Source organism: Leptonychotes weddellii, chromosome 5 (genome assembly GCF_054177405.1).
Source record: "Leptonychotes weddellii isolate Sample4059 chromosome 5, ASM5417740v2, whole genome shotgun sequence".
Classification (NCBI taxonomy): domain Eukaryota; kingdom Metazoa; phylum Chordata; class Mammalia; order Carnivora; family Phocidae; genus Leptonychotes; species Leptonychotes weddellii.
Genome location: NC_138373.1, coordinates 99,383,596 through 99,455,684, shown reverse-complemented (window position 1 = coordinate 99,455,684; position 72,089 = coordinate 99,383,596). Strand labels below are relative to the sequence as shown.

Sequence of the window (72,089 nt, the reverse complement as noted above, 5' to 3'; positions counted from 1 at the left end):
GAGGGGATGAGACCCACTCAGCACCTCAGGAGCCTGCCTCGAAAACACTAAACTGCAAAACAAAGCAGAGGGGTAGTTACTACTATGGATACTAGCAAACGATAGTTAAGCTAAAAAGAGAAAATGATGGGAATTGATTTCCAAACTATTTTCTCGGATACTTTGTTTTCAAAATGCTTGATTATGCAATACTGTGCTGTGTTTTCCAGGCAAGGTCTTTTGGGTTGAGTATCAATGAATCATTTCTTTCATATTCAGATGAAAGATATGCCTGGATAGGTCAGGTTCCCACCCTGCTTTATCTTAACAGTCCATACATTGCAGGTAAGCAAACAATTAGTATTGTTAAGAATTTCACTTATGGGAGTCTAAGATTCCCTCTCTACAGATATTTCCAGCATAAAAGACAAGGACTATTGTATTGGGCCATTGACCTACTGACTCTTGGTCTACTATGACAAGCTCTAGGCCAGCAAAGTGAGAGAGGCAAGAGAACTAAATCCAGAGTTTTCCATTTTCCTTGTCAACCAAATTCAGTTTTCATATTAAATCCTGTGTGGATCTACAAGATAAAAAACAGACAATAAAAGTAATATTTTATTAGAATGTTTTATCAGTCCAAATTTGTCACATGTGTTTAATATAAGATTAATAAACTGAGAACAATGAGTTTTAAGGAACACAAAAAATTTGAAATTATAGGTTATTCATGGTAGCGATACAGATCTTAACCTCAGTATCCAAATGTCTGATTTTGTTGTTTGGTTTTTACTTAAGTGAGATAAGCCTGATTCACAAGATTGCATACAAGAACAGTTTTTGTTGGCTGGTTGTTTTGTTTTGTTGTTGTGGTTGACTGTAGATTTGGTTGTTTTGCTTGTGTTCATATTTAATAGCTTATATTGCTTTTCAGTTAAGCAGTTTGCCAGACTTTGCTGGAAACTATGCACCTAAGTAAGTTAAGCTACCCATACAACTTATCATCAATAATTTAATATTGTTCTGCAAGTATGTGCAGATAAAGTGATTGCTTAGCTGGAGAACTTGAGAGAATCAGCTGAACAACTATTACAAACAATGAAAAAATCCAGTATAATAAAAAACATAATATGGAAAATCAATAGTCTTCATACATAAAAACAGCAACCAGAAGATATAATAGAAGGAATCACTACCCCCCAAAATTAATAAAAAGATAAAAACTCCTCAAGATAAACTTAAGAGTCATTTTTTAAAAGACTGAAACAAAAATATTATGTTTTTTTGGTTTAAAAGGCTCAGCATCTTAAGATGTCAGTTCTTTCAAAGTGAATTTATAAATATTGTGCATCCCACTCCCAAAATTATTAGAAGGATTTTTTTTTTCAATCTAGACAAGTTGATTTTAAGGTTCTGGTATAAAACTAAATGAGCAATAAGAGCCAGGAAAAAAGCATTTAGGGAAAGATAAAAAGAAGAATTAGGAAGGACTGATCATACCAATTATTAAAGAGGGAGAATAGAAGGGCGGGAAGGACGCGAGGTGGAAATGTAAGCCTATATAATTTCTTCTGTCTGCATTGAATGTCTCAGAAGAAATTGGCTATATTGGTTGGCTCCATAGATGTCTTTTGCACTATTTTAAAATTTTGTATCATATTCACATCTAAACCATCTAAAAATTAAAAGATAAAACAATTTTAACATGTAGATGTTAACTGGATAAATATAATAATAACTTTCTGTTCTATCAAACCAAGGGAAACATATCAATTGCATTTAAATGTCTGGAATCCATTTATGTGTAGTAGGTTTACTATCTTAATCAGAGATTAGTTATGCCTTTGTAACAGAAAATAGCTTGTAATATGGTATATTTTAAAAATTTCACCCTAGAATCTAGGACAGTCGAGGCTTCCAAAACCATTTAACATTAAGCCTTAGTATTCAGAATAGTTATTAAAAAAAAAAAAAAGGAAAAAGAAAAATACCTGTTTCTATAACTGCTACCTAGGACATACATTAAAATACAATTTCTAATACAAATGTATTACTTTTCTCCTCCTTTCCACCTCACTACTATACAAATGTCTTGTTAGAGACTTAATGGAATAAATGAGTAATTATCTTATAACTAGTTCTTAGTCTTGAATTTCAGCCAAATTTCAGTGATACTAGGAGGCATAAAATCTATTAAAACCCTTAATATTGTTCCTAGTACATAGTCAAGAAATATTTGTTGAATAAACACTAACTACTAAAGATATTTGGTAAGTTGTCTTTTGGGATCCTAATGCCATTAAATGGATTTTAAAACTATGCTGATTAGAATTTTTTCAGGTGCAATTGATATTTTTTAAATTCCACTTTGAAAAGTTGAAATCACAGCAATTAGTACCAAAATAATATCAATACAAAGTAACCAGAAAAGAAAACAAAGCCCATATTTTCCAATATATATAGCAAAAGTATTCTAATTGTTCTCCTATGATCATTTGGTCATTCAAGATCCCTGAAATGTATTATTATCAAAAGACACATCATTCCTTGCAGCATTATAATAGTAGTAGCAAAAGTCTGAACACAATCTAAATATCCATCAGTAGAGAACTGGTTTTGAACAAATTCTAGTACCTTCCTGTAATGGAATACTACATAGCTATTTAAAAAAATAAGTTAGGTTTCTATGTGCTGGTGTAAAACAAACAAGATATTCTGCTAACTTTGTTAAAAGCACAGACCTGAGCAAGGGGCCCTGGGTTCTCAAGTCAGTGGGTAACGCTGGAATTGCACACAGTTCAAAAATCGTCCCTGGAAGATCCCTTGGAGCAGTGCCAGTTTGGAGGCTCACAAACCTTCTCTCAGTAAAGCCTCAAACCCTCTCAGTAAATCCTGCATTGAGCTGGTTTCCTTTGGCACCAAAAGGCATTTTAGCTCCTCAGTGACACATCAGATGAAGCTGGCTTCCACGTAGGGGCCATGTTGTGTGATAAACACAGTCTTTAAAAGCTAGCCTCTCTTCAGCCATAAACAATAAGGAAGTCCAGCAGTATGCAACAACGTGGACGAATCTTGAGGGCATTATACTAAGCAAAATAAGCCAGTCACAGAGGGACAAATGCTGCATGATTCCACTTAGAGGAAGTCTCTAAAGTAGTCAAATCCATAGAAGTAAGGAATGGTCGTTGCCCAGGGCAGCGAGGAGGGAAAGGAAGAGTCACTAGTCACCTGGTATAAAGTTTCAGTGATGCAAGAGGAGGAAGGTCTAGAGATGCGCTGTACAACAGTGCACCTGTACTTAACAATATTGTATTGTGCCCATTAAAATCTGTTGAGAGGGTAGATCTCATATGAAGTGTCCTTACCACAGTCCGATAGAAAGAAAAAGTTAGCCTCACCCTCAGCTCAGGCTGTGCACACTCGGAGGGTGAGCCCAGCTGAAGGAGCAGGAGGTGGGCGTGTCTATCTACTGCTCCCTCATCAAGTGGCATGGCCGGGGTGATCACCGGCACTGATTCTCTCCTGCTTGGGTTTCTTTGTTTTGTTTCGTTTTTACTAGTATCGTGTTTGTTGCCTACTACATGCAATTGATTTTTTTCCACTTCAGATATTTGCAGTTGATCTAATAAATCAAGTTCACTTATACCACACCTCCTCTGTAAAATTCTCCCACTTATATAAAATAATTAAAGTACACATATCCACATCTATACTTACCTGTACATTTAATCTAGAGGGATCGAGAAACTGGAAATGCAGGTTACTTGTGCCAAGAAGAACAGGGGACCTGAAGAACTGGAGTCCAAAGGATAATTTTTTGTATATTTTTGTATTATTTGAATGTTTTACCATGTATAGCATTACTTAAAAAAAAAAACCTACAAGTGAAAATACCGTGTTTAAAAATGCACACAATATCTAAGGGTGTAAGAAGATTTAAGATTTAAGCATAGACTGAATAACTATTAACCTCCTGCTAATAACAACTTACTCCTCTACCCCAATTCTTAACTTTTCAGGGGCTCGTAGAATTTTTGGAAATTTGATAAGAACTAAAGCCCCCTTCCCAGTAGAATACAGATAGATACACACACATAAATCCATGAGGTTCATGAACTCTAGATGCAAAGCTGTTATACCACAACATCCATCTGGGATTCTTGCCAAAAATGTTTAACCTGAATCTACCCATGAAGAAATAATCAAATAAATCCAACATAGAGGACATTCTTCAAGATAACCATCCTAAATTCTTCAAAGATTCAGTGTCATGAAACAAAGCAAAACAAAAATATAAATCCAAAGAGATGAAGAGACACAGCAACTAAATGGAATGTGGGAACCCTGATCAAATCATGAATTGGGGAGGGAAAAAATATCTGTAAAAGACATATTTAGGACCACTAGGGAAATTTACATATGGATTCTATATTGGATGATATTATAGAATCACTGTATATCTCAAGGGTGTGATCATGCCTGTTATACTGAGATGCAAAATGTCAAGAGGCCTGCAACCTACTTTTATGGTTCAAAAAAATACACACACAAATCGTGCAAATGAATGTGACAAAATGTTAACAATTGATAAATCTATGTAAAGGGTATATGGGCACTCATTGTACTATTTTTCTAACTTTCTATAAATCCGAAATTTTTCAATTTAAAAAAATCGAAGGTGGGGGGGCACCTGGGTGGCTCAGTCGTTAAGCGTCTGCCTTCGGCTCGGGTCATGATCCCAGGGTGCTGGGATCAAGCCCCGCGTCTGGCTCTCTGCTCGGCTGGAAGCCTGCTTCTCCCTCTCCCACTCCCCCTGCTTGTGTTCCCTCTCTAGCTATGTCTCTCTCTGTCAAATAAATAAATAAAATTTAAAAAAAAAAAAATCAAAGGGGTGGCACCTGGCTGGCTCAGTCAGTAGAGCACGCAACTCTTGATCTCAGGGTCGTGAATTCAAAGCCCCACATTGGGTGTAGAGTGTCCTTAAAAATAAAATAAAATAGGGGCTCCTGGGTGGCTCATTCCATTAAGCATCTGCCTTAGGGTCTGGTCATGGTCTCGGGGTCCTGGGATCGAGCCCCGAGCCAGGGCTCCCTGCTCAGCAGGGAGCCTGTTTCTCCCTCTCCCTCTGCCCCTCCCCCAGCTCATGCACACCCTCTCTCCCTCAAATAAATAAAGAAATAATCTTTAAAATAAAATAAAAAGTTAAAGATAAAAATACAAAAAAATTGAAGGGAAAAATTCCCTTCACTCTCTTCTAACACACCACCACCACCAAATTTCCCCTTCCCTCCTTCTTATCCATTTGACTTTCCATCTCCAACCTTCTTGCCAAAATGGATTGTCAGAGCTGTTCAAGAAATCTAGCACTTGATTCATTTTCTCCAAAAGTATTATGAAACAGAGACAATGTCTCAACCGGAGCCCATGCTTCCTTTGCCTTTGTCTCTCTCGGCTCAACCTGTGAGCGTGGCGAAGTCAGGAACTACGCTCTTCTCATCTTTATCACCCTTGTGTTGAAGCACAATAAGGGAAGGCAATAAACATGAACTGAACTGAGCCTCTGGACCAGTTCACTGATCTCTAGTACCTATTATGTTATCCTTTAGTACAGTGGGTAACAGATTGCATGAGAAGATGAAAAAAAAATGCTGACACCAGATCATTAAAATGAACTTCTAGGGTTGCCTCTCCTATGAGTATGGATGAAGAGAGCCATGCTTCTGGGAGCTTTGTGGCACGTTAGCAAGAATATGGAAATACAAAGCAGGCCTGAAGTAGAACAAAGGTAAGGTTTTTGCACTGCCATCTGTGCACACGGCTGGCTCGATCCGACCTCCACCTGTTAGCTTTTTATTCCCTAATACTGTCCCATTTTCTGTGCTGATGGGGCTGCAGAGCCTGTCATTGGCAACACAGCACCATCCTAATTTAGAGTAAATAAAACTATTTCAAGCAAATTGGAATCTAAATGACAGAAAGTGTCACAGATGGAACACACTGGGAATGCTGCATTGTTCATAGTCCCCACGGCCTGGGAATGGAGTGACTCCAAAATGCTGGCAGTGGACCCAAGCTGACTATAACCATGCATACGTAGAACAAGCCAACGGAATCGTATTCATCTTTGGGAATAAGAAGAAGCTCCTTTATTCTCTGTTACAACAAGAATCAAATCTATCTGATGTGATCAGTGTTGCACTTTTTTTCTTTAGAGAGGGGGAGGGGGAGAGGGAGAGGGAGAGAGAATCTCAAGCAGACTCCCCACTGAGCACAGAGCCCAATGTAGGGCTCCATCTCACGTCCCTGAGATCATGACCTGAGCCAAAATCAAGAGTCAGATGCTCAACCAACTGCACCACCCAGGTGCCCCCCAAAAAAGCTTCCCTCTTAACTGCACTCAATGCCCATTATTTTTCCTTCTCCTATACCTTCTTTTCTCTTCAGAGATGTCTCTAGAAAGGAAACACATGGCCCTCAACCAGTTGACCTTTAAATTCTGCAGAACTCTCCGAAATATATTTTGTTTACGGTAAGCTTTAAGAGACCCAAGGCAGCCTCTTTAGGAAAGTCATGATGATTGGTTAAAAAACAAAATTAAATGTAAATAAAAGTATTGCTTAGCATATCAGGAATGGCAAAAGTAGGTCTGAGGACTTTTTCTGGAAGAACCTAAGGCTAACACTATGTTACCTGGCTTTAGGATATTGCTTATTGTTTTTACAACCAAGCACTGCCTTATTTCCTGTTCTCCTTTTTTATCTATTAGTCCAAGAAGACATCAGAGGAGAATAAAAGAGGGAAAAGGGTTTATGAAAACAGAAAATGGAAGGCCATTTCTTTCCAAGTAGTGATCAGGCAAGACCAACCCCCTGAAATTCCTAGGAGATCTAGATCTACCAACGCAGGAGGTCTATTCTGCCTAGCTCTGGACAAAACACGTATAATTGCCCCACACTGGCGTGTGACCTGTTGTGTCACCTACCCCTAATTACACAGTGGATCCTACCTCCTGCGCTTCCTCTCCCAATCACTACTATCAGTTGTTCTGGGCCCAGGAGATCAGATATTCAGATTTACCATCTCCAGCTCCCCGCTAATACCAGAACTCTTAGCCTGGCTAAAGGAAGGAAAACAGTGGCCTACCTTTCACTGCTGAATAGTTTCAGCCCTGACTTCTTTCTGATTTGAGAGTCCAATAAAACCTAATCTCTTGATAAAGCTTTAAAAAAAATAAATGAAGGGTCGCCTGGGTGGCTCAGTTGGTTAAGCATCTGCCTTCGGCTCAGGTCATGATCTCAGGGTCCTGGGATCAAGCCCCACGTTGGGTTCTCTGCTCAGCAGGGAGTCTGCTTCTCCCTCTCCCTCTGCCCTTCCCCCTGCTAATGTTCTCTCTCTCTCTCAAATAAATAAAATCTTTAATGAACAAGCAAACAAATAAACAAAGACGTTTATAATGGCAGAGCACACTGGCTCGAGACAGGGGTTAGGAACTGGGACAAATAATTGGTGATGTAAAATAGCTTCCCTATCCTAGCCTCTTTTGTATCCTCAGGTCCTTTCTTCTGCATCTACCTGCCCTCTCCTCCTTTTTAAAAAATTTTATTTTAATTCTAGTATAGTTAACATACAGTGTTAGATTAGTTTCGGGTGTACAATATAGTGATTCAACAATTCCATACATCCATCTATTTTTAACTTTTTAAACTTTTTAACTTTTTGAGGAACCTCCATACTGTTTTCCAGAGTGGCTGCACCAGCTTGCATTCCCACCAACAGTGTAGGAGGGTTCCTTTTTCTCCACATCCTCACCAACACCTGTCGTTTCTTGTGTTTTTAATTTTAGCCATTCTGACAGGTGTGAGGTGATACCTCATTGTGGTTTTGATTTGTATTTCCCTGATGATGAGTGATGTTGTACATCTTTTCATGTGTCTGTTGGCCAGCTGGATGTCTTCTTTGGAAAAATGTCTGTTCATGTCTTCTGTCCATTTTTTTAATTGGTTTATTTGGTTTTGGGGTGTTAAGTTGTATCAGTTCTTTACATATTTTGGATACCAGCCCTTTATCCAATATGTCATTTGCAAATATCTTCTCCCATTCAGTAGGCTGTCTTAGTTTTGTTGATGCTTTCCTTTGCTGTCCAGGATCTTTTTATTTTGATGTAGTCACAATAATTTATTTTTGCGTTTGTTTCCCTTGCCTCAGAAGACTTATCTAGAAAAATGGTATTTGCCCTCTCCCTTTTTTCTCTTCCTTTTGACCTCTTGCCTACGCTATCCTACTGTCAGTTAGTGACTGCCAAAGGCACCTGACTTGCTAAATTATTTGTCTCCTGGAGTCAAGACTATGAGCTCCCTTCTCCTTTTCACTCATTTGTCAGCTGAGCGGCCAGCAAGAAGGTTTAGCCCAAATTAGTACACAGTGATCCACTAGCTCCCTGAGCTCTGGTGTTTATTGAGCAACGCTCTGTACCAGGTGCAAGGGAAGAGAAGAAAGCCTGTCCTTTCTGCAAGAAGTCTGTGTCCCAACAGAGGAAAACAAATATACAAACAACTAAGTCTAACACAAAAGAGAATCACAGAGATGAAAATACAGTGGGGAAAGTGATCAGATACTAACGAACAGTGATTTCACCAATCCCTACCAGATTATACTGCAGAAAAAAAATTTTTTCGGGGCACCTGTGTGGCTCGGTTGTTAAACATCTGCCTTCAGCTCAGGTCATGATCCCAGGGTCCTGGGATTAAGCCTCGCATTGGGCTCCCTGCTCAGTGGGGAGTCTGCTTCTCCCTCTCCCCCTTCCCCTGCTCGTGTTCCCTCTCTTGCTGTCTCTCTCTCTGTTAAATAAATAAAATCTTTAAAAAAAAAAAAAAGAAAAAAGTTTTTTCTAAAAACCCTCAAACAGACAAAAGTGCAAAACAAAGACTTGTTGGATGTCATACAAAGAAATCTTCAACCTCAAAAAGCACCTCTCCTCCCAAATTTTTGCAAGGGGCGAGGCATTGCATGGTACAAATGCTTATGCTTTACCAGAAAAGGAACTACATAGATAGAAGACCAGGGTAACTTCTTGTAATGTTATGTTCCCACCTGTAGGGACTCTTATACAAGATAAGCATTTATTTTGCTGCAAGATGCTACAAATAAAGCTGCTTAAGTTGAGTAGCACAGTGCAGACAAGCAAAGCCCCCAGGTCTACACAACATAAGGAGGGGGAGCGGGATGTCCCACTGGTAGATTATTCCCCTTCCTTTCTTTTCGTTATCCGGGGAATTAAGGGAGTTCACAGAGAGTGGGCCTGAGTGAGTAACCTAATAAACATTTTCTAGTGTTGGGTAACAGGACACATGGAAAGGGCAGGACCACTGGGAGAAGACAGGAATGCAGGAGGGAGAAGGGCACCAGTCAGAGGCAGCATCTGAGGCCCCAGAGGCCCTGCCTATAAATAACTGCTTTTCCCCCGCGTCCTCTCACATCTTCCCGAAGTTAGAGTCAGATTCCTGGCCAAAGGCTACATCACACTCCTGCACTCTCGTGTTGTCCTTTCCCAAAAGGCGCCATTCTGACATTCCCGTAATGCAGTGGGGTGGGGGCTGTCTGTGACCAGCAGGGATTTGGGAGCCCAAACCAACTGGTCCCACTGGTCTGGGAGGCCAGTGCCCCCTTGTTCGATTCCTGCCTCCCATTTGCCAGCCTTCTGAATCTCTGTGCTCGCGCTTCCTCATCTGGAAAATGGGGACATTGATGATGATGATGATAACTATCAATCATAATATAGACACTGTGCTAAGTGCTTACGTGCATTACTCATGTACTCTTCAGAGAAAAACTTTGAGTCAGTATTAATCATTATTATAAGTAATAATAACACTTCCTCCTTTGCAGATGAAGAAGTTGCAACTCTGAGAGGGGTTAATTAACTTACCCAAGGTCTAACCTCCCTGCCTGAACCCTTGATCCCTTGTACTATTGTGACAATACCTGTCTAAACAGGGTATTGAAGGGGTTAACATTAATGTACATGGACACCAATTAATGCTATTGTCATTATTTTTGGTGCTATTGCTGTAGACGGTGATATTGTTTTTGTTGCTTTTCTCTTTCCAGATGCTGAGAGTTCTGAAGTCTATTAAGCACAAATCATCAACCTCTACACTGGCAAGTCCAAACTAATGCCTTGGGGACATTTTCGAGCACCAAGAAACAAAACCAATATACCTGTTAGGTGTTTCACTGTTAAGGTATGTCTACTGAGGATGAATGAGAGATCAAAAGACAAGGAAATGGGCTTCAGTACTAGTATTTCAACTTACTACCTAACATGGTCCCCAATGCTTACGTTTTCAAAAAGCTCAGAATGACAAAATGGAATGGACACTGTTCTTACATGTTTCACTTAAATTTCCTAAGTTAAAATAATGTATCATATGCTAACTTTTGACTACCCAAACTGTACTATTGCTCCATCCTTATCTTTTAATTCACTTTTCATTATCATGAAATAATCATGATAAAGGTTTAAACCTCTGACGTGCTAACATGCCAGTCAGATTAAACACAGCAAGCATTTGGCATACACCTAGAGACTTCCTTAAGTAAAATAAAATTATTGCATTTCATCACTTCCTTCCTCTTGCCAACTAATGTCCCCGTGTCTGAAAGGGTCATTTTCGAGGCACATATCGATTCATAATAGTGTATTCACTGTCTTCCTTCCTCTGGCACATTGTCTGTGACCTTGACCATTTCAGGACTGATAGAATAGTGCCATCAACATATGTCGATGAAGCTCCAGACATCTCATAAGAGATTTCATAGTTATTAAAGCAATAAAGAGTGACAAGGAGAGGTCTATACTATAATACTGCCTGTCAAGAGAAAAATGTCACACTTACCATAAAGTACCCAGAGGCATAATTAGGGGTAGAAAGAGGAGTGATTTCTTGAACACAGTAATGAGGGGCTAGGGTAAAACATGGCAGCAAGGGAAGATGCCTTCTGCCCAACACGCCTGAGTGGAATCTCCGTCCACAACAAAGGGTCCAGATAAAAGTGATGATTCCACATCCAAAACGTGAAGCACCAGTGAATGCCCAAGTTAGCAGCACATGAAGACGTGCCAGTAAGAATTTCTGTGAAGAAATAAGATGTTCTAAATTGTCTAACTTTTCCCAACAGCATCAATATGAAAACTAAAATAATGAATCCTCCCAAGCACCTTCTAAGAACATTAAAGGAATTTAAACGTCACAGTTCCTGAATGCTCATACCCATAAACACAAATCCAAACACCCCATAGAGCTATAAATAAATTCTGCCTGAAGGTCTCCTTCCTGTTCACATATGTCTCCATAAAATCTGGTAGGATCTCCTCCCTTTTACCCTAGCCTTTATCCTTGCCGTTCCTGTCTGTCAGGGACAGGAGGTAAAAAAAAAAAAAAAGACACAAATAAAATGGGCTCCAGATGCTTGTTCAGTTAACTGAAAAAGTCAGCTTACTTAGGACCAAAAAAAAAAAAAAAACAAAGTACCTCTGTAACCCAACATTAAGTGCTTATGGCATTTCAGGGCCCCAGGCGAGTTTCATGTCTCCTCAGCTGTCCTTCCAGTTCATTGTAAGATTCCGGGGCGCATGGCTGTAGACAGGGAGGGTCTCGGCAGCAGCCCCACACCCTCTATCCTGGTCCTCGGCCCTTCTTTTCATGGCCGAGGGGAGCCCGGGGCAAGTCGACATCACTCCCTCTCCTGTGTTAGCAGCTGCTTCAAAGATGGAACAGCTTGTTTCCAAGTGACTGTTCTCACCTTCCAGAAAAATCATCTGTTCCTCACTTTTGCTATCAGTCTCATTCACCTGTCAGCACCCACTCCTATCCCAGCTCCTCCACTTCTCAGCTGTGGGACCTCTCTGGGCCTCAGTTTCCCCATCTGCAGAAGGAGGATAGCCACGGTGTCTACTGCTGCTGAGTCAGTTAAGTAGGTCTGTGTAGGGAATGTGCTTAGAACCCTCCCTAGGACATAGTCAGTACCAAGTCATTACTCTAGCTTCTTTTTATTTTTTTTAAATTTTATTTTATTATTAGTCACCATACATTACATCATTAGTTTTTGATGTAGTGTTCCATGACTCATCGTTTGCATATAACACCCAGTGCTCCATGCAGTATGTGCCCTCCTTAATACCCATCACCAGGCTAACCAATCCCCCTTCCCCACCCCCAGAACCCTCAGTTTGTTTCTCAGAGTCCATAGTCTCTCATGGTTCATCTCCCCCTCCGATTCCCCCCCTTCATTTTTCCCTTCCTTCTCCTAATGTCCTCCATGCTATTCCTTATGTTCCACAAATAAGTGAAACCATACGATAATTGACTTTCTCTGCTTGACTTATTTCACTTAGCATAATCTCCTCCAGTCCGATCCATATTGAGGCAAAAGTTGCGTATTCATCCTTTCTGATGGCTGACATCACTCTAGCTTCTAGTACTCTCACCGGTGGGAGTAGCAGCGAGTAGCAGGAGTAATGGTAGTATTCTCTGTCACCAACACAAGGGACCCCAGTGCTGTTATCTTTCCCTCTTTAGATTAGGTGGAGGGTGAATAGTTAAGCCCACCCCCCACCCCCTTTAAGAGTCTGACTTAGAACAAAGCCTACTGCCAGTGTTCTGGGACCTTTACCGGAAGGTTTTCATTTTCTCTTGATAGGAGGCACTGTCTGTTGAAAGCATCCTTGCCACCTCTCTAGTATTAACAACTACCAAACGTGACTAGAGAATCATAAACATGTCAGTGATTTGGTTCCAGGGGTTTACATCATGATGGAAATAGTCAAGGTCACAAACAATAGGATTGAAGGAAGACAGCACCTCCATGATACCAAAGCCCAAATTTTCCCCAGCTTTTCTGTCATGGGGACCTTTTAGGATTTTCGTCCTCTATACCACCTGGGTTTGATGGATCAATTGTTCCCTGACTACATTTTGTATTTTGAATAATGCTCCAGTTTATGGGACTGAATCAGGGTGATAAGAGCAAATGGCAGAAAAATAGTGGTCTAAAATCATTCCCAAACCCAAACCTCTTCTCTCAGAATGAAGTCTAGGGCTGTGGCAAATAGACTGGCACATCATTTGCTTCTTCTGCCCCAAATTTCTAGTAACACTCAGAGGCTGGGGTTTTAAAATATTTTACCTGAGGCTTAAAATAATAATAGATCCAATCGCTTAAATCCTTTTTTGTTCATCCAATATTTGAAATTTTTATAAGCTCTAAAATAATATGCTCTGATCACTGAAAATTTCATTTTATGGGATCCTATAATTTCAACACATGTCTTAACCTAATTTATTCTTGTTTCACATTAAATCTAGAGGGATCCTGGCACCAGCCAAAGTAGACGTGGTCAGAGTCACTGACATAGACTGACTTACTTAGCCATTGTACACATTCTTCACTGTAGGAGGGGAGATGTGTTCAGAAATGAGTAACTGAAAATAAAAGAATAATATTATACTATGAAATTTTCTTTCAAAATTAAATATGTCCTTACCTTGCTGTGGATGGACTAAAATGGTCAGAAGACAATGTCTCCTGGTGGTGGACTGATCCAGGGGCAACTCTGTTCTCAACCCATGGTCCCCACTAGAGGGGTTCAGACAACTGCCTGTGGATGGTAAGAGAGGGTCATATCCTACCACTGCCTCAAATCAACACATCCAAAACCCAAAAGACTATACAATGGGCTCTTCACTCAAGTCCAAGTGTCGTAACCCATCTCATACAGTGATGTAATCCATTCTGTACAACATCAAAGTGTGGCAAGGAATCGCAAGTGGCATCCCTAGACTAACTCATTCCTAGGTACTAACCACGGGAGTGGGACACACTCTCTTACTTTTTTTTTTTTTTTAAAGATTTTTATTTATTTGTTTAACACAGAAAGAGAGAGCACAAGTAGGCAGAGCAGCAGAGAGAGGGAGAGGGAGAAGCAGGCTCCCTGCCGAGCAGGGAGCCTGATGCGGGGCTCGATCCCAGGACCCTGGGACCACAACCTGAGCCGAAGGCAGCTGCTTAACGACTGAGCCACCCAGGTGCCCCAACACACTCCCTTACTTTTGGGAGCCCCAGATGGCACACCAGCAATAGTGAGTGAGTGATCCCCCCCCCCACCACCCTTCTATGCATTCTCTCCCTCTCCCTTGGAGTTCTTCTCTCCCTGTGTTCTCCACTTCTCTGGGGTCCTGACCATCAGAGCGGGTTTCCAGTTATACTCATTATCTTGTCCCCATGGTTCCATGGCTACATAGGGAAGATTTAGATGTCTGTGGGTGGAGATGGTTGGGGAGGAGTCCCTCACAACGATCTGGTCTCTGAGTGAGACCACCTTACATTGCAAAAGTTAATCTCCTGTTAGTATCATTTCCCTACCTTATTAAGTTAAAAGAGGGTAGGCCTCCCTCCTAGCTTTGCATTATATTTCAAAAAGCTGCCTTCAGTTACCATATTACCCTAGATAAAGTAGCTGCCCCAACCCTCTCTATTCCATTAATTCGATTTATTTTATTCTTGGCATTTAACATTAGATAAAATTTGTATGAACATTTTTACATCCTAATTGTCTCTGTGCCCATCTTCTCCCTGACCCCAGCCCTCCTAGAATATAAGCTCTATGGGAACATGGGCATCACCTCTCTTAGGATATTCACTGTTTTATACCCAATTCCTATAAAGGTGCCTGGCACACAATAGGAAAGTTCCAGATCTGTGTTGCCAATTATTTATTGGTTTATCATATGGGCACCTCAATTACAACTTGGAAAAAGCTGAATTCAGGGAAGAGTTTCCAGAAAATTGACTCTTCCTCACTTATTTTCTACCATCTACCATTCTCCCCAACTAGAAAATTCAGTCATCCTAGAATTAACTTCTCTTTCTTCTTTGTCCACCTCCCCACATTCCTATCCTCTTTCACCATTTTCCTCCTTGCTTTCCCTTCGTGCATCTCACCCCCTCCATCCCCTCACCCATCTAACGGGCTTTCAACTCAAGCCAGGTTTTCCTCCTCAGTCATGGCGCCTTCCCACCAATAAGTGTCACCACATCTGTGAGGCCTTTTCCTCACCACTGCAGTCGGCAGCTGTCATCCCATCACACCCGTTTGTCTCGTGATTCGGTGAGTGCTTTCTAGGTCCTTTTAGGGTTGCACACCTTCTTGAGAATCTGATAAAGGTCATAGCCCCCCCCCCCAAAAATCCACATGCTCTTAAATTTCTATGTAAAATGTCAGGACTCTACATTTTAAACCCTTTACTATAACAAGCATCATGGTTATTTTGTTATAACTCTCTACTTACACACCTGTCTTCCTCACGAGAGTGTACGCCATTCTAGGACATGTTTGTATCATGTTTTATCTTCTTCCTTCAATCCCTTTGTGTGGAGCACTGTGTTTGGTATGCACACGGTACTAAAAAAGGTAATGGACTATCTGGTGCAATATTTAGGTATTAGATTAATACAGCATTTCCAAATAATAGTCACTTGAATAACACTCTCCTAATTTTTGCCACATCTGCTACAATTTGTCCTATTACTTACTTACCTCTTGTGGTAGGTTATTTGCAAAATTAATGCCAAAGATTCTTTCTACCTCTGAACAGGTGTGCCGCTAACCTCCCCAAAAGATGTAAAGTCTATTTCTCTGCTCGTTGGGTCTAGACTTGTCCTGTCACTTGCTTTACCCAATGAAATGGAGCAGGAGTAATGCTGTTTGACTTCCAGGTCTAGGCCTGAAGAGACTTTGCAGCTTTCTATTTCAATCTCTGGAGATCCATCCGCGATGTAAACAAGCTCTGGGCGGACTACGAAGTGCTGAGAGGCCAGGTGGAGAGAGAGAGGCTCAACCCGCTTCAGCCCTTCCAGCCACTCCAGCTGGGCTGGCAGACATGAGGGAAGATGTCTTGCACCTTCCAGTGCCATCCAAGTTGTCAAGATGAAGGAATGACCCCAGCAGACATCATGTGGAGGAGAAGAATTGCCCACGTGAGCCTAGCTGACCCATAGAATCCTAATAATTAAATCACTGTTGCTTAAGCCATTAGATTTGGGGTAGCTTGTGAAACAGCAATAGATAACTGATTACTTAAATACACTTTTTTAAACTTAAGTATATGTTAAAAGAAAATTTTTGTCACTTCCATAGTTAGAAAATTAGTATCGCTTTTTTTAATGAAACTAAACGCAATGAAAAAAAAAACAAAATAATACTATTCACTTCTAGCTAATACTGCTGCATATGGAAGCCTCTATATTAGTTCCAAAGGAAGATCCCCAAATGTCAGAGAGTTATGAAAAATACACCAGAAGTAAACTGGAACTCTCTCTTTGGTGTAAACTGGACTGGAAACAAATAGAATGAAAATAGCATGCTCACTCATCCTGAAATGTGATATTATTTATCACCAAAATTCATTATTGTGTGGCTATCAGTACTAGATAATAACAAAGGTGGTAAACAGCCATGGCAAAATTGAGGAAGTTACTCAAACGACTGACATTTGGAAGATGCTGTATCAACCTAACACCTAAACATTAGGACAGGCAGGCAGTCAACACTTCTTTTAGTACCTTCTACACAACAACACAATGCTAAACGGAGAGGGGTTTGAATGAAAGATAAAACATAATGCAATCCTGTCCTAGAAATACTTATATTCTACTGGAGGAGACAAGAATGTGAGTAAATGGTGACAACTCATTAACCATGATAAATGTAACTGTATTAGTTTATTTAAATTTAAAGCCCATGGACTCAGATTCCAAATCTCTTACATTTTGTGTACAAGTTTGAGGGTAGATGGCTATTTCGTGGCCCATAACTTTCATCAGATTCTCAAAGGAGTCCACTGGAGTCCCATGCCATAATTTGGGAAACACTGGATTAGATAATATGTACTATTGTTCTTGGTTCAACGGCTTCTACCTCAAGACTTTTCCATATTGCCTGGACATTCTTTTTTAGTTTGTAACTCTGAAATCAAAACTCTAACCTTCCCTTTTCCTCTTTACGGTTTTATACCTGTCTCACATAACTATACAAAAGTTCTCTTAAATTCCCTGATGACCAAACTCCTCTATCTCAACTATATTTTAAGCTCTTTGAAGCTAGAGACATGTCCTCTAACTTCCTGCCTTCTATTATCAATAAACATCTGTTAAATGAAGAATAAACCTCCTAGAACTCTTGCAGGAAGTTTCTCCTGCTGTCTAGGACTGATTAAAAATGTGTTTTCTATTGCTCAGACTATGAACACAGAATGTGTGTTGAATTTGGGGGGGAAAAAAACCACCGAGTTCTTCCCGCAATGTGTGCTGTGTGTACATTCATAAATGTCTTCCTGGACTAGCATTCTGCATCCATTTCTGCTTAGGCCAGTCTTGAATATTGTAAATGGCGTGGGGACCATGCTTGTTTACATACTGCACGAAGCAGCTCTTGCCATGTTATTCGCACACAGGGCCCTGGGACCTCTCCCAGGCATGAAAGTCCTGCTGTTGACATTTATGCTTTTCTCAGTGTTTCTTCTTTTACCCTATTGCTCCAACATAGCAATTTTGTTCCTCTCTGGAACTTAAATCAGTGGAAAATATAGACCTCTAAAAGTTGAGTACTCTCATCAGAATTTTTAAAAAATGTGAGCCATGTTGGGAATGGAGTGAGCTGAAGTCCCCTCTGTTCAGAGACCTTGAAGGTTTGACATTTAAATTTATTCTAAAATAGTTTTTGCATGAAAAACCAAGAAAAGGAGGATTGTGGTTTGTACCTTGGCATGGAATTTTATATGAGTGGGATAGAAACAGAGTGGTGGTGTTGGAACTGTCTGCAGGATTTACTGGCACTGATTGGGGCAGGAGTGGCCCAGTGTCCAAACAAGCACATAATTCATATGACTAATTTTAGCTTTGCCTAATCCTCTACCTCCCCCCTCATACACGATTAACATATATGGAGATGTTAATAAAACTATCCTCTCATTCTCTTCAAAATGATTGATTCTCCATGATTCTCCAAGCCTGAACTTTCCCACAAAGGGAGGGTGCTTTCAGGGCAAGAGATTGTAAAAGGCAGCAAATCAATGGCAGAACTCATGCAAAACTTTCAGTGAGGGGACAGAAAATAATTACTATTATCTAGTACCGATAGCCACACAATAATGAATTTTGGTGATAAATAATATCACATTTCAGGATGAGTGAGCATGCTATTTTCATTCTATTTGTTTCCAGTCCAGTTTACACCAAAGAGAGAGTTCCAGTTTACTTCTGGTTTATTTTTCATAACTCTCTGACATTTGGGGATCTTCCTTTGGAACTAATATAAAGGCTTCCAAGAGGTTATTCCAAGAGGTTACCAAGAGGTTATTCCAAGAGGTTTCCAAGAGGTTATTCCAAGAGGTTTTTAAGTGGGTATGCTTCTGAGCTATGGGAGCATCTGAAAATATTACATATATATATAATATTATACTTTATATGTAACATAATAATATATTTACATACATACATAATAAAGTTTATATATATATGCTCTAAACTTTATTATTTTTTTCTAAATACTTTTTAACCTAAACTTTCATTTTTAAGGCATGTTTAAGTACCCTCTAAATACAGTCCTTGGTACATGTATTAAATTTGAGTTCTTGAAACATCCTTTTCATTCATCTATATCCCTGAACTTTTTAAATAATAACACTTCCTTATAACTATGAGTTTGAACTGATTAGCCATGACATGACAGGGTAGTTTACAAAGACTTAATAATATACATTATGTATGTGTTATAGAAAACACCTGCCACTTGGAATGTACAGCTCACCTAACACAAAGTAGCAGATTTTGAGGAAAATGCATGGTACGTGGAGTAACTGCCAGATGCACGTTAAAGCCCTCCCTCCAGGGCCCCAGATAATGATTGCAGTGACAGTCCTTGAAATAGCAGGGACCAAGCTAAACTCTCACATCTTTTTTCTTTTTTCTTTTTTTTTTTTTAAAGATTTTTATTTATTTATTTGACAGAGAGAGAGACATAGCAAGAGAGGGAACACAATCAGGGGGAGTGGGAGAGGGAGAAGCAGGCTTCCCGCTGAGCAGAGAGCCCGACGTGGGGCTTGATCAGCACCCTGGGATCGTGACCTGAGCCAAAGGCAGACGCTTAACGACTGAGCCACCCAGGTGCCCCTCATATCTTTTTTCTTAGAGCTTCTTCCAAAAGAAAACAAAGATGTGTGTGTGTGTATGTTTTCCTGTGTTGAGGGTAGAAAGTTCTGGAAGTAGATGTTAGGTGGTGCCTGAGACACCAACTTAGCAGATAAAGAAAATGGGGTGCCTATGGAGAGGGTTAAACCAGAGGTCCTGGAATGAGTCCTTCCAAGTTCAAAAATCTTTTATCCTCTGGTTCAGGGCAATTGAATGAGCACAAAACTCTGCTTCCCCTAGACCTAAAGAGCAAAAAGAAACAATAGAATGTTAACTGAAAGGTGGTTGGAGGATGAACAGGTAGGAAGGTGCAGCCCAAATGCAGCCCGTCAAAGGCTGTGGTGAGTAGAGCAGGCTCCCAGGTGCTTTAAGCCTCTGCTCAAGTGAATGAGGTAACAAGGCCATCTGTCCTTGCATGCATGCCCTCCACCTGGTGAAGATAGCCCTGTGCACCTGAATGGATTGTGCATTCATACAGTCATCCCTGTGGTGGGCTCCTCTGTATACAAGAGCAGGAAAAAAACATTGCATCTCAATCTTGGGAAGTAAAATATACCTTCCTGTTTCCCAGGGTTCACCCTGACAACAGTGTGGAAGAACCCAGAAACACTCAAAATGTCTAGATTCAACTTCCTACTCTACTGTTTATCAGTGTGTGACCTTATGTTATGGGCTAAACTGGCCTGAGCCCAAGTTTGGTTTTTGTTTGTTTGTTTGTTTGTTTGTTTTTAGAGAAAGAGAGAAAGCACATGCATGCGTGTGTGGGGAGAGGGGCAGAAGGAGAGGGAGAGAGAGAATCTTAAGCAGGCTCTATGCTCAGTGTGGAGCTCCACGCGGGGCTCCATCTCATGACCTTGAGACCATGACCTGAACTGAAATTAGGAGTCGGAGGCTTAACACACTGAGCCACCTAGGCACCCCCTGAGCCCAAGTTTTTTTAAACTGCACAATGAACGTAAATGTAGTACTTGCTTTACCAACACTAAGTGGTGAGGCTAAGGACAGCTCTGGGAACAATGCCTGCAAGTATGTGCCAACAAGACAAGAGGAAGAGTTTGGCCTTTCATGGAGGGCACTGGGGCACATGGTTCACCCGATGTACGGCAGATGGCACCTTTGTCAAATATGCTAACTGCCGGCGAAGTCCAGCTGAGCCATCCAGAGTGGAGGTCTATCCTCCCACCCACGTAGGTCCCTCTGTGCCCACAGCCGAGCCTCCCTCCTATAGCCAAGTGCACGTTGATACTCCCGCCCCCTGTGCTCTGGAGCCCGTTTCTTCTCACCCAAGACATCGCTCCAGCCGTTGTCCACCTGCCCCTGCATCATTGAGTGGTTGTTCTCTATCGGGTCATCCCTAGCACACAAATGTGCTGTGATAACTTCTTCCATTAAGAAATGTTTTTAAGTTTTCCTGGTCCCACATCCTCCTCCAGCTACCATTCCATTTCTCTTCCTTTTAAGAGTAAAACTCCTCGAAGAGTAGTCTGCCTCCTGCCTGGCTCCTCCCGCGACTTCTGGAATCCATTCCAAACAGCTCTCCCCTCCGTTACTTCATTGGAATAGTTCGAGGGACGTCACCAGTGAACCCCATGTTGCTACACACAATGGTCAGTTCTCAGCCTCCCCTCACTTACCCTGTCTAAGACTGGACACACTTGCTCCCTCTTGGGTCATGTGGCTTCTGGGAGTTTATTCTGCTCAGAACCCTAGAATGGGATCCCTCTCACATGGAATAAAAACCAAAAGCTTTAGGGGCGCCTGGGTGGCTCAGATGGTTGAGCGTCTGCCTTCGGCTCAGGTCATGATCCCGGGGTCCTGGGATCGAGTCCCACGTCGGGCTCCTGACTCGGCGGGGAGTCTGCTTCTTCCTCTCCCTCTGCCTCTCCCACTGCTCATGCGCTCTCTCTCTCTCTATCTCTGTGTCTCAAATGAATAAATAAAATCTTTAAAAAAAAAAACAACAAAAAAAAAAACCAAAAGCTTTAGAATGGCTCAAAAGGCCCCCTTTGACTACTCTTCTGGGAATGTTCTTCCCGATAACCCAAGAACTCATTTCCTGAATTCCATCAGCTCAAATATCACCCTTTCAGTCTGCAAGTCTTGCCCTGACCCCCTAGATAAAATAACTGCCTCCCTAGCCTCCTATCTCCCTTACTCGAAGCTTAATATTATAATCTACATTATATAAGTATAGGTTTACTTATTTTATATAAGCTTGTTTTGTTCACCACCCTAGCCGCGGCACCTACAACAGTGTCTGCACCGAGTAGGAACTCAGATATTTACGGAGTGCTCCGAGGAAGGAATCATAAGCCCCAGAAACCAAACAGAGGCTGTGCACATAGCCAGCCTTCAATGCTTAGTTCAGAGATAAGTCAGAATAGAAATGGGCAGTGCTAAGGATGTTCTGTGCACCCTGTTTATGTTGGGTTGGGTAAATTTCTCCCTGTGAGAGTGTGGAACAGGACAAAAGCAACATGATGCCTTTGGAAAGATTCTACAGTACCAAAGAAAACGTGGATGTCCTGTGAGTGTCCTAAACAGAGGTATATGAACATACGATCTCCATAAAATAAGAGGAAGGAAATTTGAGAACAAATAGGTGAAGATGAAAGGAGAAAAGAGAATGAAGCCACTAGTGTAAGAGAAAAATGCAAGGAAACTCAAAATGCCATATCAGAATTAAAGCATTCCTTTGAAGCAATAATCATAATGGGTACTGCAGAAAATTAACTGTTGCATCGATAGATCACTTGAGTAGCCCTTCTAAAATGCTGAACAAAAGTGGAAAAATGCATTAAAAAGACAAAGAAATTATTAACAACGTTAGTATCGTCAGTGATTTTTGTTGTTGTTGCTATATACTTTTTTCTGTTTCTAAATTTTCCATAACGTATGTGTGAATTATAATAATCAGGAGGAAGGGGAAAGGAAAAAATTAAATATATATCTTAAATTATTTGTTTATAGTGTTTTTTGGGTTTTTTTTTTTTTTGCGAGGACAGGAAATTATTCCCTAGACTGCTGTGTCCCCGCAGGCTTGCAATGCTGTTCTTTCCCTCTAGCACTTAACCACCCGACCCAGAAATTCCCACAAAACTTATTTTGTTGGAAATCACTGTAAGATTTGGCTTTTTTGATATGACTAGATCTCAGAAGGATCCCAAAACTTTGGGTAAAATTGGGAGTATTGAGAAAGAAACATGAAACTGAAAATACGGTTTCTTCATTTTCCTCTGCTTTTTTTTTTTTTTTTAAGATTTATTTAATTACTGGGGCGCCTGAGTGGCTCAGTCGTTAAGCGTCTGCCTTCAGCTCAGGTCATGATCCCGAGTGCTGGAATCGAGTCCCGGATCGGGCTCCCTGCTGCGCGAGAAGCCTGCTTCTCCCTCTGCCACTCCCCCTGCTTGTGTTCCCTCTCGCTGTGTCTCTCTCTGTCAAATAAATAAATAAAATCTTTTATTTTTATTTATTTATTTATTTATTTATTTATTAAAAGATTATTTATTTATTTATTTATTTGAAAGAGAGAGAATGAGAGAGAGCACATGAGAGGGGGGAGGGTCAGAGGGAGAAGCAGACTCCCTGCCGAGCAGGGAGCCCGTCGCGGGACTCGATCCGGGGACTCCAGGATCATGACCTGAGCCGAAGGCAGTCGCTTAACCAACTGAGCCACCCAGGCGCCCCAATAAATAAAATCTTTTAAAAAAAAAAGATTTATTTAATTACTTAGAGAGAGAGAGAGAGGAAAAGTGGGAGGGGCAGGAAGAGGGAGAGAGAATCTCAAGTAGACTCCGTGCTGAGCGCGGAGCCCCAAGCAGGGCTGGATCCACCACCCTGGGATCAGGATCTGAGCCAAAATCAGGAGTCCGATGCTCAACCAATTGCGCCACCCTCTATCTCTCACTGTGATGGGTACCCAGCCATTTTGTTTAAATGCCTGTTAGGGCAGAGAGTGCCAATTCCACTTAAAAGTACATATTTGGGGGCCCGCGGGTGGTGCAGTCAGTTGAGCGCCCAACTCTTAGTTTCGGCTGAGATCCTAATCTCAGGGTCATGAGATTGAGCCCCAAGTCAGGCTCTGAGCTCAGCAAGGGGTCTGCTAGAAATTCTCCCTCCCACTCCCTCTGCCCCTCCCGGCGCTCACTCTCTCTCTCTCTCTAAAATAGGTGAATAAATCTTAAAAAAAAAAAAAAAAAAAGTACGTATTTTGGGTAAAGGTTACGAAAATGTGCTTGGGCTTCTGGGCCTCTGTGATTGTTAGTGTTCTGATGGAAAATCGGCCTCAGGACCCTACAGCCATAATGTGGTGGTCTTGACTGTTTTGCGCAAGCGTCCAATAGTGCAGGTAGGGCTTTTAGACTGCAACTGGCCCTGCTACTATGTAGTGTTTTTCTTTCCCTCCTTCCCCAAATTTGCAAGCTTGTTTCTTCTTAAATGCTCCAGGAGATGATGCATGAATGCATTTTATTTCCTCAATGGAAATGTAGATGCTGCACAGCTGTTAGACTTGAAACCACCAGGTGGTACTTGGAAGCAGGAACTAAGATGCTGTTGCCAGGGTAACCACACATTCTTCCAGCTATGGGAAGAGCTGCCATGTTTTCTATGCACTTAGGAATATAGTTATAAAAGGGTTGGCTTAGTGCATGTGAATATTTACTATTTAAAAAGAACACGCATTTCTTCATAAACCAGTGGAATCTTTTTTAAATATTCATATGCCTGAAAAGGACATTTTATCTTTTCAGGGCATCAGGTCTCATCTTTCTTTGCCATTAGGATTGTAAGGATCCAATAATAACTAATATTTTATGCTACCAGTAACATACTGGTACATCTCATTTTAAACATTAGATTCATTTTAAATAAGCAGTTAGAGCTTAGCATTTATACCACTGTGAATTCTGTAAGAAAATACATTTATGGAATGTACTTAATTGATCAGTCGTTAAAACTGTTATCTCCCTAGAATCTGGGAGATGTAGAGGATAATCTTCTGAGATTCTCAAAATTGCAGGCATTTGACAAATCTGTAAGGTGGTTTGGGATCACCCTGGCAAGGAAGAAGCAGTCCCACAACACTCAGAACAAAGCAGAAATGAAGCCAATGACACAAATATTCTTCCTTCCTCCCCCCCTACCTTCTTTCCTTTTTTAAAGATCTTATTTACTGAGCCCCTGCTTTGCACTAGGACTGTGGCTGGAGCTGTGAAAGTTTCTCTAGAGATTAAACCCGGCAGGGAGGTGCAGGTAGTTTGGCAGGCTCATCCACAGTACTAGATTTTGTCAAATTGTTCTCCAAAGTGGAAGTGTCAGTGAAATTCTCCCATGAGTGATGCATAAGATTTCTGTTTGTTCTACATCCTCACCAACACTTGGTCTCTGGTGGATGCAAAATCCTATCTTCTGACAGTTTAAACTTTGCATTGCCCTGATCACTATGTCCTCATGACTACTGGCTATTTGAGTTTTCTTTTCTGTGCACTGCCTGATCATATCCTTCACCCATTTTTCTGTTGGGTTGCCTTTCCTTTATTGATTTATAGGGATTCTTTATATATTCTGTGCATGAATGCTTTTAAAAGTTTAAATCTCTTTTTTATTTGCTCACTGGTCTTACACTTGTTTAAGCATCTTTTAATTACCGAAGTTTCTAATTTTATCATTGTCAAGATTGTTTGTCCATGTTTTTCTTTATGGTTTTTGTACATTATTAAAGAAATCCTACCTATTCCAAGTTCATAAAAATGTTTTATTTAGATGTTTAAAAATTGTGCTTTTCACATTTATGTCTTTAAGCTATATATAATTGATTTGTGTGTATGGTGTGATATAGAAATTTAATTTTCCTTTTTTTCCCTATTGTACCAAAATCCATTACTGAACCATCAAAAATTTTCCCCAGTCTGGCCTCTCATATATATCATGTTTTCATATATGTGTAGATCTGTTTCTAAACTTTGCCATTACTCTTCTGCCTTGATTACTATAGCTTCATAATAATTCTTGATATCTATTAAAGTAAAATTCTGCACCTTGTTCTTCTTCAAAATTATCTTTAGCTATTTTGGGCTCTTTGCTCTTCCATGTAAAATCTAGCAAACTTTGCCCACCCGCTATTGTCATCATGAGTATTTTATGCCATGGATGATGCAACTGATTTTTACATACAAAGGTTAATCACATAATATACAACCTGATCAGTGGGAGCTTGGCTGCTAATTAAGTTGCATATACAAATTCTAAAAATGCCATATCCCCAAATCATATCAAAAATGATTGCTGAATGACTTTGGTTGATTATGGACATTGACGGACTTTGGGTCTTTCCTCAGAAAGAGACTCGGCCATCTCCCTCTACTTCGTATGACACTACCATCAGCAGTCAGTGGCTCACTGTCCTCTCCGGATCAGTGTCAGTTGCTGGCAGGAGCTTCCACAGATCCTAAAGGAGGAAGAAGCCCTAGCATCGGCTTAGGGCCAGTACGGGAGGGGAGATTGAAAAATGTCCCACTTCATCTACACTACTTCCCTAGCACCTCCATGCTGCCTGCCCCTCAGAGTCCTCCGCATTAATCACACTTCTAGGACAGGATTTAAATTCGTCTTTGTACATTCAGAAACTTCAGGCTTGTCACTGCCTCAGCAGCAAATGTAGGAATCTTTTGGAGCAAAGATAATGTTATATGGATCTTTACATTCCTCTCACGTATTTACTACATAACAGCACTCAGAAATATCTTTTTAAAATTATACTAATGCATAATAAACTTAGAGCTACTAGAGCTATCTCAGTCTTCGTCAAATGCTGGGCATGAACTTTGAGCACATTTTATGCATCAAGCAGAATGCTGAATACTTTGCAGATGTCTTTCCATATTATCTTTACAGCACTCTTGCAAGGTAGATAATGTAATCCCAAACTGACAGGTGAGGAGATTGAAGACCAGAGAAGTTATTGCCTAAGGAAGGTGCAGCAACTAGCAGTAAGTTATAGAGTGAAGATTCAAGCCCAGAATTGTTCAGATTTCAAAGTCCTTGATCCTTTCTACAACACTTCAGACTATGTCAAAATCTTCTAGTTTAGAACAATAAACATAACCTTGGGTGCCTGGTTGGTTGAGTCAGAAGAGCATGCGACTCTTAACCTTGGGGTTGTGAGTTTGAGCCCCACATTAGGTGTAGAGATTACTAAAAAATAAACTTAAAAAAATTTTTAAACAACGTAACTATTTGCATTTTAGGGATACTAACTTAACAAATTGCCCTATGCCCCTATGATGAACAATTCAATCATTCATTTGAAATGCATTTAGTGCCTATTATATGCTAGGCCCTGGATATTCTCTCTCTCTTTTTTTTAAGATTTCATTTATTTGTTTGAGAGAGACAGAGAGCAAGAGAGCACAAGCAGGGGGAGTGGCAGAGGGAGAGGGAGAAGCAGACTCCCCACTGAGCAAGGAGCCCGATGTGGGGCTCCATCCCAGGACCCTGAGATCATGACCTGAGCTGAAGGAAGAGGCTTAACAGACTGAGCCACCCAGGAGCCCCTAGGTCCTGGATATTCCTGAAAGCAGCTCAAAATTAACCTGAGTGTCAACATACCCTGAGAAAAAGTTTAAAAAAGTGAAAATGTCAAATTGGCTGGGACACATGATAAGCACAACAGAACAGAAATTCAAGGTTCTCTGACTGATTACTGTGACAAGCTGCAGAGAGGCTAACTACTATAAATTTTGCTGAAGAACTGTGCATTGTCCTTCTGTCTAGTCTGAGTTGAAAACCCTAAGAATTTTAAACCATTCCAAAATATTCTGTAAATAAGTTGGGACAAATTCACAGGCTAGCTACCCATAATCAAGTGAGCAAAAGATGTCTTAAAATTGTATTATTGGTTAATCCTATAGAAAATATGGGGGAGGGGGAATCTCTCATTTTAGTCAATAAAAAGTGAAAAGCCTGGTTCTCTTCATACCCTGTAGGTAGCAAAGTATGTAGATCTCTGAGTTTTAGTTTTCCAGTTTGTAAAAATGGAGAAAATCGTAAAAGTCATCTCAAAAGCTCAGGTTGATTAAATGTGATAATGCATTCGAAAAGTACTTTAGAAAGTGTAATGTGTTGCATGCATGTGACTTATTATTAGATAGAAGTTTGATCATCAAAACACCTGTTTCCAAAGCTATGCTTGTACCATGAGTGAACTAAAAAAGTGGAGTTCCTACTCATTTTAGAATGGAAAAAAACCCAGGGCAGGAGATGGGAATGGAAATGAAGGGCTTCTAAATGTAAAGGGATAAGATTCGAACAAAAGAAGTTATTTCAAGTTTCCCTAAGAATGAGAGTAAATACAACTGAAACAATAAAACTTTTTATAGGTGACATTGTCTTTGTGGGGGGATAGTAGAGATATTACCTGAGCCACACCTTCCAAATTTCAGGACCACTGAAACTGTAATAAAAGAATCTGGGGAGGTAATGTCAAAGAATCAAGACTTTCTGCTACGTTTGGTTGAAGTCCAAACTTTAATGGGATTTTAACCTATTGCATCTCCAATGAAGAATTTGACTGTGGATAATACTGAAAAGAAATATTTGATGAGAAACAGGAGAGGCCAAAACTCACAAATCTTGTGAGGCCACTCCTGGTGTGATGCTATGTCAACAGACTGGTTTACCCAGGGCCTTTCCCAAGCTTTCAATCTTTCAGTTACAGCTTGCAGACCATTGGAAATAAAAGAAAATGCATCATCTTAAATCACAAGTGCATGTAGAAGAAAAGAACCAGTGGCATTGCAGAAATAGGATTTATGGCTAAAAGGATCTAATACGATGGTGTGTCTTTCTCTTTGTTTTCAGAGTCCTAAAAGGTCCAGTGGCACCCTAACCCTAAACTGAGTGCCTTAATAAAGCCTCTGATAGAAAAGAGCCGTGGACTGTCAGCAAGATGCTTGTGGATTATCTGAAGTAGTGATTAGCAATTGTCCCTTGGATTCAATGACAAAAACCACTACACCTTCTCTTCCCCAACTCCAGCTATTTAAGTAGACTAAGATGGAACAGAATGAACAACACAGACTCAGCTGAAGCATAGGAAGTGATATGCAAAAACCTGCCTTCAGCTGAAGCATAGGAAGTGATAGGCAAAAACCAGGGGCTCCTCGGTGGCTTCGGGAATATGGCATTCAATGTGCAGTTTGTGGACTGCACCAGATGCTGGATGGAGGAGGAGGTGGGGACTGCAATCCAGCCTGTCCTCCAGTCCTTGGGCTCTACCCTCTGGGACCGGCTGTGTCAGCCAGCAGGAAGAAGAGCCGTCTCCAAAGAGCCGTCTCCAGGCGACAGGCCCCATCCCTCTGAAGGGCTGTACACAAAGCTGTCACAAAATTGTCACACAGACTCGTGGGCCCTGCTTGGCTGACTCAGCAGTGACTCCCTAAATGACTTAGGGAAAACCACAAATTTTCCATTTCATCCAGAGTAAACCCTTCGTATTATTAAACTACACATGCTTGACAATCCACACACTGACTACGTCCATCCATCACCCACTGATGAGTGACACCAAGGGTCTTTATCTTTCATTGGCGATAACATAAACAAATCGTTATCTAGCGTGGTCTCAACCTGAGGCTTTAAGCAAGGGCATGATACTCTGCTATAATTTCCTCACCTTCTTGTCCTCCAGCTTTAGCCCCAGTTGAACTGAAGCACCTGGAAGATGTGTTTTCACAACAGGGGATTAATCCCAAGGATCACCTTTCTTTTAGCTTTAACTAGTGATGTGCTGCTTCCACTGGCACTCACTATTAGCAACTATGACGTGGCAAAGACAAAGTCTGAGAGATTTTTTATTTGTTTAAGCGAACACTCGCATGGTGTTTAATATGTACGAGACACGGTTCTAGGTGCTTTCTTTACAAGCAAGGACTCCTTAAATCCTCACCAGTCATTATTCATTCTTTACATTTGTGAACACGGAAGCACACAGCTAGCAAAAAGCAGAACCAGGAATCAAGCTTGGCAGTCTGGGGCCAGAATCCATTCTCCTATCTCGATTGCTCACTGTGGTTGCCACCCTAGCAAAAAAACAGGTGCCTCTGAAAAGCGTGGTTGCCAATATTTCCACCCAGTGAATAATGTCCTCGGTTAAAGTCTTTGACAAATAAATGCTGTGGTCCTTAAAGCCGGATCTAATACCTACATTTTTTAAAAATATGTTTAATATCATATCAAAAGAGCATATCAGAATGCAACATTCTCAACTACAGTACGCAAAGACCAGGTTCGCTTTGTATTTAACAACAACAAAAAACCCCACGTACTTTCTGCAGACAAGTCTGAAATTATTTTTAAAGATTGATTTATTTATTTTAGAGAGAGGGGGTTGGAGAGGGGCGGAAGGAGAGGGAGAGAGAATCTCAAGCAGACTCTGCGCTGAGCGCGGAGCCCGATATGGGGCTCAATCTCACGACCCTGAGATCATGACTTGAGCAGAAACCAAGAGTCAGCCGCTCAACCGACTGAGCCACCCAGATGCCCCTAACCTGAAATATTTTAAAGCAAAGTGAAATGCTCACTCTCAGCTCCCCACTTTCCAGAACCAAGTGATGCAAAAATCCCATATTCTTAACAATAATCTGACTTGTCGGAGAAGACATTCAGCACCTTTTCTCTTCAATTCTTCTTTGTAAATTCAGGTTACAAAGTTTATGAAGTGAAAAATGTCAATTGTGTTTAAAAAGGCAAAGGAGGGGGTGAGTCTTTAACCAGGACTTCCCATGAAGTTGGTCTTCAGAATCACAAGCAGCTTCATCAGTCAGAAGGAAACTGAAATACTACTTTTTAGATGGACAGAGGAATTTAGTGATCGATAAACCAGTACTCAAAATGAACTTCAAATCCTTGTCGAATACATGTATGTTTGTGTAAATATCTCTGTTTTATATGGTTATAATCATCTAGCTTAAAGCATACTGCGAATTATGGCCAATCTAGAATCAACTTTATAAAGTAACTAGGAATGACTAGTTAATTAACTTCTGGTTCCTCCAAAATTCAGAAAGGTGGATTTTAGCCCTAATGGATTAAAAACATAAGTACTAGGTACTTGCTGAGAGCACATCTGGAATCACTTTTATCCTGAAACTGTTGTATGAGGTGCTAACATAGCCAACTATGGCTCACCCCCCACTGAAATGAGTGTGTGTGTCCTGGACTTAACCCCTTTTCAGTAGCAAGTTCAAATTCCAGAACAGCTTGTCCAGGGATCATGTCGGCAGGAATGTGCTTGTCTTGGAAACCTATGGACCAAAATATGCTCATCCTTAAGAAAAGTAGATCCTGCAGATAACAGGGACTGGCCAATCCATGTTCTCAGATGTCTCAGAACTGCTGGTTCTCCTATTCTTACCCTCTCTCCAACATCAAGCCCATATTCTCTTCAGCACTACTTGGGAAACAAAAGACAATAAGCAAGAAGTTGTAACAAATCCTAACAAAATATCAGACCAAGACATTTGGGGAGAGGCAATTTTCAGAGGAGACGAGCAATTTTTCACAATGTCACTGATGAAGTGTGTGAATTAACCATAGATTTCATGGCTGTCAATTCACGAGGTTTCCAGTGCAAATAGATTAATCTAATGGCTGCATAATTAGATTTATTAATTCCCATGACATGACATTCAGAAGTGGAATGAGAAGACAGGGGACCTGGGTTCTACCCCCAGTTTTCCCACTAACCAGTAAATAGTTCAGCCAGTGATGTTATTTTCCTGCCCTTCATAAAATTAGTCAGATAAATCTCTAAAATCCCTTCCAACTCAGAATCTTAGACTCAAAGTTTTTTATTGAACCTCAGATACGTATATATGTGTATGTGTGTGTAGATGGGATGTGGGGAGATTCCAAACAACCTATTGAAGAGTAAAATCGGCATAAAAATCCAGATGCTGCTCTATCCCATTCAGACAACTTTTTAGTTATCATTTCTTCCTCATACAGGTCACATGGAGTGCTCACGGAAACACACCTTGAGTTCCCATCATTTATACCCTTCAGTCTCTCTCATTTCCTTCCCACTTCTTACCCACCATCACACCAAAAGGGATATAGTATAGTGCAGAAATTTGCAAAACTGTAAAACAATGCCACCCTGTAACACAATGTCGTCCTTCTCCCTAAATGTTTTTCTTTTGAGAAATAGAGCTATTTTCACTTTAAAACATTATGTATGTTAGCACATTGTTGGTTTCTTATTTTTTAATGACTTAAATATGTTTAAGTTTTTAATATGGCAAATATTAATAAATACAATCCACCTGAACAAACCCTTTGCAGTCCTCAATAATTTTTAAAAGTGCAAGGTGGGGGTCCTAAGACCAAAAGTTTGAGAACTACTAGCGCAGTGGTTAAGATCACAAACTCCAGAGCCAGACTGGCTGAGTTCAAATCCCATTTGTACCACTTGGGAGCTGTGTGATATTGGGGACAGTTGCTCAACATCCCTGTGCCTCAATTTCTTCATCTCTCAAAGAGGCGTAATAATAATACAGCTCGCCTCATAGGGTGGTCACGAGGCTTAAATGAGTTGGTGCATGTGCTGTACTTAGAACTAGTGATGTTATCCATCACTCTCTTTGGTGTCCTTCCCTTCCTCTTCACCACCTCCATTCCCCTGTTTTCTCTCTCTATCTCTCTCTCCCTGTTGTTTGTTTGTTTTTGCTTGGTCTGCTCTGGTCTGGCCTAACTACAGCTGCCTCCGCCTTAAGCCAGCAAGTAGCTGTGACAAGCATTGCTTCTGCCTGAGCAGAAGGTGTAGCTGCCCAGGTTCCCCCATCAACCACCGCTTTCTTACCCCTGTGCTGGGCAGCCAGCTGTACTTTGAGTTTGCCCTTCACAGAAGCTCCATCAGCAAAAGACACCTGGAAAATCAAAGCAAGCAACGCTACATTTTTAAAAACATGCTATGTCAGATGAATTAAAACGTAAAGGAGAAACTTTAGCCTTAGGAATAATCAATGAAACAGAAGAAGGAAGTAGAGAGAAAATGCAAGCAATTACATTCATTCTTTAAGAGAAAACGTGGTTGCGGGGGGGCACCTCAGTGGCTCAGCTGGTTAAGTGGATGCCTTCGGCTGGGGTCATGATCTCGGGGTCCTGGGTTCGAGCCCCACGTTGGGCTCCGTGCTCAGTGGGGAGTCTGGTTCTCCCTCTCGCCCTGCTTGTGCGCACTCTCTGTCTCAAGTAAATAAATAAAATCTTTAAAAAATTTTAAAAAGAATAAATGAAAACATGGTATTTACCCAGCCTCCTTCCAAATTTTGAACTATTATCTTTCACTGCTTTTTAAAATCTCTCTTCCTCCTCCCAGAAAACCTTCTCTCCCCAAGAAACTTCAAGCCATCAGCTGGTTTAAACATTCTGATGAACCTGATTCCCATCATATGCAGGTGACTAATAACCATTTAACCTTGGGGGAGGATAGCTTTGAGCTTTATTAATATATATAATCATAATGCCTTGTTTTATATTAGTTTTCTAATCTACAAAGTATTTTCACATAAATTTTCCTTTAATTCTTGACAATCGGCATTTTATTATTCCTATTTTAGAGTTTAGGAAACTGAGGCTCAGGGAAGCTGGCAAATTTGCCCAAGATCACAAAGTTTTGGACAGAAATTAAACTGGGGTACAAATGAAACTGGACGATCTTTTAAACCCTGGGGGAGTGGGATTGGCTGAGCGAGGAGGGGCGGGGCCTGGTGGGGAAAGGTGGAACTGGACTATTTTTGTCAGGGGGTTACCACTTAAGCAAATCTTCTCCACTGTGGAAATAACCTCTACTACTCAGGGCTTTTCATAGCTTTTTCATTGCCCCCACAACTCAAGCTATACATTCTCTAAGAATTTCAAGATTTACCTTCATTTTTTTTACTAATTTGTTTCCACAACAACTACCTTGGATACCTGTTCTAAGGAGGAGTTTTAAAACCCCATGCCAGGATGCCTTATATTGGGGCTTATATTGGGGCTGCTTCTGAATAGAGTGTTTGTAAATGGACAACTGTCTGTATCGCATGTGTGATGTCATTAAATATATATTTGGTCATTCCAAAACTATCTGGCATTTGTCCTTTACCAACATTACTATTTTAGTTTCTCAATCATGCGAGCTTAAAATGTACAGCTGAATCTAATGAATGTCAAACTTGGGCAGTGACTCAAGCTGATTAGAGGGCTTTTACACACATAAAAAATTAAGATTCACAAAGGATCGGTTGGGGGTGAATATTCACTTTATTTTTTTTAAAGATTTATTTATTTGAGAGAGAGTGTGTGTGAATGAGTCAGGGGAGGGGCAGAGGGAGAGACAGAAGCCCAAGCAGACTCCCCACTGAGTGTGGTGCTTGATGCGGCGCTAGATTCCAGAACCCTGAGATCATGACCTGAGCCAAAATCAAGAGTCGGCTGTTTAGCCAACCAAGCCACCCAGGCAGCACCCCCTTTTTTTCAAAGATTTATTTCAGAGAGAGAGAGAGCACGGGAAGGGTGAATATTCACTTTAAAGGAAACAAAGAGGAACGCTTTTGAACCATCAGTCCTTCTGAATATGTTTAAATTTGCATTAATTTAAACACAACTGTTAAGAAATTTTACCTATGTGAAATAACAGACATCTGAAATAGAAATGTGATGTTCTTTGCATGTAAAAGAACTAAGCAATCTGAAATATTTTTTAGCAATAGTGGTATGTTTAAGCCAATAAAACCGTTCTTTTACCTATTTTTTGTAACTTATCAGTTCTGTCCAGTAGAACTTTCTGCAATAATGAAAATGTCTGTTTCAGTGCTGTCCAATAGGGTAACCATCAGTCACATGTAGCTATTGAGTACTTGACATATACCTAATGCTACGAGGACCTTGATTTTTAATTTTATTTAATTTTAATTAAGTTTAAATAGCTTTGTGTGGATAGTAGATATGCATTGGACAGAGCAGTAATAAGGTCCCCTTTCAGCAATAAAAAATCCTATGGTTCTATCATTCTAAGGATCCCAATTTGTACGATCAGGATTAAATGAAAGAAGGGAGGTTGGGGGAGTTCAGTATGGACCAAGAATGGACAGAGACTATGTTCTCCATGGGTACATTGGTCTCCTGGTTTGTGTTAAATCCCAATTCGGTACATCCTTACAAGACAAGACTGACATAAACTCACCCTTTTAACCAGTACTGCTGACTTCCTATTTTAGGACAAACAACTGTGCTGAGCTCTGGGGACACACTGTTGAGCAGGACAGAATGTCTGCCCTTCAGGAAACTGATGGATCTCCTAGGAGGCAGAGCCAGGTGAACAAGCAATGAGAATAGATGGTGCTTGGTTATAAGTGCTACCACAGTAGACTCTGGGTGGCACATGAGCACACAGAAGAGTCTTCTAAACCATTCCTGAAGGGTCAGGGAAGGTTTCAAGGGCAGAAAAGAAGGTTCCAGAAAGAAAGAAGGAAGGATAGAAGGGAGGGAGAGAGAGAGGAAGGAAGGAACCCATAGTATCTTATTGAATGTATCCAATATTCATGTTTCTTTTGGAAATTTCCTTTTCACTTTACATTATGTCATTGACCATTTCAAGGGTGTTCACTTCTTGACTACATTTCAGTCAATATATATTTATCCAACACTGACAATTGACCAGCCTCATCCTCATTTTCCTAGAGGTCTCACCACTTACTAGGGGCTAAAGGTATTTGAAAACAAATATTTCCCCTGAGGAAAATAAATCCCTAGGTCAAATATTTCAATAGTCTTCCACGTATGAAAAATGTAATAATACTGCCTTGGAATGCATGATTTCTTCATGTTTCTTTTTTAAATTGCGTGTGGTTTTCCACCCAAACTAAATTTAGACATTTCTCCAAAATAAACCTCAGGAAAGCTAAATAAATAAAGGGGGGGGTGGATCCCACCAAAATGTAAATTTAATATTTCAATACAATCATGTTTGTTGGTAGGAAATTTCCATAGCATAGTGACCACAGCATGGGCTTTATTTCCAACAGTCTGGCTTCAAATTCCAGTTCCTCCACTTACAAACTGAATGGCCTGAGGCAAGTTATCTAATTTAGACATGCCTCAATTTCCTTACCTGTAAGGAATGAGCTAAGGTGTATAATGGGACCGAAACAGCCCCCACCTCACACAGTTGATGAATTAAATATTCACATATTTATAAAGAACTTAAAACAGCGCCTATCCCAAGCAGTACACAAATATTGGCTGTTCTTTTTAGTTACAATAATTCTAACTGCAGAAACCTATGAGAAGACAATATACATAGTTCCGGCGCAGAAGTTAAAACCAGTGTAGAAATGGCATCCGGCAGGCTCAGCAGCTTTTTCTAGTCTGTGCTTTTGCCTCCAGGGGGAAATGAGCGAAAAAGGCCCCAGAAGAGGCTGTGAGGAACCCTGAGCAGAGCAAACCCACAATGCCTTCGCAGGCAACGCAGCTGGTAAACAAAGATCTTAACTTTCTAATTCAGGCTAGTATTTTTTCTTTTTAATTTGCTTCCAAGTCTTTGATGGAATGACTTGAGGAAAAGGAAAAGGTCACAATTACTAGAAAGAACCTGAAAGGACACGAGAGATGAAACAGTTGGAATACTTCTGTAATAAATGTTTCCTTACAAGAGCCGCGATATGGGCGGAGTGTCTGTGCAATGTCTACTCAATACAGCAGAAGGATAAGAGGGAATCTTTGGAATGCCGATTTCCAAAAGACTTAACGGGGGAACCATCTGGAACCAGCTGCACAAATCCCACGTTCACCGAAGCCTCACGGGTTGCCTCGTGGGTCCGGGGGTTTAATCGGACAAATCCCAGTGCCTGTGGGTCTCCCAGGGCACAGATGATGGGCCAAGGCCGCACCCTTCCTTCCGTCCTTCCGTCGGTCCGTCCCTCCCTCCGGTGCGCGCTTTCCACCGCCGCGGCTCTCCACGTCAGGAGCCACGTACACAGGCACGGACAGATGCCAACAGGGCGTGACCGTTTCCCACACTGCAATCTCCCAAGCAGGGCACCCCGCCGCGGCCTGGCGCCTTCGCAAAAACCCCTCAGGACCTCCAGCCCCCCTCCCCTCTGCGGCTTTCCTCAAAGCACCCCGGGATTAGCCCCGCCGTTTGAGGGCTGTCTGGGTTTCCCCGTCGCAGGCTGGCGCTCGGCTCGCCCGGGGCGAGCGTGGCCCGCGCGCACTCGGCAGCCGCCCAGAAGGCCCCGGCCACACGAGAGGGGGCGTCGGCTGGGCCCCCGCCTCCCTCCCTCCTCCCTCCCTCCCTCCCTCCTCCCTCCCTCCCTCCCTCCTCCCTCCCTCCCTCCCAGCGCCGCGGGGCCTCTGCACCTCCAGCATCCTCCCCTCCTCCTCCCCTGCGCGCCTCCCCCAACACATTCCTCCTCCCCCTCCCCGCTGTCCTCGGCAGCCCCCCCGCCCACCGCTTCTCCTCTTCCACCTCCTCCTTCTCCTCCCCTCACTCGCTCCTCTCCCCGCCGCTTCCCCGCCCGGGGCTCGGGAGGCGGCGCCTGGTGAATCACCGTCACGTGGGCCCCGGGTGCGCAGAGGCGGGCTGCTCCTTGGCGGCTCTGGCGCTCCGCGACTTAGTGGAAAATTCCCGGAGACCTACTGGGGCTGCGCGGCGCCGGAGGCCCCGCCCGCCGCCTCCCCCCACAACCCCCACCCCCGCCATCGCCTCCCTCCTCGCTGCCCCCCCTGCCCCCGTCTGCCGGCCGTGGCCCGGCCCCGCCACTGCGGAGGTTCCTTGTCCCTCGGGAGCGGCGCTGCGCACGCCCCGCCCGCTGCAGCCCCTAGGCTGGCGCCGCCCGCGCCGCTCGCCCTCGGTTGGCAGCCCTCGCTTCCTTCGCGCCCCTCCTTGGGGCTCCGAGCCGCCGCGCGGCCTTGCCCCCGACCTTGTGTGTAGCCCGCTGGCATCCTGAGAAGCGAGGAGCGGCGTCCTGGCGCCTCCGCCTTCGCCTCTGGGGCGCCGCAAGCCCCCTCAGTCCCGCCACCCCAGATCCGCAGGACACGGTGGAGGGAAAGACAAAGGGAGCGGACGGTTCCGATCTTGTCTTTCACTCAGTTAACGCACTGCGTCGTCGCTCCAACAAAGCACATCCTCGGCCCAATTTTATTTTACTTACCCCCACTTAACCACCAGGCAAATAAGTTATTTTCCCTATCCCATAACATTCCTCACTTCGTTTTTCCAACCGCGAATGAAACTTATTCCTGAGACAGCAACTTCGGGGAGTTTGTTGACCTCATCCACCCAGGGGTGACAAATGGCTACACAATGACATTATTTCACTCAAAAGGGGTGTGTTATGCGCGTGGTTCCCCTCAAGAACACAAATACATTTAACAGTTTCAGCGACTGGCTGGTTCTGGACTGCCCCTCTGGGTGGATGTCCCTGACTGGGGACAGGGGTTGAGAAATGGCACTATCGCCAGATGTCCCCCAAAAAAGTTACTTGGAACTAGGATGCTGGCATCTTAATCAGACACAGGGTGCCCAAGATTTCAGCTAAAACTGGGAGTTTTACCTGAGTAAGGATTCCAGAACCAAGCTCAGATATTAAAATGCTTTCCGTCTAAGAACCAGAATTACAGGTATGTTAATTTTAATAAACCCCTATTTGAGTATCTTAGCCCCAGGCAAAGAAAGATCCAGAAACTGACGGAAGGCCGGGAATGTTAACCCATTGTGGCCTAAGAGTAGTTTGAGTAGAACACAACTTGCAGTTACTGTCATTTCTTTTTGGACAAGAAAACAGACCCCTAACAATTAAGCATTTAAAAAAAGAATGTATTTTAAATCACCTTATTTTGGAAAATTTTAAGAGTCTGAAAATTCAAATTTTCAAAAGAATGGAGCATACTATACTATTCGATAAAACATAAACCTTCTCTTTACTAAGTATATACACATTTTGTCTTCTAGCTTAATTTGCAATTCCTAGTGAAAACTTGGCGCGTTCTGAATAACCTGGAAGCCTGTACATGACAATTCACATCTGTGATTTTGCTTTCACATTTCACTTTCCAAGCACTTATTGCTAATTAGCAGGTATCAGTTTACCCAGTGAAAGAACTATGGTCAATAAATCCTTCCTCTTTCTGACACTGTTTTCGTTCACATTAATTATTATATATTACACCTAGCAAAATAGACCATCCCAGGGTCACATGAAAAGGCCGATGGATAAATACCACAAAAAGGTCATTATTCAAGCCATGCCTTCCCATTTTACTTGGGGAAGAGACAAGAAAAACAGAGTACTGGTACTCTGGAAAGTTCTATAGTCCTGACAGAACTGAATATGTTGATACTAAAATATCTGTAAAATTACCTAAATATTTTTTTTTATTTTTAAAGTTGAGCTTCTGTGGACACCATGATTTTCTTTTTTCTAACTGAGAAATGAGGTGTGCACTTACAGAACAGTAATGCTTCCAAACATATGGCTTCACAATATGCATCTTGTATTTTTTGTGTATGACTATGTTACCTAATTCTGGCCAGTAGGACCTAAGACCTCTACAGTAGTACTTCCAGGAAATGTTATCTCTCATAATAAAATTGATTCACAGAATCGACATTCCTTTCTTCGTGGATATGGCCCTGTCTGCATATGACCCCTGAAACCACTGCAGCCAACATGTGACCATGATAGGAGACATCTCGAGCATGCCAAAGATGTCAGAGTGAAGAGATGGTGAGCTCTTAATCTTTGAGTAGATTATCAAGGCCAAGAATTAACCCTATGACTGCCCTATCTATGGACTTCCTATTATATGAGATAGTATATGAGTATATGAGTCATTACTTAAACCACTTTTAATGGCATACTGTGTTTCTTGCAATAAAATATTTTCTGCTGCTGACAACCTCTCTGTGCTGGCCTGCCTCCAGGATAGCGCCCAAAGATTCTCACCTCCTGGCATTCACATCTTTGTGTAGTCCTCTCCTAAAAACTGACTCAGGGCTTGCCAGGCAGGCCATCAGATAACGACCTAGCTGTCAGCTGACTGCAACCTCATAGGAGACTCCAAGCCAAAACACACAACTGAACTGCTCTTGAACGTCTGCTTCATAGACTGAAATTTTGAAGTTTCAGCCACTAAGTTGTGGAATGATTTATTACACAGCAGTTGCTACCTAATGGAGTATCCTTCAGCACCAGAAAAACATGCTAAAGTCACCAGGGTGCTCAGACCGTTAATATTATTGCTTTGGGCTTGCGAGCTGTCTTACAAAGACACAGTACAACCCTTCATTTGTTGAGCACCTACTAAACATAATGCCAAGAATAAAAGACACAAAATGATAAGAAGAGAAAAAAAAAAAAAAAGAGCAGAGAGAGGAATTTGTTGAGGAACTTGGGAGAGACAAATGCTAAGAAATATGTAAGTCATTAGAATAAAGGGACAGCTGTGGTTGGGAAGGGAAGGGTAGGATTTCACTATTTCTTCCTAATGCCAGTGTCCATACTTGAATTTTGAGTACCACTGTCCCGACAAGAATGTCGGGCTGTGTACATTGCAAAAGGTCATATTAACTAGGTGAAATGAAGCCATTAGAAAGCAAGTCTTGGGATCAGTTCTCACACTTGTGGCTTACAGAACACTGGGTCAGGAAAAACTTGTCCTTTTCCACCATCAAGCCATCGCAACAGACATTTATTCAGTGTATTATTTGCTATGCACTGTGTTAAATTCACAAATTCATAGAACTCTTTCTATATATCAGGTGCTGTTGCAAAACAAAGGACTTTTCTTTTTGGAGTTATTCCACAAAGGGGTCTGGCAGAGAGGCAGGAAGGTCATAAGGAGGTCATAAACAAATAAACACATGATTAAATAATATGTTCTCATACCATGAAATCAATGCAATAAAAAACATAGGACAGTGGTGAAATGGAGATTGCATGCAAGGGACAACTTTTGCTAGAATGATCAAGGAAGTTTTTTTTTTGTTTTTTTTTGAGGAAGCAACATTTAAACTGAGATGTAAGTGATAAGAAACCCCCAAACAAAGATCTAGGCAGGGAGATTTCTAGGTGGAAGAAACAGCTAGTGCAGAGCCCTGAAAAGGGAATAACTTAGAGTGTTTTAGGGAGAGAAATAAAATCAATGTGGATAATATGTGGAGAAAAGAAAAAGTGGTAGGAGATGAGGCCGAGGAGGTAGGCAAGGGCACAACCAGGTCATGCCATGGTGAGTGAGGAATATGGATTTTATTCTGGGTGCCATGAGCAGTCACTGGAGGGGTTTAAAGGAAGGGAAATAACTTATCCCTTCATTATTTAAGGGATTTTATTTCTGTTCTGAGGTCTTTCTGACGGCTGGGTAGAGAATGGAAGCCCAGCGATGAGTTAGACTGTGGCTTTTGCAGTGATCTAGGAGAGAGGTGACAGTCCCTTGGACTAGGACCAGAACAGTGGAGATGGTAAGAAGTGGCAGGATTCTGAATTTGTTTGGAGGCAGAGCCCTCAAGATTTGCTGATGGGATTGGATATTTGAGGAAAAGCAGGGCTCAAGATGACTCCGTGGTCTGGGGCCTAAGCTTCCTCATGAATGGTGGTGTTATTTTTCGAACCTGTAAAAGGTAGAAGAGGAACAGTTTTGCTAGGGAAATCAAGAGTTCTGTTTTGGCCAGTAAGGGATAAGATAGATGCCCTTTAGATAAACTAGATAGTATGTTTCCTCTGGTCCTAGAGAAGCTCAAAACGCTTTACTCCTGCATTTATTCACTCAACAAAAATGTATTGTCCGGCACTGTTCTAGGTGCTGGAGCCAACAGTGATCAAAGCAGATTGTTAACCTTAAAAATACAACTGCCAGTTAAGATGGGTTTATTTGGGAATGGCAGAGAATTACAATCTGGGTCAGGCAAGCCAAGGAAAAACCATAGGCAAGTCCAACAAACAAAAGAGGGGAACCTTACTTTATGGAGAAGAAGGAGGAAGTTGGGAGGGGTTGTTTTGAACAAGAGTCCAATGGAGAGAAGCAAGAGTTCAAGTGATGACAGTTTCTCATCCACTGAGTTACAAGGGTAGTTAATTTCTTGAAGAAAATGCAATGTACATCTTCTCATGTTGGGGCCTGTTGAGGATTCTTCTGTTGGGTCTATGATTGACAATTCTTTTCATAATTGACGTTGAGTCATACCAACACCCCCTACCAGCCTCCCGTTCTAGCATCCCAAACCCACATTAGTGAGGTTTCCCTTTATTAATTTTCACAAGATTAAATTCCAGCCTTCACGGAGCTTACATTCTAGTGAGGGAGATAAACAATAAATAAACAAATAAATAAATACAATCCAGGTAGAGACAGGTATCATAGAGAAAAAACTTATTTAATTCACCCATCTACTCAGAAAGTACCTTCTTTTTACAAGCGACTAGGCTGGGTATGATTAGTCAGATTCTACCCTGAAAAGACACTAACATAAAATCTGTTACATAGACAACACAAAAAGAAGCCCACAAAAAGATACTTACAAAGCACTAAGTTCAAAGTAGAATGAGATCAGTTTCAAATGGCAGCATCTAATCAAGAAAAACTAATGAAAGGTGTGGTATTTAAGCTGAGCCTCAAAGGAAAGATAAAGTTTAGATATACAGTAATGGCAGGCAGCTGCCTACCACAAGGAAAACTAAAGGATAGGGATAGAAATATAGGCTAGGGCCAGATCAAAGAAAGCCATGAAAGCCAACCTACAAACGGAACTATTTAGGGGTGCCTGGGTGGCTCAGTCAGTTAAGCGTTTGACTCTTGATTTCTGCCCAGGTCATGATCTCAGGGTGGTAAGATTGAGCCCCACATCTGGCTGCCTGCTCAGCAGGGAGTCTACTTGAGATTCTCTCCCTCTTTCTCTGCCCCTGCCCTCCCAAATTAAAGAAAAAAAAAAAGGAAGGAAGGAAGAAAACAAAAGATTTGGTTGGAAATGGAGGATAGAAAGAAGCATATTTAGTATTTAAGCCCACTTTGGGCAAAGTAAAATGCTGGATAAATAGAATTTTGAAGAACATCCTAAAGACCAGTTGTTTAACAACCATTTGGGAATATCAATTCCTTATGCCCCCGGGGAAACAAAACCTTTGTATTTTATTAGGTCATAATGGTCAAATAATTCTACAGAAGACAACTATCTTCACTAGAAAGTTCTAACAATCTACCTTGACTGCATTTCTGAAAATTCAAAATTGACAACTGATATTTGTGATTATTTTTCTGTCATAGGATAGGTTTGCTTTCAGTAGCTTTCAAAATGCTTTGATCCCAACCCACAGTAAGAAATACATTTTACATCACAACTCAGAATATATACATATGTATAAATCAAAATTAAAGTTTTATGGAATAGTACTTAGCATTACTATATATAGCATAGTGGTATCTTTTATTCTATTTTGTTCTACGGCACTCAAGAAAAAAAGCTCATAGTAATCCACTGAATTCATCTCTATCCGCCACTGTGTTCCATGCTGCAGTTTGAAAAACATTCTTCTAAAACATTAGCTTGGAAATTAAGCAAAATTGTAGCACTTCTAACCAACAAGCATTGGGCAGCACAGACTCCCAGAAATTGGGAAAGGGCACTGTGTCCCACGCATTTTAGCCAAAGCATATCAGGCCTCAGTTGGAAGCCACTTGAGTTAACAGATGCACCTCAGATTGGCCTTTGAAAAACCGGCAAAAGAAAAGCAGATGTTTCAATACCTCCCCCTCTTTTTTTTTTTTTTTCACCATTTACTGTTCAGGTTCTAATACAGAGGTCAGAACAAGATTACAGTCCTTCCCTCAACACACACACACACACACACACACACACACACACAAACACGCATACATACACCCTTAATTTTACAGGTTCTCTAAAGTATGTGTTGCAATACAAACCACCAAAAAGTCCAAAGGACAAGAGATCCAGCTGTGAGGGTGCAACTTGCCAACCAAAACCACCAACCCTGAGTGCTTCCTTAGCACATCTGACTGGGCAAGGGGACTCACCTGGATGAAACAGTGGTTTAAGACCTTCTGATTTTTATCAGTTGAAACCTGATATAAAGAAACTTGCAGGGAGTCCTCTCTAACCCACCGCTAAGATTGCTCTCCTGACAAGAGTTGATTGGTTTTATTAGGGAACGAATGTGGAAGAAAGGTAAGTTTTTTCAGCCCTGATTGTGTGTCAAATGCCAAACCTACCTTGGGGAAGTTCACAGTCTCCCTGGGGAGACCAGACTACAAACTGGAACAGTTTTGAGTACAAGACAGCACAGGTTTAAAAAGCCCAGCACCACATGGTTTAGAGAACAATTCGTGCAAAAAGAGGGGGCTGGCCTGAGGCTCAGTGACTAAGCCTCGAGGGATGGTCAGGGGAAAGTTGAGCGCAAAAGCAAGAAAGAGTATTGTTTAGGTGGGACTGGTCTGACCAACACAAGGGTTGGGGACCCGAGGAGCGCAAAGGGGAAATCGGGTCCTCCCTTGTCAATCATGAACACTGGTGCAGGCCCAGGACACCCGCAGCCTCACGTGCCACGGAAATAGACAGCTGTACAGATTTCCTCAGGAAAACATTGAAAGCAAAAATTGTGATCACACCCAACCCTTTCCTCTATGCCCTGCCCAATCTCTCCCACGTCCCCAAAAGGAAGAGAGCAGTAGGTCAAACTCGTTTGTTTATTCATTTATTCAACAAGCATTTCTCCTAAGGGGCCTTTGTTTCCAGCAAGGGATGGACTGTTTCCTTTCCGCAGAGGATTCCGCAGCGAAGGGGCCCCCTAGTTGCCTGGCTCAGCAAGACCACATCACCACTGGAAAGGAAGGACCGGCTCGGGAGAAAGTCTCCCAGACCAGCATTCCAGTGGAGCCAGCGCCTTTGTAAAAGGCGAGGAGGGCGAGAAGAGCTCTCAAATTGGGTCGAGGGTGGTGGAATGAGTGAAACGTGTCTGCAAAAAGGAAAACTGGGCACTCCTACATCTCCTCAAAAGAGAGGGTCCCCCCCCAACCCGAGGCCCAAACCAGGATCTCCTTTCAAGGGGTCTGGCTTGCTGGTCAGGATGTAGCATTTCCCCTAGTAGGGTTTTCCACGTTCGTACAAAAAGGATAGACCGAAATGCAGCTGCCAACTGACCCCGCCAGGCTAGTTTTGAAGAGAGCAGGTCTAGTTGGAGAAGAAAGAACGAGAACGGAAACCGACCATGGAGACAACGTTGCCGCATTAGTCCAAGTTTGCGAGAGAAAAACCCCAAGTAAATCACAAAAATAACAGGCAGGAAAGGGTTGGGTGGGCGGGATGTGTCCCCAAAAATCCTTGAGGAGAAAGCAAAGACTGCTGGTAACTCGGACGGAAGGGATTGAAGGAGAAAGCTCCGGAAAGACAACCGCATGTGTTGGGCACCTATCGAGGTTGAAATGAACTGGCCAAGGGAAGCATGGGGGGGGTGTCTTTCGGGGCTGACCAGGAGACCTGAGAGAACGGGGTCTGGCTTTGCCCCAGTGTGGGGGACGCCAGCGGGCGGGGCCGGCCGCCCGAGTGGGCCGGGTGGGGGGGAGGAGGGGTGGGAGGGCAGGGGGCGGGGTCTGCGGGCCCGGGCGGGCCGGGGGCGGAGCCCAGGTAGTGTTGATACACAAAGAGAAGGCACCCGGGCGGCCGCGGCCCCGCCCCCTGACGCGTCCTCCTGAGCTGCCGCTATAACCCGCTGCCCGGCAGACAGAACCATATCCGCGCGACACCGCCGTCCCGGAGCGTCTTCCCCACAGCAGCGCCCGCAGCCGGACCACGCGTTCCCGCACACTCGCACCTTTCCCTCGAGACGGCGGACGCCGGACGATTGGGGTGGCAACAACTTGCCATTTCTTTTTTTTTAATTAAAATTATTTCTCCTGCCTATTGTTGGTTTTTGTTTTTGTTTTACGATTTTTGTTAGCCGAGAAAAACCCACCGAAGGCGTTTGCGTGACGTTCCCGGATACAGGAGCGGAGACCACCGAGGTAACGCGCGCGGGGGCGTCTGTGCGAAGGACGCGGGGCCCCGGGCGGGAGTGGGGGAGGGGCGTCCGGGAGGGGCCGCGGCGGGAAGGTAGCTGCGGAGGTTGTTTCCTCCCGGCGCTGGCGTGTCCGGTCGGCGGGACCCGCCTTCGGTTCCGGCCCCTACGGGGGTCGCCGCACTCTTCGGGCGGGGGAGGGGCGCGGCGCGGGGGCCGCGTACCCGCCGGGAGCGGAGCCGCATCCTCCCGTTAGGGGGAGGGGAACCAGCCCGGCCGCGGCTCTGCTGCGGCAAGTCTTGTGACTGATTTGCATTAATTAAAAAATTAGATCGAGGGGGCCTGGAATATGGGGGCAGCGGAGGAAGGTTCGGGCTTCTGGTATACAGAGGCCACGATTGGGGAAGACGGGCCAGGAACATTTGATAATCGGAGATCGATATTGCATCAGTTTCTTTTCCGGGCATAGGAGTGGCCGGCCGGGCGAAGCGCTCGCGAGCCAAATGCCTGTAGACTAGTGTGCTCGAGGGCACGGGCGTGCGCGTGTAAACAAACTCTCGGCGCCTCTGGTCGCCGAGGAACGGGCGTTCTCCCCTTTTCGGGAGAGGACCCATGTCAGCCCTTTCTGCCCCCTTTGAGTCCGCTCTCTGCCGCAGAGGCATTTCCCCATGTGGGGACTCCAGGCATGAAAAGACGGATTACGCGCATTGCCGCTGCAAATGCTAGAAACAGGGTGGGATGTGTGCCCTGCATGCCTGTGCATGACCAGAGAGGCTGGAGGAAAGCCGAAACAGAGCCCCCGTGCACCCCTCCCCTCAGACTTGGGATAATGGAGAGGGTGCAATACTAAAATCCTCTGGAGAGGGGCCTGGGGGCCCGGAGGGCGCGGGCCTCTGCGGGCGCATCGCCGCGGTGGGACCATCTTTGTTCTTCGCGGCTCCGCTGTCTGTACTTTTCCGCCCCTCGGCGCGCCCCCGCCCCTCGCGCTCAGCTGGTACTTTTCCACTCGCCTGGCCGGGGATGAATCAGCCGCGCTGCGCCTCCCGGCGGCGTCACGTGACCACGGCGGGCGGGCGCCGCAGTCTTGACGCGCCGCCTCTACCTTCGCAGGCAGCCGCGCGGGCCGGTGCACAGCCAAGGACAAAAGGAGCCCAGTGTTCCTCGCTGCACCCTCTATTCCTCCCGGTGCCAGCATGAAGAAAGCCGAAATGGGAAGGTTCAGTATTTCCCCGGATGAGGACAGCAGCAGCTACAGTTCCAACAGCGACTTCAACTACTCCTACCCCACCAAGCAAGCAGCTCTGAAAAGGTGGGAGAAGTTGTGTGCTTTTTTTTTTTTTTCTTTCTTAAACGCCTTGCGGGGGTCAGGGGTTCTTTACCTAGGACTCTGCTTTGGTTGCGGTAATTTACCGTAGTATTTGGAGAGTGTGTAATCTCTGAAAGAGTATCCGATTGTCGCATTGACAGTATCTCTTGTGAAAGTTGACTCCTACTTAACACGCATTTCTGGGAAGGTGTGTGACAACTAAAGGGCAGTTTGTGTTAAAGCATTCCGTTGTATGTTTCAAAACGACTGAGAATTCCTTTTTTTCCCCTCACAGCCATTATGCAGATGTAGATCCTGAAAACCAGAACTTTTTACTTGAATCAAATTTGGGGAAGAAGAAGTATGAAACAGACTTTGTAAGTTGAAAATAGCAATTTGTGTGTCTGTGGCTTTATGGAGTAAAAGAATAGTTTTACTTTTAGATTTCAATCTAACTTGCCCAAAGCTGGTTTTCTCCATTTAATTATTGTTATATGTTTGGTTATCGTTTTCCCTCTATGTAGCATCCAGGTACTACTTCCTTTGGAATGTCAGTATTTAATCTGAGCAATGCGATTGTGGGCAGTGGAATCCTTGGGCTTTCTTATGCCATGGCTAATACTGGAATTGCTCTTTTTATGTAAGTATGTGTAAGTAGTGAGTCTGCCATGCAGGGCAGTTAATATGATGATAAAACATAAAACTTAATGGCTCCAGAGACGGAATTTACAGTCGAAATAGTTGACTTAAAAATCATTTGTGTGAAATTTAAAATTAGAAATCCAAAAACCTCCTTATTCTAGTATCTAACTGCATGATATCAAGAAAGCCAATTAGAAATAGGACAACATTGAAAACTGATAATTAAACCAAAAGTATTTAAGTCAATGGGAATAGTTAAAACAAAGTTGTAACAGGGTTTGGATGTTTAAAAAGAACTATTGATAAATCCAAGGTAGTTATTTGTTCTGGGAAAATGGGAAGCAAAAAATATTAATAAGCATGGTACATCCAGGTCAGTTTATAAATTGACATAGTCTCCCCAAGAACCTTTGCATAGCGCAAACAGACTTTTTAGAATATATAGGGTGTGGTGGTATTTGCTTAACCTAGAACATGTTCTAAGAAAAGTGAGTTATAACTTTCTGGACACTGAAAAGACACCCATATGTTGGGATTTTTTGTTTTTGTTCTAATATTTATTTCTTCCAGGTCTGTGTGATTGCCACATGCCATAGCAAAAAAATAAATATTTTAATAAGTACCTGCTTTTAAATGTTCTTTTCCCTAGTTGCCCAGTTAAAATGATTTATTCCTATGCTTTCTAGCATAAATGCCTAGAATAGGATTTTGGAGCAATAGAAGACTTCAGAGCAGTGGTTCTTAAACCACTGTGTGGGGTCACTGATTCTCAGATAATATAATAAGAAAAGTAGGAACCCTATTTCCAAGGGGAAAAAGGTACAAAATAAAAATACATGTGAATTTGAATATACATTTTCAATGATATTTGTATTGTAGCTGTTAATTTTAAGTACCCAGGAGCCCCTGGTAAGGCAGTTTCTGTGGAAGATAGGGTGACTTATTGCGCAGATGAAGAAACCACACCTTACAGGGAGCAGGGAATTGTCCCGTTGTGACAGATGTGTTTTAGTTAGCTGACTGGTGCCATCTACTCAAGTGATTTTCTCCAGCAGAATAGAATGTTCATGAAAAGAAAAGCAGACCTTTGCAAAGTTCTGCTTTGTGGGTGAAGCAGAACTGAACTGTACTGAAGTTAAGCCTGGCTTTGAACATTGGAAGCTAGGATTCCAGCAGTTTGCTTTATTAGCATGAAGCTTTCTGAGATCTTTTACTAAGATGAAGGAATTTACATAGGAAGGACCCTAGAGTTTTAAAGTTTTTACTGGGGAACTTGAGTGGCCTCATTGTTAAATATTCCAAAATACTTCCTGACTCTTACTATAACAACTGGAGACCCTCTTTAAATGCTGCCAGTGTGGTTATAGTTAACATGAGATAAAATGGCACCTGTTTCATAAGTGACAGCAAAATTCTGATGTTACCCTTGCACCTTTGAAATTATACTTTAATAAGGTCTATGTGTTCGATTAACCCTTTGAATAAATGGTTAAATAACATCAAAAGTGCAGAAGGGAGTTTTAATCCCATTGGTATTTTACAAGGTATATTTAGAGGATGTAGAGATAAATGGGCCAGAAGCCATGTGGCTGTCACAGTGCGGTTAAACAGCTCTAGCTAACCTTACTAGGCAGACTCAGCCTTGAGCTTGAAAGTGACCTCAAAGGTTATGAAGTCCCTTCACCCCTCATTATAATCTCAGTGTAAGAAAGGAGGACTGAATTTGTCAGCATACTTTGAAGACTGTTTTTGATTAAAGTAACAGCTTTGTTCAGTTAGAGGTAAGGCCAATGGTGTCATTTTTCCACCTTTGACTAGGCCCCATAAAGGTTTTGGCGTTAGAATGGCAGTTCAATGCCACTGCCTATGTTTTAACTAACAGAGCTCAGTTCCTTTGCCAGACCTTCTGTGGTACCGGATTCAGTTTTCCTGTACAGAATCAAAAAAAGTAACCATCTTGTTTGCAGATTTTTCTATGGGTTCCCCTGATATTTTTCTTGTTGTTTTTAATAGAAAGAAATCCATATTTTCTTTGGCTTGCCCAGGAGGGGAGGAAAGGAAATCTGAAATGAGAGAGAATTTGTATCCTTAAAGGAAAACTAAGTGACATTAGGGAACCTCTAGTTCCCTCCCTATCTATGGAGCGAAGAGCTGCTCCAGTCCGACTGATGGGCTCCTTGTTATAGCACAGGCATTGTTTAACTTCGTCATGACCCTGGGCCTGTATTCCACACCATGGCGTGCAGTATAGTCTGTTGTCTCAGTGATTAATTCTCTGACTTGTGCCCAGTTGTTTGTTAAGCTGTGCCTGATGCTTCTAATGTTCGTATCACTCTCCCTTCGTAGTCCCATTCCTCTTCTTATTTATGTAGTCCAAGCGATCTCAAGGTCTTTCCTGAACCTGTCTCAGTTGGATTTCACAAGTGCCTTGTGCGCTGGATTTTTACTGGCAGACATTACCATCGTTTTACAGATAAAAGGAACTATTAAAATGCAGAGAAGTGGCAAGAACATATGGTGCCAGAACCAAATTATAAGTCTCATAACTCCACCACCTTAAAGTTAAGCTTTCCTGGGTCTCCTGACACACTGGATGCAGCGGTAAACCCCAGCTCTTAACCAGTACCGTAGAACTAACACCTGAGACATGATGCGAGTTCTTAGTACCAGGCTGAGAGAAGATGTTGACACTCTAGCCAGGATGGTAAACACCAGTTCTTAGGGGCTTTCTGTCTAGCACAGAAATATCAGGACACGTTCCATATTTAATGTTTTGATAATGAGCAAAAGAATGGTCTTTAAATATAGCTATGCTTATTTATAACCCTGTGCCTTTTCCTTCTCTCATCAGAATTCTCTTGACATTTGTGTCAATATTTTCCCTGTATTCTGTTCATCTCCTTCTGAAAACTGCCAATGAAGGAGGTATGGTAGCATTCTTGATATTTCTAAAACAATTAGGCCTGTCAGGATTTTCTTCCTTCCCTCATGCTTCTGTGTTCTTCATATTTTAGGGTCTTTGTTATATGAACAGTTGGGACATAAAGCATTTGGATTAGTTGGAAAGCTTGCAGCCTCTGGATCAATTACAATGCAGAACATTGGAGGTAAGAATTTTTTAAAAGGTGATTTGGGTACACTTTTTGCTCTTTATGTAGCACAGAGTGGTGACACGTTACTTTTGGTGTCACATGCCACATTTTGCACTTGTAATGGTATAATTTTGTTTTCCTCCAGCTATGTCAAGCTACCTCTTCATAGTGAAATATGAGTTACCTTTGGTGATCCAGGCATTAATGAACATTGAAGATACAACTGGGTAGGTGCTAAGTAAGGTTACTCATAAGAAAAATTGTAGTCTAAAATGGTTAGATACATTTTATCAAAGTTGATACAAGATAATTATCAATAAATTATTTTTTGTAAATGTTCCTGTTGAAATTGACCAAGAAGTCCCTCATAGACTGATTTGAAGTCTTAAGAATGAAAGACCAAAGATCGAAGCTCGTGCTGTAATTCTGGATAATAATTTCTCTAACCTGTGTGTGAAAGCAGGTTTTCTAGAGCTTAACTTTCTCTTGATATTTATTCTCTAAGAAATTGTAGCTGAGTAACACGAAGTCTAACCTAAGTCAGGTTGAAGCTTTGAATTACATTTCAAATCAATCCTGATTTTTTTTATAAATTTGAAACCCTTAAAACTTAATCTGTTTAAATGCATAAGACCAGAAAATGTATGGCCATGTTGTAGAAACCTTATCCTTGTAGCACAGTTCTTCCTCCCAGTGAACTAACAGGTTTTTATCTAAAGTAAACACGGGGAAGAGCAATTTACTTCCCCACTTACTTGCAGCTCATTATCTCAAAATAGAGAAGTGTGGTTATCTCTTTGGCTTTAGAAATTTAATTAGCTGATCTTTAAACATTAGTTTTCTGTGGGGTCTCTGTTGCTGAAGTAAGTAAGTGGAGTGGAATTCACAGGACAATTAATTTGAAAATAGTGATTTAAAAGAGGGTATGGTTGATTACCTGGAAAGGAAAAGACATTGCTAGAACTCCTAGAGGAGACATGGGTAATATTTTCTTTTAAGTTCAGAAGGGACCTTTTTGACTATTTTTGGAGTCAAGGTGGGTCAAGGTGTCACAACATACTCTTGACAACCTGGAATAAATCCTGGTTTTGGGGGATTGGGTTTTGTTGTTTGTCTTTGCCTATGTGTTTTACCTAAGTATGAAAAAATTTCCTTGTTTGAGTTTTTAATAATTACATTTGCTAATAAATGTCTGAAAGAAATTTGTTTTAAATTTGCTTGTTTCTAGCATTAAAAATTGGCAAGCTAAAGCTATGACCGAGTTGGTGTACAATTCTCCTAAAAATGCTTCCAAGATAAGATTACTGGCTTAACAATGCTGCTTTGTTCCCTACATTAGTATCAAGCCTTTAAGAAGCATTTTATGTTATGAATCAGCTGGCAGCCTTCCCAGAGCAAACAGTGGGACAAGAGTTATACTGTTCATACCCCATCTCTAACCTGTGTGAATATTCAGCTAGCACAGAGTTAGACATTTATTCCTGTCTGTAGGCTTTTTGTGAATAAGCAGTGCATTTTCCAGACCTGCCTTTTTGTGTGTTTATTTTTATAGTATCTCTATGAAATGAGTCCAGTAAGATGTGTATAGTATTCTGGGGATTTTCATGATTGGTTTGACCTTGTGTTTCTTTTCTTTAATTCAGATTGTGGTATCTGAACGGTGACTATTTGGTTTTGCTTGTGTCGCTGGTGCTCATTCTTCCTTTGTCACTGCTGAGAAATTTAGGTGAGTAAACCCATCTCTAAAGAGAACTGAAATGAGCCTCTTACTAGCTAGTTGGCTTTCTCTTAATAGAAATTGAAAGCTTTTTAAAAGGCCCCAAAAACATAACTTTGGGAGCTGCTGTGTACACACCTTTCAAAAGGCCTTTCAAAATCCTAGCAGGTGGCTACCAGGAGAGGCCAGAATATTTTGTTGACACTTGATAGTATTTGCACTTTGTAAATAATAATACAAAATGAAAGTGTCTTTATTTTAGTTATTAGCAAATATTTTAAAGTAATTCTATACCTCAGTATATAAGAATTAGAAATTGAATATTGTATTCATACTAAAGTCTTTCAGGCAGAATCAAGTTACTGCCTGAAAGTTGAGAAAATATATTTGCCTGAAATTTGTTATATTAAAGTAATAATTTCTGCCTCCCTTACAGGATATTTGGGATACACCAGTGGCCTTTCCTTATTGTGTATGATGTTCTTCCTGATCGTGGTAGGTAAAACTCTTCTTTAAAGCTAGAGATTTGTTTATGAGCCCAGTCGTGTTACTTAGTTTAACAAATGCAAAATAATATGTTTTCAGGTGATTTGCAAGAAATTTCAGATTCCTTGCCCTGTGGAAGTTGGTTTGATAATTAATGAGACGCTTAACAGCACCTTAACACGGCCAACGGCTTTTGCACCTGAGATGGTATTTAATATGACTGACGATGATTCTTGCAGACCACATTATTTCATCTTCAACTCACAGGTAACTAAATACAATTTTTATTTTCTTAAGATTTTAGGGAAGAAGAGAGGGATACTATCCACAGGAAATTTAAAAATAACTCCCAAGGTAAAGGGAGGAGGGGTAATAGATAATCTTCAGAAAACATGAATTATTGAAGACTGAGAAGAAAGCATTAGTTTATATCTTAAAATGGATGGAGAACGGAAATGAAATAATTCTGTGATGTTAATAATTGACACAATCTGACGTTAGCATATTGATCACACTTAGTGAACAGATTAAAAGAAGGGAATCTAATTATGCAAGGGAAACTTTTAGGGTTTGATTCTAAAATTGGTTACTATAAAATACAAAGTGCAGAACTGTGATGACCCAAGTGTGTTACATGAGGATTTTAAGTAAATTTTTACATTTTTTGCAGACTGTCTACGCTGTGCCAATTTTGACCTTTTCATTTGTCTGTCATCCTGCTATCCTTCCCATTTACGAAGAACTCAAAGGGTGAGTGCTTTACCTATTTTTATATAAATTTATTGGGAAAGTTAGAAAAATACTAGATTTTGCTATAAGTACTGCTCAAGTATATATTTGTATTTTTCTTTGAATTTACGTAGTCGCAGCCGTAGAAGAATGATGAATGTGTCCAAGATTTCATTTTTCGCCATGTTTCTCATGTACCTGCTTGCTGCCCTTTTTGGATACCTGACATTTTACGGTAAATAATGTCTAGATTTCAGAAAAAAACACTTCGTGAAATAAAATTGATACTTGCACGTGTAAAATCTATCACCTAAATTCGATCTGTTTCGGTGTATTTCCTACTTGGGATGAGAAACTGAATTGAGAGCTTAGAATTTCCTATAGTCGCTTTATTAATCAGTAATTTCTCAAGCCCAAGTTCATATAATTAGTCACTTGGTGGCATTTTTATATGACGTGCTTGCATCTGAGTTCATGCTGTCTATCTCCTCTTCCAGTCACCTTCAAATTCTACAACACAAACTGTAAGCCAGACCATGGGATTTAGCTGTTTAGCTCCTGTTGTTTTTGATGGGGGTCATGTGGCTAAATCTCTACTTGGTATTTAGGAAAATTTTCCTTCGATGTTATTTTAATTGCATTAACCCTAATTCCAAATTAATCTTATTAGCCTCTTGGTTTATAGTCGTTTTGTGAGTAGCTAATAACTTTGGTGCAAATTTGCTGTAAGTTAGATTTCCCACCCCTAATCTCTAGAGGAAACTGCTCACTTGAAGCTTTTTTTTCCTTTGTCTTTCCCCATAGAACACGTTGAGTCAGAGTTGCTTCATACCTACTCTACCATCATGGGAAGTGATATTCTTCTTCTCGTTGTTCGTTTGGCTGTGCTGGTGGCTGTCACCCTGACGGTACCAGTAGTCATCTTCCCGGTAAGTAATCACCCGCCCTCCTTCCGCTCACCAGGAATGAGTTGTTAAACATGTGAAGACTTGGGAGATTTTCCTCTTCTGTGAGAAGGGAAACACTACTAGAGCAATACCAAGTTGATGGTGGTTTGAAGGGATTTCTTTATTTTCTAGATTTTCAAAACATCCTGGGTAATTTTTTCCCATAATTGAAGACCTAACATGATCTTTCACTGTTCAGATATTAAGGAAATAGCAGTAGAGGAAGGGGCACAATTTACGTATTTAGAAAGTTTCTTTCTTTTTTTTTTTTTTTAAGATATATTCCCTATTATTTGGGAATTTTTTCCCCCCATTAACGTGAAGCTGGAGTTTTCATTTCTCTGTTTGTTCTTGCAGATCCGGAGTTCCGTAACTCACCTGTTGTGTGCGGCAAAAGATTTCAGTTGGTGGCGTCATAGTCTCATTACAGTGTCTATCTTGGCATTTACCAATTTGCTTGTCATCTTTGTCCCAACAATTAGAGATATCTTTGGTTTCATTGGTAAGTTTTAGAAAGTGTCAGAGTTCTTTCCCGTATCAGCGATTTTAAAGTTTAAAAAAAGGAATGACACGTGATCCATTGAATTCTCAAGAAATGGTCTGTGTTCTTTTCCAGGGGCGTCTGCAGCTGCTATGTTGATTTTTATTCTGCCATCTGCCTTCTATATCAAGTTAGTGAAGAAAGAATCTATGAAATCTGTACAAAAGATTGGGGTGAGTGAGCTATTCTGACTTACAGAAACAGTAGTGATCTTCTAGTTACTAGAATTTCCTCACCTGATTTTAGTCCCTTAGCTCTCTTCTTCTAAGTTTCTAGTGAATATTTCTTTAATGGCATACTTCACAGGTGGAAGGTTGGGGCAGGGAAGGTGAAAGTTTGCCTTTGAATAGAGGCCTAAGTAAATTGCAAGAAAGCGGTTGAGATATTTTAGAGCTAGGAATAGAGATAAAGAGCGCAGGTGCAGTGTGGAGATACTGACTCCGCTTTCAGCATTAGTCGAACTGGTATTTGTCGGACTGCCCACTTCAACAAACACTTAACTGGGCCTTCGAACTAACTGTCTTCAAAGCAAAGCACAGGGGGGTTGTCACTATACTTTAAAGTAATAAAGTGTACTTTAAAGTGTAATAAAAAGTGATTTCACAAAGAATATGGTATGTTAATTACAGAAGATCCTGGTGGTGAGGTTATTTAGGAAAAAGACTGCCTCTGAGTCCTTCCACTGCTACAATTCTAGTCTGATTAAAGCACCAAAATTGTTTATAAACAAACAGCTGTCATCTTGTTTTATTCAAAATACATAGTGGTAGTAATTTGAAGGGGGTAGAATTAGGAGTAAACTTACTCATGTCTCTTTGAAAAACCTCTGGCTTTGACTCAGGCTGCATTTTAGGATGACTTTGATTTGATTTTGTGACTTAAATTTTTGAAATTTTGAAATTTTAGGAAATGCAAAAAACAAAAAACCCCCCAAAAATCTAGCCCTGTTCTATTTATTACATGAAGGAGTTTATTCAGCAAAGTATTTACCTTTCCGTTTGAGACAAAGGAATGAAAAAGCAAAATTTTGGAAGGTTTCAAAAACTGAGTTACTTTGTGTAGTATAGGTGAGCCCTTGGTAACTTCAGACAGTTTTAAATCTCCTTAGCAAGGTAAAACTGTAGCTCTGTGAAGCACTCAACATCATTTTAGTGATTACAAGCCCATTTTTAAAAGTAGAAAGGAATGCTTTTTTGTTGGCTAATCATTTTCTCTTTGTGCTCATTGCAGGCTCTGTTCTTCCTGATCAGTGGCATAGTGGTGATGACCGGAAGCATGGCCTTGATTGTTTTGGATTGGGTACACGATGCCCATGGAGATGGCCATTAACTGGCGCCGCTAAAACTCCACTAGTCCACTTGATGCCAGTGTTGAGTCAACTCTCAACTTCCTATGAAATTTCACCTGACGTTTTCAGTTTCACTTCCTTTTGAAGTGCAGATTCCTCGCTGGTTCTTCTGAGTGCAGAATAAGTGAACTTTTTTTTTTCTTTTTAAAGAGACTATTCTGTATGATAGAAATGGATATTAACAACCAAACCACGAGTCTCGGGTTAATGGAAGTGACAATTTTATTCCATTCCAGAGAATGGACGAACTCTTAACTTTTATCAAGCCACATGTTTGGCTGTGTCATTGTTTAACTTGGATATTTTATGATTTTACTTGAATGTGCCTAATGGAACCATTCGATGTGAGAAACAATTCTTATTAATTTACAGCAAAGTATTGAAATAACCATTGAGAAAAACACTATTATTTTTTTGTACCAAAAATATTGTAAGACCTCAGAAGCACTATTTTACTTTAAAAAAAATGGCTTTCTTTCTAACTTTATCCAAAAACAATTGTCAACAAATTCCATAAGAAAAAATCATTGGTATTTAAAAACAAATACTAGTATTGTGAAATGATTTGCCTTTTTGTAGGCATAATAAGCCAAATACTTTTTTTAACCCAAAAAAGTTTTTAGAGAAAATGATGTAACAAAAAATTGTACCATGAATAGGAGCATAGTTTTTTCCATTCAGATTTCACCATTAAAGAGTAACTGGTTGATTATTGCTATACCAAATCAGATGAACTCATTCATCACTTTTCTTCTCTGGCCCCAAATAATTTGCTTCATTCAGACTGAAATATTTATGGCTTCAGTCTATTAGAATGGAAGATACAAAGCAGATATTTCTGTGGGAAGTAAAATAACTAATTTTGAGGTACCAAATAGTGCAATTGGGTAAAACAGGGTTTATTCAGTTGCATCTGTCTCCAGAGATGTATTGACAGCTCTGGGTTTTTTGGGCCAGCCCTTTTTTTTGACATTGCTTCCAGCAGTGGAAAATGGGCATTTGATGGCTATAGGCCAAAACTGTTCAATCCAGAGAGTACAACTTTTCAAAATGCTCATCTCCTACTGGAAGTGTGAATTACTTGATAACGTATGGCTTAGTTGTGTTCATGTTTTGTCTACAGTAGAGGTCTAATTCACAGGTTTCACCGATATTTGGTATAAGTTCTCTTCAAATAGGCCACTGGGTTTCTCATGCAGTAAGTTTTTAAAACTAATTTGCACTGGATTGTCATCTCATTCTTGTACAACACAGAATTATTTGTTTACATCCAACAAATGGTTAGCTAGGGAAAAACAGTGCAACCTGAGTGTAAGTAGTTGGTCCAACTGCATGTTCACCCTTCCATTTCAATGCCAGTTAGCGAAAAAATTACTTGGCTTTAAGAGCACATTTATTGTACGTTATGGTGTATGGTGAATATATTAAATAATGTGGTACTTTGCTCTTCAGGCATAATGTCTAAAATCTAATATACATAATTCCATTAGTGGTTGAGGGAAGCAAATAATGGAATCAATTGGTCCTCTGCCTCTAAGGTTTCCTCTTAAACTAAGCATTTTTAGTTTTAGGCAGGGGCTAGAAACATGGCAGACATGTTTTTTGTTACACATTCTTGTATTATATGTGACTAAAGTACAGACAGGATATGTCTGTGAAGACCCTTGTGGAACTGGAAGACGTCTTGTAGTGCTACATTGGGTGAAACCAATGGTCCGTTTGTGTTTCTACAAAAATAATGTGATTGGGGACCATCCAGAAAGGCAGTGAAAAGATGGATTCTACAGCACTGCTTTCATTTAATTGGGCTTTGGCACTCCCTTCAAATCCAGAACCTCACCTCTAGTTCAGACCAAGAATTGGCACTTCTGCTTGAGTTCCTGGAAGAATTGCTGATTTTGTATCTGAGACCTGCCAGGGAATACCAAGTAGAGTTGTTTTCTACAGTTTACATCCTTTCATGTGGGAGAAACTACCGTGGCAACCAGGAAGGAATGGAAAAAAGAATTTTCTTCTCACAGGAAATTGACGTGGGGAAGCTCCTTCAATCCTCTTTTGGCTGTTTGAGGTTCAAAACGAACTGCCTAGGGTAAACTCCATTGCATGATTTTCTTGGAGCTATCTTGTCCGCCTTGAGGTTCCTAAAACAGTGAATTCCCATTAATGAGCAGTCTTCAGTATTAAAACCACTGTCTTGACACCTCATTTTGCATTACTGTCTTCCATGGATGTTTCAGTTATAACTGTAATGTTATTTATAGAACAGCATTAATCCATTAAAGCTAACCTATTTTTCAATATTTATGATAATCTGTACATACATTGTCTGTCCATATGTATTTGTAATATATAATGTATATAATGTCAGGTTTGGGTCTTGGGTTCAAGTGTATATATTCCTGTAAGTTTCCTAACTGCATTTTGATGAATTCACATGTATCTATAAGAATTGTCCCAAAAGTACCTGTACAGAGATTTCAATATAAACAAATTGACTAATTATGTAAACACTAAAAATTTAAAATATTGTTTAAATTGTATTTGCAATAAACAGACTGGGTGAACATCACATTTTTTTCATGAAAACTTGGTGCAAATTCAGATCTCATTTAAATTTTAAATAAGGTCTAATTTTCAAAATGCAGTAGTTTCAAAATGTGATCTAGTGTAATGAAAGCTCTTTGAGAACCTGGGTGTGTGAGCTTTCTGTATATAGTGTAAATACCCCCACTGTATTGTTAGAGGCCTACCGTTCCACTAGGACTTGCTGGCAAAGAGTGCTACACCGTTTCAATGAAACAATGTATGTTTGTTTTAACTGAACTAAAATAAATACATGCTTAATCCTGAGTAGCTGTGTTTTCTTTGAGGTAACGGGATAAGCCCTGTCTGATGCATTATACCATCAGAGCTTAGTGGGTCTCCTGTGATGGTAACGATTGTAATGAAGAAGAGCATGGTCAGAAAAAAGTTTTTCCGTTCCTAAAGTTTACTAAGTGTGAAGAGGAATAAGAAAAATGCTAAAAGGCTCCTCAAGGACCCAGGGTTGGGCCTGCTGTTGGTGGGCCAGGAGTGCGTCAGGATCGTCTGGGAGCTCTCTGGAGAATGTGACTATAGTCTGATACCACAGATCTGGAAGGTAGCCCACAGTTTCATGCCCCCTCCACCCCACCCAGAATCCTACCCAGGCGATGTGGGGGCACACAGGTGAAAGTAAGGGGCACTGAAAAATGGTCTAGGAAGAAGTCCGAGGAATTCAGCTCAGGTGCATCAGTCCAGAGAACATGAGGAAGCACCGTGGCTGCTGAGCAATCCGTAGACAAGCTGAGGTTTATCTGACCGACCCTGGATATGACTAGCTATGAGGGGGCTTGCTAAGACACACGGGGTAGTTCAGGTATGGCCTACCGAGAGCCTTGGAAGCTTAGGGCAGGTACAGTGAAATATCCAGGGCTGAAACAAAAAGGAAGATAGAACAGCAGGTGTGCTTGGGAGTGGTTGCAAAGGCAAGCGAAATCCGCAAGAGAATAATCCAGTCGCAATGATCAAACAGAAAGGAGTTATTTGTGGTTAAAAAGCCCAGCAGAGGGGCTCCTGGGTGGCTCAGTCGTTAAGCGTCTGCCTTCGGCTCAGGTCGTGGTTCCAGGGTCCTGGGGTCGAGTCCCACATCCGGCTCCCTGCTCGGCGGGAAGCCTGCTTCTCCCTCTCTCTCTCCCCCTACTTGTTTTCCCTCTCTCACTGTCTCTCTGTCAAATAAATAAAATCTTTCACTGACAACTTCTCTAAGCCTTTTGTCCTTCAATTCAGGTGTGTCACAAATTCTGCTGGACTTTTTTTTTAACTCTTCTGAGAAGTTTTAATTGAATGCCTACCGCATACAATTAACATGCCCAAGGGAAAGAGGGTGGGGTTATGTGTCAGACTCCAGTTTTAACAGAATCCATACACTTTGAATTAGCCACTCTAAAGAAACGATATTGAAATGAAGCAGAATGCCAATTAATCTGAAATAAATATATTTGGTGGATAGGTCTACTCGAGGGATGAAAATACAGTTCTACAACCAGGGAAATATCAAAGGATATTTCCAGCAAACCTGACGAATATTCTAGGAATGTTTCTAACTAAAGAACCAGAGTAGTCTGTCCTGACTTGGAAATCCTCTTTCCTGGACAATTGGCTTAGTTAAGTTTCTGGTAACAGTAAAGAAAATCCACTTAGCTTAAGCAAAAATGGTGGCAGAGGAAAAGAGAACTTAGCAGGAGATCAGATACCTCACATAATTAAAAGATAAACAGGCTTCCCAAAGATCAAATGCTGGATTTGTCCAAGAGACCTGAAGGACAGAAACCTATGAGAGCTCCCTATAGAGCTCTGCAGTTAGATGCTGAGCAATTTTTTCAGCCAACTTCTCAATATCAACACTGGCTAATAATGGGTCCTGATCTCCAATACAGTTGGGTGGGCAGGGTGACACAGCACAAAAACATGGTTGCCAAGACCCAACCCTGTGGTGGGGAGAATAGTTCTCAGAGGACGAGTGACATGGTCATGGGCTGGAAATAGGGTCACCAACTGCCGCAGCTTTAGCACTGGAAGTACTGCATCCTGGGGAACCCCTCAGTCCACGCCAACTGGGATGGTTGGTCACCCTAGTTAGGAAGGCATGCAGAAAAGGGTCTGATAAAGCAGCCTCATGATACCAATAAACTCATTTTCTCTGGATTTCCTTTTTCTAGACTTCTAGGTAGAACACCTGTCTTCTTTTATGACTTTGCCCCAACTCAATGGATTATATCTTCCTTAAATTAAATTTTTTTCCTTCCTTAAATTTTTTTTCTGATTTTCCCTACATGAGTTGTAAGCTTCATAAGAGCAGACAACTGTCTTTTTATTAATTTATCCCCAACATTCGCTCACAACACTCCAGCAAATAGCACATTAAGTACTCAAAATAATTGTTGAATGAATAAATATGCCCTGTATTTCTTATAGCATAGTTGAGGTGAGGCTCAAACTTTTAAGTAAAAATTTACTAAATACTTGTAAAATAAATACAGCGAGTACCATGAAATTAAACACTCCGACTTAGATAGTTCATTCATCTTCAACCGGAAGCCTCTGACAGAAGGCTTTCTTGCCTAACCTGTGATCTGCCTCCAGGTGGCAGAAGCCATCTCTAACCTCTACTCCATATAAGTGCTTTTGGGGCGGTGAAATCCAGTTCAAACGCTAGCCAAATTTGGTTGTGCTCCAGGTATCGTTGAGGGGAGAAATTCACGCAGCACGTCTGGTTATTCTGGTTGCTTACTACTTATGTCTTCAAGGGAACCATGAATGTTCCTTGGCCAACTCCTGGGAATGTGGGCCTCAGAATGTTTTTTTATGTTAGTGATTGATGGTTTTGTTACATATACCCAAAGCAACGGCCCATGCCATACTGGCTTTTCAGGTTGCTCTACACAGATACCAAGATTAATGATGTGCACCTGGCTTCATTGTTGGGGTCCCGAATTTTGGTTGCCAAGACCGGTTGCCAAGCAGAATATGCCTACGTAACCAGTCCCCATAAAAGCCATGGACCTTGGGACTCATTTTGGCTTCCCTGAGCAGAGACATTCCCCACGAGTCCCTGTAGTTCACTGCTAGAGAAAGAGCACTCATTCCTGTGTGGCCTCGGACAAGGAAGTTCTTGGAACCCTGTGCCGGACCTCTCTGAATTCCTCTGTTGCATATCTTTTCCTTCTTCCTTTTGCTCTGTATCCCTTGCTCTAATAAATCAGCAGTGAGTATTATCTGCTTTTGAGTCTTGGGAGCTCTTCTGGTGAATCACCAAATGAAACATGTGTATGGTATCTGTTTTTTCTCTACCCTATCAGTTTGCAAACCTCGGTATCTCTTGCCTTCTCCAGGGAGAATCTATTCACAATGAAAGCCTTGAAGCCTTACTGAGCAAGTTTTACTAAATATTGTTTGGGGTGTGGGGTGTCAAGAGGGGTAGATAGCAAAGAATTTTTTTTTACTTTGCACGTGCCACTGTGTGCCACTTTATAAAATCCCATTTGACATATTTCTTCTCCCAAGTCCCTTTGACTGTGCTGTGAACTAGAGATTTTCTCTGCCTGTCCTTCCTCCCACAATGTTGTGCAGCCTGTCTTCGATTCCCACGAGTAATTCTATTCTGTCTTCAAATCTGTCTAAAAAGTTCTTAAGTCATTGGGACTTACTTTCCTGAGATGGCATTTTACTGAACGCAAATTTATTGGACTTATCTTAGTATTCTTCTTAACTACTTACTTTCCCTGAAAGCAGTTCTGGTAAGTTCAACTTTCTCATCTGACTATGTTAAAAAAAATCTGATGTAGAGTCCAATCTATAAATGAGATAAAAGCAGAGCTGTGAGGGGGCTGAAATGGTGAGGGGTGAGGTCTATAGTCTAAGATCTCCAGCTCCCAACCTCCTTCCACCTGATTCATCTCTCCACAATGGCTCATGAGGTGCTACCTTAATCTAGAGCCTTATGGAACATGGTTTGAAAACATGGCTCTAAATTCTTTCAGGAGAACAAGACCCCAAGATACCAAGCATCCTGCCAGTCTGAGGCTGAGCTACTGAGTCACCATTTCCAAACAGTCTCCTTCTCTCCTTATTGACAAGGTGGTGGTGCCCTTGCATCCTATCTATAACCCAATCATCTTGACATCAGTACAACCCAATGACCTCCAGATTGACACTAGGGTCACAGAGAGGTCAAGTCTCTTTGACTATGAATATGTGGCCGAGGAAATACTCAGGTCCTTCCAGGTATCTATCCCTAAGGTAGAGCAGGTAAAGAAATCAAAGTAGGGTAATCGATACAGATATTGAATAATCTATTTCCTGCCCCCTAGTCAAAGATGATGCCATTGCCAAGAAGTGCCTTCAGTTTGCTGGAAGAAGCCATAGTCTTTTCAAATAGACAGGGGAAGAAATCTTTAAGAAAAACTGAACTCTGGTTAGATCTAGTCTTTAGTTTTAAAAGGACAAGTGATCACAAACTAATCCCATGAATCATCTATTTCTCAGGGGTTTCTGGAATTATTCCCAGGTCCTTGATGTATAGCTTTAGACTTCCAAAGTTATACACATTCTTACTGGAAATGTGGCAAAATCACACATTGATATGATTTTTTAAAGTAAGGCATCTGGTCAACAGGCAGTAAAAGAAATCAAATATATTGAAGATGCCTATTTTAAGGATGTAATTCCAGTATTTTTCTTGAGGGGGAAAAGCACCCTTTAAGTTTTGGTAAATGATGGATTTTCTTCCAGTGTCTCCAATCGACTGCAACCTATCATGGAATCGTGCTGTTTTCCAAGCCAAAAATAAGCTATATTTCTTTTTTATTTCCTTTCATTTTTTTGTATTTCTCCTTGAAAGTGACTGAAAGTCTCAAGAGATGTGGAACTTGGAGTTCACAACCCTTTTGCTCCAGATAGAGGGATTGTATTTTTAAACTGATCCCTAAATAGAAAGATCCAAAGAAGGAAATATGTGGAATATGAAAATCTCTTCTCAAAATGCATGAGAGCCTCATAAATTTGAAAACATTCTTCTCTCATAAACTGTTCCAACAAGAAATGTTTAGTACTTACCGCCTGTAGTGAAGCAATGAAGCAAGCAAGAGAAACTCCTTCTTGCTTGTGAGATAAAGCATAGTGAATTGCATTTTAAACAAGCACCCTTTCTTCTTACACACACACACACACGCACATGCACGCACACACACACACACCATAATACACTGAGAAGGTCTTGGGGAAAAGCATGACCTTGTCATTGTGTTGTGCAAAGACAGGTTCAAGTTCTGGTTTGCCATTACTAGCTATCTAATTGCTGGCAAGTTCCTTAACCGGCCTATGCCCCCGTTGGCTCACTTTGTAATAAAATCTACCATCAATCACATCATTTCGTGCTTACCACCTACCAGGTCACACTGAGGATAATCACTACAGTCCCTGAGGCAGGAGCTTTTTTTTTTTTTAATCCAAATTTTGCTGAAGAAGAAACTGAGGCTTGTAGGTCAAGCCTCAACCTTACAAGGTTAAGTAACTTGCCCAGAAAGTGATGGAGTTGAGACTCAAGCCTCAGTCCTGATGTCTTGCCATTAATTAATTTGCTCTCAAAGAAAGGATGAATATTAACTGCCCATTTAGGGGGTTGTTTTGGAGATGGAGTGAAGTAACCCAGAAAGTGTCTTTCACTGTATATTACACAATGGAATATTATAAACACTGAAAATGAATGAACTACCGTTCATTTTAGTAATACCTTGAAGAAAAAAGCAAGTCTCAGAATATCACATACTTAGAGCATGATGTCCTTTTCATAAAGTTCAAAACAACAACAACTAAAGAGTATCTTGATTAGCATACTTATATGCTGGATACAACAATTAGAGAAAGAAGCAAGGGAGTGACATACACAACATTCAAGATAGTGGTTGTTGTGGGAGAGTTTTAAAAAGGCAGGGAGGGGAGACCACGCAGGTGGATGGAAGCTGCTCAGGACTCTAGTTCTCTGGTGGTGTGGGGGGGAGGGAGGGGAACTGACAGACCAAAGGAGGCCTACTGGGACCAATGGTGAATGTGACTGATTAAGTCAATTATGTACTTCTGAGGCCCACAAGGTGACTTACACAGTCGGAACCACATGAAATTGCCAATTTTTTCTCAATGTTCCACCCTCGCAACTGGAAATTTCATGTTTTAAACTAATATATAATCAATAAATATTGGTTTTTTTTCTATTTATCCTTTCTTGAGCTTGCTCGATGCAATGAGGTGCCTACACAATCCACAGCAGCCTGAGCTCATCAGTGCCCCTCAGCCCCGGCTACAAGGAAGACAGGTGTCTCCATCCCATGACCAATGTTTGGTCTCTGTGTCCCAAGGGCTCTATCAAAGTGACAAGTTCATCTGGAATGCTGAATAATCGTTGAATTAATGATCGCTCAAAATCTCAGTGTAGCTCAATGGGAGAAGAAAAGATTACACCGTGTGCAGAGTAAGTAGAGGGGACTGGGCAGAGAGACATACATCAGAACAGATCTCAGGCCCCAAATGCTTGGCTCCTTCTCATCCTGCCTCTCATAAAAAGGGGACATGCCTTGCTGCTTTGACGTTTCCTCTGGGGTCTTGAAGGCTCGTTAGATTCCTTGAGATTCCAGTTTTGGAACCCTTGCCCCATGCTGGCATCCACTTTCTGCTTTCTGACTCAGCCTGGCTCCCGGACCCCATCTTTGACCGCTGCATTCTCTGACGGCAGCTTCCTTAGACTATCAGTCCCGGCTGTCAGTCCCTGTTTCTGGCATCTATGTTACATCCCTTGAGTGACAGGGCCCTTCCTATAACCCTTGGCTTGCAACCCTTCTCAGATGGTTTCAAGCCACCGGCATTTCTAGAATCCACCCTGGGACTCCAGCCTTGCCCCTCTCCAATCCATTCCCCACATTGCATTCAGACTTTTTCCACAGAACAAATGTGGTCATGTCAGTTCTCTTTTGAAAACCATCCATCAGCACGAAGTCCCAAATCTTTGTGGTCCTTCACGACTGGGACCCCTTCCACCTCCCCAGCTTTGTATCACAGCACATCTCCCGCCCCTCCCGCCATATCCCAACCACAAAGAATTATTCCCAGAACCCACCCCAACCTTATACATTCCATGTCCTCATATATGCTTTGTCTTCTGCCTGGAACACTGTTTCCTGCTCTTTTCCTCCTCTTTCTCCTCCATTGTACCTTAGGCACTCTTGGAGCAAGTATCTGATGGTTCTCTAAAACTGTCTCACTGTCCACACCTGGCCCACTAGACTGAAGGTCCCTGAGGTGGGAGACTGTGTCCTTTGTCCCTGCACCCCAACATCTAACAGTACTTGGAGTAAGTGCTACATTAATAGTTGCTGAGTTACTTGATGGAATCCATTACAGCCCCATTTCAGACCAAGCCCTAAGCTGGGTCTTGGTCTAACCCTTAGCAATGCCTTCAGCTTCCAGAAGATTCCATGTGTCAGCTCCTGAGATAATCATTAAGCATTCAAAGATGGAGAAAGTTTTTCCTTCCTTTAAGAAGTTCACAATCAAACGAGGGGAACAGACCAACAGTTAATTGCAATTTAATATTGGAAATGCTATCATAAAGTGGTACAGTAAATAAGAGAATGATTTAGTGCAGTATACAATTAACAGAAGCCTTGAATGCCTACCTGGATTTGAATTCCAATCCTGCACTTCCTAGATGTGTGACCTTGAGAATGTTATTTTCCTAAGCCTGAGTCTGCATCTCTGTAATGGGGGAAATAATACACAGCAGGTAGAGAAAGCATGGTATTCAGAGGGAGGGTTATTATGGTAAAATTAATATAACCTAATATTTATCATTTTAACTATTCATATGTGTGCAATTCAGTGGCACTAAATACATGCACAATGTTGTGTGACCATCACCACTCTCCATACCCAAAACTTTTTCATTATCCCCAAGAAAAACTCTGTACCCATTAAACAACAATTCTCTCTAGCCCCTCCCCTCAGTCCCGAGTAACCTGTATCCTACTTTCTGTTTCTATAAGGTCGTGAATTCTAGGTACCACATATAAGTGGAACCATATAATATTTGTCCTTCCATGTCTGGTTCATTTTGCTAAGCATAATGTTTCTAGGTCCATCTATGTTGTAGCATATAACAAAATTTCATTCCTTTTTATGGTTAAGTAATAGTCTATTGTATGTATGTACCACATTGTGCTTATCCATTCATCTGCTGATGGACACTGGTTATTTCCACCCTTTTGGCTATTGTGCTATGAACAGGGCATACAAATATCTGTTCGAGTCTCTGCTTCCAATTATTTTGGACATATAACTAGGAGTGGAGTTGCTGGGTTATATGATAATTCTATGTTTAACCTTTTGAGAAGCTGCCAAACTGTTTTCCACAGTGGCTGCACCATTTTACATTCCGACAAGCAATGCCCGAGGGTTCCCATTTCTCCAATCTTCAGCAACATTTGTTCTTTTCATTTTGAAAAAATTATAGCCATCTTAATAGGTGTGACTTAAAATAACAGACTGCCACTTCCTATCCTTGATACATGATTTAAGGAAAATACAGATGGCCTCTTCAGACATGAAAGATAAAACTTCCCCTTCTTTCTCCTTCTGGGCCTAGTCTGGAAAACTGGAAAAAGGGCACAATTAATGGAGAACCAAAAAAGAGGTGGGAAAGTGGAGAATAAGGGCTGAGAGTAAAAGGAGTAGGGAGGAAGGAGAAGGCTGAGATACGACAAGAAGCAGCCGGAGGTCATGTTTTGCGGATGAGAATGGCCGAGGGACTTTTTTTTTTTTTAAGATTTTATTTATTTATTTGACAGAGAGAGACACAGTGAGAAAGGGAACACAAGCAGGGGGAGTGGGAGAGGGAGAAGCAGGCTCCCCGCAGAGCAGGGAGCCTGATGCAGGGCTCAATCCCAGGACCCTGGGATCATGACCTGAGCCGAAGGCAGGCGCTTAACGACTGAGCCACCCAGGCGCCCCTGGCCAAGGGACTTTTAAGAGCGAAGTGATAATTTAAAAAACAATAATTTAAAAAATTGCATTTTGTTGTTGTTGTTTTCTTGAAAAGATGACATAAGCCTGTGGTATGAAAAGCCCATCTTTCACTCCTGAGCCCCCAACCCTCTGATTCCCTTCTCCTTAGGCATCTACAGTTAACAGTTTCTTGTGTATTCTTTCAGAGATATTTGGCACCATGTTCAATTTTAGAGTGTATGCAGTGCTGCAATGCAACATGCTATTTTGTTTTTCTCAAGACTTTGGGGAACAATCTGCTACCCCCAACTACCTCATGCTAATGAGCGTGGTGACTTCAAGCAAAGGCCCACGTTCCCTGTTTGATATAAAGCCGAGAGATGACATGGGCAGGAGAAAAGATCCAAGTGAGGTCAGGAATTCAGGAGGAATAGAAAAATAAAAGCAGGAAGAGACTGTGAAAAAAAACCAAGCTCTCGGAAATGTGCGGAAACCTTGGGGAAGAGGGTGTTTCTAGTAAGGGCTTACGCTATGTTGATTCCCATGCTGAAGACACAAAGACGCAGGGAGACGCATTCACCCAATATTTGTTAAACAGACCTACATATGACTATCAGGATTGAATGAAATATTGTGGGTACTGCCTTTACCTTAGCACTGAGATACGGGAAACCTTCAGTAAGTTACAGTTGCTGTCATCACCCTTTATTGATTGCTTACTGTTTGCAGGAGCTGGGAATACAAAGATACACAGTGTCCTTAAAGAACTCACACTGGTGAGGATAACCGAGAAGTGGACCATTGATTACTGTGACTGACTTTTTTTCCCCTAGCATAATGTTTTCAAGGTTCATCCATTTTGTAGCATAGATCTGCACTTAATTTCTTCTTATTGATGAATAATATTCCATTGTATGAATATACTGCATTTGATTTATCCATTAAATGATATACTTTGGGGTGGTTTCCACATTTTGGCTATTATGAATAATACTGCTATAAACACTTGTGTACAAGTTTTTGAACAGGCACATGTTTTCATTTCTCTTTAGTCATACTTCTTGAGTTTTCTACATTTTCTTTGCTTTATTGCACGCCCCCCTCCAACTTCTCTCTCTTTCTCTCAACTGCAGTTACCTTGGGCCTATCTTTGGTGGGACAGCCACATTTACCCTGAGCTAGTCTGTCCAACTGAAAAGATACAGCAAGTGCCATCCTAACCAATAGAGATTTTAACAATATGTCCAATGGCTCTAATTTGATTTGATCCTTGCTACAGGTTTGAGTTTTAATCAGACTTTGTTAACCGAGCATTTCTCTCTCTCCTCTCTCTCTCTCTTTTAAAGATTTTATTTATTTATTTGAGAGAGAGAGAACACAAGCAGGGGGAGGGGCAGAGGCAGAGGGACAAGAAGACTCCCTGCTGAGCCAGCAGCCTGAGGCAGGACTCGATCCTGGGCCCCTGAGATCATGACCTGAGCCGAAGGCAAATGCTTGACTGACTGAGCCACCCAGGCACCCCTTAACCAAGCATTTCTCAATGCTACTTTTCACTGTCTGAGGTTCAGAAATGGTTGCCTTTTGCAACCCTATAAATTCCCAAACTTGTGGACACTCTAGTCCCTTTCCTGCATGCAAACTGGCCAATTCTTTCCTAAGCCTATCTCTTTCTTCTAATACCGTGCCAAACTTCATCATCAGCAACACAGGCTACAAACATTCTATTTTCCAACCTCTTCTTCCTAAACCATAAATTATTAGACATTCTCTGTGCCACACAAATTACTGTAGATGACAACTGTACCAAGTGTTTTGCTCCTGAAGAATACGTATATACCTCCTTTCATCTTCCAGTAATAGTTTTCTACCACCTGCTACCAGCCCCTAAGCCAATACCTCATTTTATGGAAATGTAATTAAAATAGAAATATCTATGACATCCAGAATAGGCTAGGTTATGCTCTGGTAAAACAAAACAAAACAAAACTAAACTAAACAAAAACTTCAGAATGCCAGCTGCTTAATCTTACAAAAGCTTATTTCTTGCTCATGCTACATGTCCAATGCAGTTCATTGAGGCAATGAGAAAGTAAAAATAGCTTGGATGGTAAAAATCCATCCTGCCATTCATCAGATTGGAATAAAAGATACAGATAAAGCCAGCTGCAGAGTTAACGGGAAACAATATTTCCCCCAAGGACACCCTGCAGCTGTAAACTGTCATCACACCCCCCTCCTTTAAGTGACTACTGCTTTCTCACTCGCTGAGAACTATTGTCTAAAATCAGAGACTATCAAAATTTGAAATACTTTGATTTAAATTGTTTGAGATGATGCCAGTAAGAAACCACCCACTTGCCCAGGGGCTAGGTTACTTGGACACAGAGAAGCAATCTGGATTTACAGCCCAGGTGCAGAGCTTCAGATAAGGGGTTTGAGCACACAGCATTCCACATCCATCTTGTTGTTGTTTTTTTCCCCCCAAGGAAACAGGCCCTCGGTCTCCTTTGCAGTCCAGATGGGATGTTAACCACTCCACCCAGCCTTGCTTTGCATGGAACCTATCAAGACAATGACTTATTTAAATTGTTACCTAAACTCTATTCCTCCAGAATTCTATCAGTCCTAACTCTATCTTTCCCTTTGTTTGGGGAGATGCCAGGCAGTTTCTCTAGTGTGTGGTCTCCCCCATAGCAATGGGGCAATACATCTGATTTTGCCTAATAAAGGGTTTGTTTTTAGTGGTTTGGAGCTGATTGGGCTAAGAGAAGACATTCAACTCGTTATAAACTTTTGGCATTGGAAGATCTGTATTTTTTTTTTAAAGATTTTATTTATTTATTTGACAGAGAGAGACACAGCGAGAGAGGGAACACAAGCAGGGGGAGTGGCAGAGGGAGAAGCAGGCCTCCCACTGAGCAGGGAGCCCGATGCAGGGTTCGATCCCAGGACCCCGGGATCACGACCCGAGCCGAAGGCAGACGCTTAACGACTGAGCCGCCCAGGCGCCCGTGGAAGATCTGTATTTTATATAATGAAATAATTGGAGGTTCTTGTCAGACCCAGCCTTGACCCTAAAAACTATCCTAGCTTTCTGAAGATTGCTCCTTTGCTGGAAAAATGAAGCCAGCTGGTCTGTATAACACAAACCCTCACTCAACATCTATGGGGTTTAGAAATAACAATGGCTGACGGCCTAAATGGTTCAGGGCGACTTGGGTCCCAGGCCAGCTCTGAAAATGCCATTGGTGCACAGCCAGACTGCCCACTGAGCCCCTTTCTTTTCTCTGTCCCTCTAAGACTAATACTCTGGGCAGAGGAAACCCCTATGCTGTGTCACAGGTAGCTGCCATCTCTCAGTAATGCTTGGAGAATAAAACAGAATGAAAGGAACTGTAAGGATGCAATCCTTTCTCCACTCCCCATCATCAATGTGGTTATTCCTAGAGAATAAGAAAGGTGCTCAGAAGTGATTAGTAGGAATTGCACCAAGAAGCCTCAGAGTTAGAAATCAGGGAGATACTCAGGGGAAGGGACAGGATATCAGCCACTGTCCCAACAAGAACCAGAAGCGGGCAGGATTAAAGGAACTAACACGGGAAGATGAAGCATCTGGGACAAGTACTAGCAGGAATCCATTATCACCACTTGGTCTGAGAAGGCAGGGGGAGAGAAATGTAGAGCCTACTAAGAGCTGGAGATGTGGAAGAGGGGTCTATGGCTGTAGAGGGATGAAGCTATTGCCAGGATCACAAGGAGGCAAGGGGTGGGAGTTGGGGAGAAAGACCGTAAGGATAAATATCCCAACCTCTCTACCTTCACCCTCCAATCTGACTTCTGGTGCCTCCCATTGGCCGAACCCAACCGGACTCCAAAAAGTCAAAAACCCAGGAGCTCCTTCAGTGAAGGTCAACATCTAGAAGCACAGTTCAGGGTAGAAAAGAACAGATAATGGGCTGAGGTTGGGGGTGGAGCAAATGGAGACTAACAAGCATACGTGGGTTGAGGAAACAAAGTGGAAGATAATCTTGGGCAAATGCGTGAGATAGGAGAGGCACTGGTGAAAAATTAAGTCTAATGTCGTGAGTCCCAAGGTATCAGAAGTGAGTGCAGTGGTCCCTAGTTCCTGACCAGATGTCACGGGTGCCTGGTCATTGGATGGGTCAGATCAAGAGTAGGGCCACCAGAAGTGACTTCAGAAGTTTAAAAACACATCATAAAGACTCGTTGCAGGGGGCAGTCCTGGGTTCAGATTTCTCTAGTCCAGGAAGCTGTACCTGGAAACCAGGGTATCTCTGCACTTCCACGGTAGCCCTCAGGCATTGCTGGGAATTCTTGAGTGACATCAGCTGAAAAGAAAGCTGTTTGGGCCCAGGGAAGAAACATCTCATTTGACTTTAAGGAGGTTGCAAATGACTCATTCTGTCTCTACTTCTTGTTT

The 72,089-nt window shown here is 41.7% G+C and overlaps 1 protein-coding gene across 2 annotated transcripts; it reads left to right on the top strand.

Annotated features, from left to right (window-relative positions):
* The first annotated feature begins 44,988 nt into the window (after positions 1–44,988).
* Positions 44,989–58,927, top strand: SLC38A2 (solute carrier family 38 member 2). 2 transcript variants are annotated; one of them, XM_006738703.3, is made up of 16 exons: positions 44,989–45,276; positions 46,380–46,578; positions 46,871–46,952; positions 47,100–47,215; positions 50,069–50,142; positions 50,232–50,324; positions 50,455–50,536; positions 51,953–52,035; positions 52,463–52,521; positions 52,612–52,779; positions 53,183–53,262; positions 53,376–53,476; positions 54,046–54,170; positions 54,546–54,690; positions 54,805–54,902; positions 55,960–58,927. In XM_006738703.3, the coding sequence occupies exons 2-16, from the start codon at positions 46,463–46,465 to the stop codon at positions 56,056–56,058; spliced, it is 1,521 nt and encodes a 506-aa protein (XP_006738766.1). In that variant the 5' UTR covers positions 44,989–45,276; positions 46,380–46,462; the 3' UTR covers positions 56,059–58,927. The 2 variants fall into 2 exon arrangements, with proteins under 2 accessions (XP_006738766.1, XP_006738767.1); XM_006738704.3 differs by lacking the exons at positions 44,989–45,276; positions 47,100–47,215 and having other exon boundaries at positions 46,409–46,578.
* Positions 58,928–72,089: the final 13,162 nt, after the last annotated feature.

What these genes read in the sequence shown, in the direction of transcription:
- SLC38A2 (XM_006738703.3), top strand. Translation starts at nt 46,463, where the DNA reads ATGAAGAAAGCCGAAATGGGAAGGTTCAGTATTTCCCCGGATGAGGAC. An exon ending in AGAAGTATGAAACAGACTTT is followed by an intron (nt 46,953 to 47,099) that starts GTAAGTTGAAAA and finishes CCCTCTATGTAG; the next exon opens with CATCCAGGTACTACTTCCTT. An exon ending in AATCTGTACAAAAGATTGGG is followed by an intron (nt 54,903 to 55,959) that starts GTGAGTGAGCTA and finishes TGCTCATTGCAG; the next exon opens with GCTCTGTTCTTCCTGATCAG.